Source organism: Pararge aegeria, chromosome 14 (genome assembly GCF_905163445.1).
Source record: "Pararge aegeria chromosome 14, ilParAegt1.1, whole genome shotgun sequence".
Taxonomy (NCBI): Eukaryota; Metazoa; Arthropoda; class Insecta; order Lepidoptera; family Nymphalidae; genus Pararge; species Pararge aegeria.
Genome location: NC_053193.1, coordinates 12,004,856 through 12,076,944, shown reverse-complemented (window position 1 = coordinate 12,076,944; position 72,089 = coordinate 12,004,856). Strand labels below are relative to the sequence as shown.

At 34.7% G+C, this 72,089-nt stretch overlaps 1 protein-coding gene across 1 annotated transcript; it reads right to left on the bottom strand.

Annotated features, from left to right (window-relative positions):
- Positions 1-14,122: 14,122 nt before the first annotated feature.
- Positions 14,123-43,631, bottom strand: LOC120629312 (chaoptin-like). The gene is made up of 6 exons (XM_039898220.1): positions 43,457-43,631; positions 19,491-19,661; positions 18,791-18,935; positions 18,595-18,705; positions 15,360-18,352; positions 14,123-14,614 (listed from the first exon to the last, which is right to left on the bottom strand). The coding sequence occupies exons 2-6, from the start codon at positions 19,657-19,659 to the stop codon at positions 14,325-14,327; spliced, it is 3,708 nt and encodes a 1,235-aa protein (XP_039754154.1). The 5' UTR covers positions 19,660-19,661; positions 43,457-43,631; the 3' UTR covers positions 14,123-14,324.
- Between the last annotated feature and the right edge of the window lie 28,458 nt (positions 43,632-72,089).

The following is a 72,089-nucleotide window of genomic DNA, read 5'->3' as shown; positions in this document are numbered from 1 at the left end:
TTAAAGTAGGGATAGGGATATATATTTTTTTACTTTTATGTGTGTTATTAGATGTACCAAACAGATAACCCACCTGATTGTAAGTGGAAAACCAACGCATATAAACAGGGCAACACCCCAGGTCATGCAAGGAACACTCCTGCAAAGTGGTGCCCTGTGACCATCACCCTGAGGCGTAGGTGCGCAGTTAGCAGTGACCCTGCCTTCTGAGTCCAAGGCTGTGGGTTCGATTCGAAAGACTGGGAAATGTTTGTGTGATGAACATGAAGGTTTTTCAGTGTCTCGGTGTTTATCTGTATATTATAAGTATTTATGTATATTATTCATAAAAATATTCATCAGCCATCTTAGTTTGGGGCTAGATGGCGTTGTGTGTATTATCGATGTATATATTTATTATTTTTAATTTTTTTTTAATTCTTATCAATGCTTAAAAAATAAAAAACACTATTAAAAATGTATTAAAAAAAACATCCACTATCCGCTTGCGGGGCTTTTGAATGCCCAAGCAACCGGCGGTCAGGGCTCCAGAGTGAGGAACCACCTCACAATACGCGCCGTTTCAAGGACTACTGCCTTCTGTATCCGACCCTTGATCCAACAACCAAGCGAAAGCTTCTGTTATGTTGGTCGAAGCTATTCGCGAGAAGACCATTGACTGAAACGACAATCGGAACAATAACGGTCGACTCAACACTCCACAAGGCGGTAATCTCGTGAGCTAGGTCCAAGAATTTATTATTATTATTATTTAGGATGGATTCCCTAAAATGTTCAGCCTTTTTTATTCGTGAACGGTCTCTCAATGTTGAGAGTTGGTATCATGGTTATACTTCTATTTCATGTTTATTGCGACGTAGCAAATTTGTTTTCCGCTATAAGATAGCTTTTAAGACTGCAATCTTATCCAGTGATAAGTAATAATGCAGTCTAAAATGATTGCGGGCTTATAAGTAGGGGTATGATTATAGTTATGTTTAACCCATCACATGTAATCAGTTTCTAGGAGGCATCTTACCGAAACGCTAAATCACTTAGCATGGCTTTGTCGGTAGGATTGTAACTAGTCACAGACCGACGCTTCCCAAATAAATTTCCAATTGTCTTTTCTGGGGAACGAACTGTTTCACGTGAACGAAACCTTCCACGTTTAGGACCACAGTGCTCCACGAAAACGAAAGGAAGTTATATAAAAAATAGGAATCGAAGTTGCTAAGTTTGTTTTTTAAATGGCTTAATGTGGCGTGGTGTGTGACTTGATAGTTTCATGTGAGACCTGTATTTATCATCATCTCATTTACCCATCACCGGCCCACTACAGAGCACGAGCCACAATGAGAAGGGGTTAGGGCCGTAGTACACCACGCTGGCCCAGTGCGGATTGGTGGACTCCACACACCTCTAAGAACATTATTTAGACCTCTAAGGCATGCAGGTTTCCTCAGGACGTTTACCTTCACCGTTGAAGCAAGTGATATTTAAATTACTTAAAATGCACACACTTAGAAAAACTAGACGTGCGAGCTGGGATTCAAACTCGGCCCTCCGAAAGGGAAATTGAGCTCCTACCCAGTGCGCTATCACCGCTTCCTGATACCCGTATTACTGCATTAAAATTAGTTCAGAAATAAGACTACCAAAATTAGAGCAACAATATTTTTTGTGGTTTAAATGATAAAATAAAAAAATTATGGATGCCTAAAACTTTACGAAAACCTTCAATATATAGAAATACTTTGATAAAATACTGAAAAATATGTTAACTTCATAGGTATGATATAGTCCTATTTATGTTTTACGACAAACATGACTAGATATTGCTAAATTAACATACTCACCCGTGTTTCTGTAACATACAAAATGAAATGCCATTTCATTATGTTTGACACAAATGAGGTATGATTGATTGTTTGTCGATTACGTTGATCATTATTCATAACATTCAAGGCTTCGACCTCGGTGTCCAAAATCACTATATATCTTGTATTCGAGTAGGTAATTATTGATGTAATTTATATTGATCGGTAACACACTCGTAATTGGTAAATGGTCTCGTATAAATACAGTCTGGACATTCAACTATCTTGCTAAAGAAATATCATAAGAGATATATAAAGGAAAAAGATAAATTTAGGTATTACCGCTAGAAGACAACCGAATTTCAGCAGCAATAAATAGGCTATACCGTATAACGTATCAACCTTTTTCACAGGACAGGTGTTTTTGCTGTAATTTATTAACGCGATAGAATGTTGCCCCAAATAACACCTCAAATTTAGTATCACTCATTTTTTATAAGTTAATTGGGTAAATCTTACACTGACTTTATCCTAGCGAGAATGGAGCTCAGGTTTAAAAAAGTGGCTGTTAAAGTGTGTCTAAAGTAAAAAAGAGGAAGCATGGCGTGGTAGATCTTTGGCTGGTGCAGGCGCTTAGTGGCCACGAGGTGTTTAACGTCTACCACTTCGCTCCTGAGGTAAGGAAGGTGCAATTTTTTAAGATACCGGTAGCTAGGAAGATCAGTATCGTAGAAGGCTGAAAAATGCTTGAAATAAATGAGGTATGTTGTCTAGTGAAGAAGAGTAGGAAAAATAAACTAAGGGCCATAATGATAAGGAGGGAAGAAGCATAGAAAAAAAACAGAGAATAGAAAAAAATAGAAAAATAATCATAGAAAATGCTTAAAACTGATACCTACCTTTTTTGGATGATGTGTTGAGAAAAAAAAACGTTTCATCAACTGTTAGATGATTAATAAAGACGTTAGGCGCCATCTAAAGCTACGACACCTATTCGGCGGTGCGTAATGAGAAACTAGCACTTGACGGAAGAAAAATGTAAATTTGTTTTTTTAATAACGTTAAATCCATACGTAAAATTACAAATATAATAATCCTAACACAAAATACCGAAGAATATAATAAATAGAATGAAATCATAGTCAAGTTAGGTTATATGAGTTGCCTGGTGAATATTGATTTGTCGAAGGGATGCCTAGGAATCTGCTTTGATTAGGCGTTATCTACTTAGAAATTGTCTTGTTCGTCGTTAGTGAAAAGGGGCATAAGACACGACGTAATCACGTGGAGGTTATTTTATTTCTTGAGAATCGGGCTCAAATTTGGTAAAGTCGATTGGTTTTTTTTTTAAATAGTAAACGTGATAATTGTTTAATTGATATTAGTAGTAACTGTCTCAAATAATTACTACTAATACCATGAAAATTAATTTAACAATTATTCATCGTAAAGTCAACATCTTCTGAGGATGCTCCAGTTCCGGAGCGAAACGTGCGTAGATGTTCAGCAAAGTATCCAAACCAAACAGATGTACGGCAATGTGTTGATAGGATTGAAGAAATTACACCATACAGATTTTCCTGCTTTTCGCGGAGTATAGCAAATTAAGCTGAATTTTCATAATATATCATGGATTTCCGCAAAGTAACGCCTGTTTCTATCCAAAACTACTAATATCAATATAAACAATTTCTTTTCATGCAAATCTGTGATCTAAACCAAAGCGGTATTTTCAACATATTCTTGTCCTATTTATAATAGTTTCCCGTGGAAATAATAGCACTATTTCAGTCGTGTCAGTTCCGCTTGATTGAGAGATTTATTTACACCAGTAAATTTTTTTAAATACCATTATTACACCAGTTAATTTTTTTTTCGAACTTCATCATTAAAATTACATAGTTTAATAAATAAAATAAATAAATATGCCACGACGCTACACACATCGCCACCTAGCCCCAAAGTAAGCTAGCTTGGGTTATGGGTTCTAAGATGACTGATGAATATTTTTATGAATAATATACATAAAAACTTATAATATACAGATAAACACCCAGACACTGAAAAATATTTATGTTCATCACACAAACATTTTTCAGTTGTGGGAATCGAACCCACGGCCTTGGACTCAGAAAGCAGGGTCGCTGCCCACTGCGCCAGTTGGTTTTCAGTTCACTTTGTTCCCATTTGGTGCACCCGCAACGACAGTCTGCTATACCGTGGTCATACATACTCGTACTCGTAGATTACATGCATGACAATTTGGAAAACGTTTATTTCGGCCGGCAATTGTGAAAGCTAGCATACCGTGTTGGACAGTACTGTAACCATTGTTCCAACACGTTCATACATCACGGTAATCACCATGCAAATTGCTAGCCCAGTACGCAACAGCAATACTGCGTGCGGAATGTAGCTGCTAAAGGCTGTATAATATGAGCTTTTGCGTATACATTTGTACATGCATACCAACAAACAGACTCTCAAGTTTATAACTAACTTAAAAGTGTTTTAGTTTGTTTGTTCATACGTTTATCCGTCTGTTCTGTACAGAAATCCTTTGTGGGGATAGGTATATGCTCTTATAACTTGATACCAAAGGTAATCTGAAAAGGATCTACCTTTATCCAAGTTTACTGAAAAACATGTATTAAAACATTTTTAACCAATAGTGGTTACTACACGATTGATGAAATCCTTAACGAAAAGGCTGCTTGGAAGAAGGCCACAGCTCTCATCTCTCGCAAAACAGAAAAATTCTAAAGATTGGTAAATGATGTTGGAAAAGAGTTTCTTGCCGAATCTCCTCAGTGGAATCTGCATTCCAAACCGGTGGTAGAGTCACTACAAACAGACTGACTTGACGTTTCAAAAGTGCTTATAAACAAGGCCCACTTTAAATAAATGAATTTTGAATTTGTTAATAAATATGTTTGCCCAATACTACTTTGATACATACTTTGATACTACTTTGAACAGCCAGCACATAATGTTTATCGGCTAGCTATTCTCTGGATGTACATAAAACAGAACCCAAAAAACGTACCAGATGCAAAAAACGTACCGTATGCATACTTCTAAACCACTTTTGATGAAATATTGCATCAAGAACAGAATTAACATCATACAGAAACCGTGTACGGTACTAATACTGAAACATCAAAAACCACTACTATTTGGTAGTGTTTCTCAAACAGGCAGTTAGTCACTTGTTGTTTGTTTTAGCAATTGACAGTAATTATTTTACCTCTAATGCTCTAGAAGTTTACCATAAAATGGGAAAATGTGGAAGTTTGTGAGCTAACATTATTGTGAAGTGAGATTTGCGCAGGCCATTTTCACTGTTTTTGGACACAATGCACTGCATGCAATAATGACTGAATGAGGGTTTTGTATGCTCTTAATTCTGTGGCGTAAAGCAAGCTTGCATTCTGGTAACAGAGATAGTAAAACCAACGCGGACTTGGCCACAGGCAAAAGCTAGAAGTTTTACAATCAATTTCATTATATAAGAAAGTAGAGTTTCTTTTGAATATCTAAACTATGACGATTAATGCAAAAGTACTCGTATGTTCATTATTCGGTGCATATTTGGAGTGTGGTGCGTCAATGCCTCAATTCCTTCTCTTCTATGAGGGAGAAGGCCTGTACCCAGATTTAGGTACAGACCTTCTCTATACATTAGCGAAGCCGCAGGTAGAACCACATACAAAGAAAATAAACACCTCCGCTCTGAAAAGCGAGTAATATTGTCAGAGATGTGTGACAGTCATTTGTTCAGAATTGATCTACGCGGCGGCATTTATCAATCAGACAGTGACGACAGATGGGCTGAAAGGCGGCTGACAATAACGGGCGGAACCAAATTACAATGATTAGCAGAATTGTGGAAATGGTAGAAAGTGAGCGAAGTGATCGTAAATTTCTATACCGAATATCATATTTCAATATTTTTCATTACAGCGAATAAATGATCAACGGCAAATACCGCTGGACCGTGACTCCCATGTTGCAACAGAGAGTTTCTTAATGTACCAGCATGTTCGTTTTACAATGGCACTTGTAGCTACAAGTACCTGTACAGCATGTACAGCAGTCTATACCCGAACTATTTTAACCATGTATATTATAAGCATTTATCTATATTATTCATACTATATTAAAAATATGTATAATCTTGCAATTTAATATCTTAATGTTCCACATTGACCTGATAATTCAATTGGAAAATTCACTTCAACATGTTTATGTTCAAAATGTTGCTTTCATTTTGGTACACATTAAAATAAAACATACTGCATATTACTTACCAGTTCTCATTAAAATAGCGTAACTAATTTCAGCTTCATATTCAGCTTTCTTTATGATTTAACTCTCTGGTTTTAAGAGCAAAAGCGGTACGCCAGTGACGATTGTACAAAAAACTAGGTTAAAAGCAACCCAGGGCAAAACAACAAAGCAAATAATGGTGAGAGACTGTTAATATGAAATCACAAAGAACGTTCCTTACGAACATATTCATAAAGCTTTGAAAATACCAACTGACGAGTATTAAATTTTAATTTAACGACATTACAATAATACATAATCTCAATAAATAACAATTGCATGTCTAAAATCGTTATATCATCTGAGAACAGCACTCTACAACAACAAAACTGATATTCATCGGAAAATAGCTAAGAAACATCGCAATTAAATACTCCATTGAGCAAAAGAAACCGCATTAATATAATTCATTTAGCGCCAAAGAGGATATATATTCTATACAAAACTACTATACAATAGTTCAATGAGTATGTAAATTCCACCCGAATACCGTAAAATATTTGCTTCATCATCATCGTTGCATTTGCTCCGCTTTCGGGACATCAAGTATCTGATGTAGGTATAACAGCAATAAAAGTGATTAGATTATATTACGACCTCAAGCTTTTCTCATCGAATTTCTTTTAGATATTTTATTAAAATCCCATTTCTAGAGGAGTACTAAATCTATTGAGAATTAATATATTACTAATATTATAAAATTGGCTTTCAGAATAGATTTTTGTTCGTTAGTAATTGAATCGTCACCATTGTGAAATAAGGAAGCATGAAAATTGCAAAAATTTTTTTACTACTAGAAAATTTATTAAAATCGTTAGATTGCCAAATGTCAAATCATAGTGATTTTACCTTAATCGAAAAAATATTCTAGAAAACCATGTGCGTTAATCATTTATTGGTAGACGTTGATGGCGCGGGGCGCATCAAATTCTACCATAATACATAAACATCTTTGGTTGGCCTAATATTTTCAAGCACTTAAAAATCTTAGGTCTTTATGAAAGAACATCAGCAAAAAAAGAAACTATGAGCCGGATGCCTAGCAGATGTAGGTAATGGAATTGACCCATACCCAATCCAGCCTAGGTAGGGCCTACCTCAAACTTAGGCCTCTGCCTCAAGGGCCATAACAGATCCAAAAAGATGATGAGTTAAAAGGTAGTTAAAAGGTATACTGAGGTTTTATTATAGCAATAAAAGAGCCCATCTAGCTTGAAGAGTTAACAGTAAGAGATAAAACGCTATAAGAGCAGTATAATGTCTGTAGCGTTCTTGTATTGTAGTGCATTATAGTTTGTTCTAGTTTTAACTGTTATTGTTACATGTAGATGGAAGCTGTATACAGAACTTCTCTTTGGTTGAATTTTACGTACAACTACTACAATTATTTCAGGAGCAACAAATTAAATATAAGACTTGATTAAAGACTGTTTGGCATACAAACGATGGTAATTTTTATGCAAATATTGACTTTCAGTTAGGACAGGGGCTGCTGTTTGCCAGCGCTTCCGGGGTCGTCCTAAGCCAACACTCCGGGTGAAACTATGTTTCGTTAGTACATTCTTTAGTACGCAAATTACTTGAGATAAAAAAGTTTGCATTAAAATTGAGACAAGTATTATTTAACCAATTAAACATTTCAAAATGATACAAAATTTTTATTTTTGATGTTTTACCTTATTCTGATTGGGATTGTATATTAGGTTACTTTAAATTAAAAAAAAAATGTTTTTGTTATTGGTTTCCAAATGATGTTTATTGGAGCCTTAATCCCTATCAATGTCCAATAAACCACAGGTCATGTAAATTATTGACGCGTACAGTCATATACTACGTCATTATCTGGAGGAGTGACAGTGAGTGTCACTCAACGCACGACTGAGCCATTGTTACGGATTCAGGTAACGTATGCGGAATGTAATTGTTATAGCATCCCAGCACGCTTGGACACCGTTGGGATTTCAACCAGTATAATATACGTAAGTGCAAAAGCCTGTTTGTAGAATATGATATTGCCTGTGGATATTGTTGACTTTTAAGCATAAATATACCATCTGCTTCCAATACAGTAATTATACCTAATAACATTATAAATGCAAAATAATGTTAGTTGTTTTGCCCTTTCAGAGGGCGACAAAAGAGCCAAGAATTTAAATGTTATATTTTGGTTTAAGATAGTCTAAAGGTCGGACTGTTATACATTCTTAGGCTTCTTTTGTATACCATAGTAAAGCTTCCAACTTTGCCTAGTCCTTTAAGCTTAAATGGCTTCACTGATTGTGTTGAAATTTTGTATTGAGATATACCTAAGAAATTACTTTTTCCGCGAAACATAAAGTGTGAGTTGTGGTTTTTCCTACGTTCACAAGTAAAAAGTAGGGTCACTACAAGAGGGTGAAGCCACGGGCCGGTCTAGTAATTAAATCATTTTTCAATATCAATTTTATTACAATCCGCAGAACCTAAACATTTAGTGGAGTATACCACAGTTTTCAAAGGCAATCTAATACCAATGTATTTTTCGTCATATAATATTATATCGTGAGTTTGAAACTTACCTATCTTCACAATTTTAACACGACTATCCTTACTTACGTATTGGCATAATAAAATATTTTACTCTTCACCTAAGCTCTTCACACACAATGTCTTTATAAAATGCGTGGGTCATATGAATGATAATTTAAGTAATTATTAATTATACTAATATCCTCAACACCTCTATCACTACTCATAAAAATGAGTAGTAGTTTAAAAAACTGTTTATTACGCTATTTCTAATGAAATCGACTCTGAGGTCATAAAATATGATAAGTTTGAATTCTATAAACCTTTTTCAACTGCTTAAATAAAATTATCTTTACTACATATCTGTGTTTTACGATATTGGAGTTCATGTAAAGATTTTGTAGCATCCCTCCCTATCAGTTTCCATAAAAGTGCGCGGGTATTGTGAATAAATGACGCGTACTGTCGTATATTTTGCCAATATCGAGTGACATTGAGTGTCAGTCAACTCGCGACAGAGCCTTTGTTACGGATTCAGGTAACGTTTGCGAAATGTAATTGCTATAGCGCCCGACCGTGCCCGGACACCGCTGGGACTCCAGACGTCTATACACGTAAGTGCAAAAGCTTATTTCTGGAAATAGCCTGGCAATAAATGAATCTGTTCTTCATTCAATAAAAGTCTCTTTCGAATTATAATTGATGAAATTTTTGACTATTACTTTTACTTCCAGAAGAAGAACAGATTTACTCGAACGAATATAGACGTATGTGATTTTAATATAATATAATATAATATAGCTAGTCTACATTTTAGTTTATCATCTAAACGATCCCTTCTCTAAGAGGGGGTTTCGAGTTCAGCAGCTTATCTAAGATAGGAGGCCTGTACAGCAATGCTACATAAATGACCTAAAGATAATAATGACGATGACATTTTAAGTTTATGTGTCCGTCTTATTTTAGTTCTTTGTGGTTGGATGCATTTTATGTAGATATTTTTACCAATGAATACTAGACATGCGACAGATTAACATAACTTTTTTATGAAGATGTCACCGCGTTTTTTTATCAAAATAAAACATTCATTTCTGGTTTCTGGTTGCAAGTATCTAACGCAAGATCCTAAAATGTTTACATTTGCGCAACGCCAAAGTTCTTATATATCTTCTGACTCGTATATTTGTAAGTTGTGTAGCAAATTCGACAAATGGAGGCTAGCTAGCAAACGCAAACAACAAGCCCAGCTTAGTGTATTTGCTACAGATAAATCTTTGTCACTTAAACAACGTCTATAAATGTCCTCGTATGCATGAAGAGCTATATATGGTTGCCAATTTAATAATTTATAGCAATATAGATGATTTTAAACTTTATTTGTATCTTTTAAATTTAATTTTTAACGATCAATGACTTTGAATAAATTTTGAGCAACCAGCCATTATCTAGGTATATCATGAGAAATAACAATTTACCTATAAAACTTTTTACTGTTTTATTTTCGTAATAAAAACATTTAAGACATTTTTAAAATGAAAATAATGAAATAAGTTTTATTTAATCGGTTACTCGTTCTTCCAATAGTTCCACTGAACTTCTTAAGTTCTTGACCCTAAAGTTCAATACAAGAATATTATATTGTCAAAGTTCTAAAGTTTGAAACTAATCCGACCATTAAAAGTTATTGAAAATGGATATATCTACTATAGATGTTCAGTTACTATTCTAAAAGGATACAAAGCGTTCTAGGACTTCAAGATTTTATGTCTACTACATTTATAAAACGAACGACGATGAGTAAACTAACTCGGGAAATCACACTGGTCGTAAATTCTGTGCAATCGAACGAACGGACTTGACTTTCATAAGATTCTTAACGAGAGAAACTCTGTAGTTTATGAGTGTTTTCGATTCACCATTATCAACTTATTACGGGGCCACTACAGCGCACGTTTCTTCTCTAATAATGAAAAGAGCTTAGGCCGTAGTCCAAATCGCTGGCCCATTCCATAATAGTAGACCTTGAAATCATTATGGAGAACTATCAGGCCTGTTTTCTCATCATGTTTTCCTGCATCAAACTCTGTTCCGTATCGAAGTCGCTTTCCCCGAAAGGGAGGCTGAAGTGCTAATGTATGCTTTACATAACTGTTAACTAACTAACTAACTAACTGTTACATAACTGCTCCTAGATATTATAATAAAATTCAATTTAAACAGACAGCTACAAAATTCCCTAATATTAATCGACACTTAACCAACAAATTACGGCGTCTTAACGAGACAGACTGAAGAAGGTGATGAAACTTATAATAGGACGCAAGCCGCTAAATAGATATGCTTTCGTTATATTACATAGTATGAGCTACGGATAGCCATCCATCGAACAGTTCAGTAGTATTAGAGAGTTTGACAGAGACGTCAGAGTCCGGGAAAGTACTATTGCCATACTTAATTCTGCCACCAAGCAACATTTCTGAAGAGTGGAAACAGCAATGCTGTGGTTCGCGGTGTAGTTACAGGCACATGAGGTTTGAAACCTACGTATCGAGTTATCTTTGTAGAATGTGTTCTGTGCATGCCTTGCAAGTCATATTGCCCTAGTAGACCAACTCAAAAGACATCTGGGCTTCACAGCCTAACTAACTAAATTTCTGGGAGGCTGGCTACTTTTCTGGAATAAATTAAAAAAAAATCACAATTCAAAATTCATTTATTTCAAGTAGGCATAATATTGGCACTTTTGAAACGTCAAGTCTGTCTTTGTGCAGTTCGTTCGAACTCTACCACCGGTTCGAAAGGCAGATTCTACCGAGAAGAAGCAGGCAAGTAACTCAGCAGTTGCTCTTTTTTTTAATAAGCTTTGATTACTGCAATGATTATAATTTCGAATGCTTAATTCGAGGTACACAGCAGTTCTCAGTGGAGTAAGGGATCTAAACTCGACTTGAACTCTTGGACTCCTTTTTAAAGAAAGTCGTGGGCAGTTTTATTTGATTGTGCCCTAGCAAAGGTTTTTATTTATATGTCCTAACTGAAAGCAGCACTTGTTTATTATGTGCCAATTATATATGTTTAATCAACTAATTGTATTTAAGTATCATTATGGTAAATCTATATTCTCTTTTCCGTAATTGTACTGTTTAATCATGATAAACCACCCGTAGCTGTTGTAGATTGTTATCTATCGTTGTCTCGTAGTTTTAATTGGCACTAACAGAAACGTGGCGAGAATTTCTATAAGGATAATTGGTTAATTTTGTTTCACAGTCGTAACTGCGTGCAATTTCATGTTAATGGCCTGAATATTTATATTAGAACTAGCGGACGCCAGCAACTTTGTCTGCGTTGTATTTCTGATATCCCTTGAACTAAAGAAATTTAAGATATTATACCTTTGCTTTAGAAAGCAAACAAAGCTAGAAGTAAATAAAATATAAAGTATTTTTGTGGAATATCTTGACTTGCAGCTTTATCCGCGTGCGTAGACGCTATGTTAGTAAATACTATGTATTAAAAGAAATATTCTTTAGTTGATTTTAAAAAGTCCGCAAACCTGTATATCTATGTATATGTAAACAAATAAAGCTACGATAACAAATTTTGTTTAAACCTCTCATTATCAGGCAAATAATATAATCCTCATTTATTATTATGTTATTTCCTCTTGCCTCTGCCATCATCATAATTTAGCGGATAATTAATAAGTTCATTTTAAATCTGTTATGCTCGTTCCAATTGTTTCCAGATCTGGTCGATTAGTAACTTCATATCTATAAGTAAGGGTCTCTAAACTTTAAAAAGCATGACTGTGTTGCATTACATAATTCACTAACAGGGGCTTGTGGGATACAAGTTATCCCTATCCCTATCCCTATCCCTACTAATATTATAAATGTGAATGTAAGTTTGTTTGTTACGCTTTCACGCAAAAACTACTAAACCGATCACCATGAAACTTTGTACACATGTTTCTGAAGGTATTAGAATTAATATAGAATGCTTTTTATCCCGAAATTAAGCTCAGTTCTTTTGGGAGAGGGGCAGAAGGTGTTTGACGATTTTACACCATAACGCCGTCAAATGATAGCCGATTTAAATAATTACTTTTGTACTTTAGAGATTATAATGTCTGTTTAATTTGCCCAAATTTTGTGTAGACCTGATGAATGTGATTGGAGATATAGGACACAACTCCTCAGCGGACGTCAGCCAACCCGTCATTTAAAATTCCTAAATACATAAAGTGCGTAGAATTACACCTAGATCGAATGCCACATGTCTTTCGAAAACAAAAACAAACGCAGACGAAGTCTCGGGCAACAGTGAGTATTTTATAATTCAATGCCTAGTAGAAAAAAACATATATGTTACCTAGTTACTCTGTCGAGCTATTGAAGCTAACAATACTGAAAAATTAAATAGTGAATGAAGATAGGTAGATAGTGATTAGCTACGGATACATTATTATCCCAGTTTCTATTGTTTAATCGAGGTTAACTCGTAAATGTAGATACACTGTAGTATTGTACTGTTCTGTAGATAATACTCTTCTATCACTCAATGTTAATTAGGTTGGTTGTAACTGAATTGTGTTAAGTATACTTATGTCTCGGAGCGTACCTAATTGTGACGTCTACAATTATTTTACGTACTTACCATTTTACTGCTGCTTACCTTTATTAGACCTTTACCTCCTACTTAGTTATGAGTATGTACCTACTTCACGGAATATATATACCAAATATTCTTACTTCCGTGGTTTTATTATCGACCTGCGTCTTGGTAATAGAAATGATAGAAACGCATAATGCCTACTAGATAATGTTTGACGAATAATTTTACGTTAATTTTTTAATCTGTTTATACTACTGATTTTTTTTTCTTTTTGCCCTTATTCCACGTTATTCGCAGTCGGCACAACATGTCTTCTTCTAACTTGATGTCCGCTTTTTTAGTTTTGGTATATTTTTACAACCTACCTTCTGTCTGATGACAATCACCAATGGGAATTTTATACTTAAGATAAGTAGTAACATATTAAAATTATTGGTAGGATTCTATTCACATAACATCTGCGAAAGATTCGTACCTAAATAAAAAAAAAATATTTTCTTTATTCTTACTTTCGTTAAGTTATACGTTTTGCATGTTTTTAACCGATTAGTTAAACCTATTGTAGATTTCGGTTTCTACGGTGAAAAAAAAGAATTACTTTTGAGAAAAATATTTAATTTTTTACATATTTACAAGAATTAAAGTATTGACATAGTGTACAAATTGACTAGGTTTTATAAAATTATGCCGTACAAATATTTATCGGTGTATTCATTAATTGCATTGTTAAATTAATATAAGATTTAACATAGAAATATTGAAAAGTTACAAATAAACAAAAGAGTTTTTGATAAAAAAAAGGTGGTCAGTTCGTCGGAAATAAACTTAAGTATGTATTTCCTTATTTACAACTCACATTATACAGTTTTTATTAAAATTTGCAACGTATAAAAATTACCCTACACAATTCCATTACATCTATTTTTACAATTTATTTCGTGACAATTTCCTATTTCAATTATGTGTTGCACCATTCACAAGAGCAACTTTCACTCCAATTGATTTTAACTTAGATACATACAACGCCACTACTTCTAAGAGTCAGTTACACTAGTTTACTATTACGAATTATCACCTAAGAAGAACAGTCCAGATGGTGATAGTGATAATGTATATTATATTTGTATAGTTTGGAGAAGCACAGTCGCTGGACAGGGCACTGGCATGGCATTCTGCCTCATCAGCTCTTAGTTGTAATAATGGTATTCGGCGTCCATTTAAATCTTTACAAGTAGCACTCCGCACAGCTCTTCTTAACTCGCCCCCTGCCTCATTCTCCTGCAACCATCGCCGCAGCCAAGCTCCAAGCCAAGCCAGCTCACACTCACACCGCAGAGGATTCCCAGTCAGTATTAAACCACCTAAACAATGACAATGAAATGCATGATTTATAATTCAAACGCAATTTTCGCAGCAGAAAATTTGGGAGGCTATTAAGAATTAAAACTCATTACAAAGATGGGGCAGAAGTAGGAGGTCGTTAGATGTTTATAAAGTATGTACGGGACATAATCCATGCGCAACGTTAAAACCCGGCGAACATAGCCATTAATTCTTTAACTTGTGATCTGCAACTTCTGTCCTCGAAGTTATTTTACATTTATATATTTTTTTATCCTACTACAAGTTAGCCCTTGACTGCAATCTCACCTGATAGTAAGTGATGGTGCCGTCTAAGATGGTAGCGGGCTAACCATACTCCCTGGTAGTCATACCCCTAATCGGTTAAGACGCGACATCGCACCGGAACACTAAATCGCTTAGCGGCACGTCTATGTTGGTAGAATGGTAACTAGCCATGGTTAAAGCCTCCCACCAGACCAGACCAGAGAAAATTCAGAAATTATAAATTCCCAATTTTCCCTGCCGGGAACCCTGGACCTCGTACTTAAATTTACAGCGTTGCGCCGGGAAGGTCGTCAAAACAGGTTCTTCAAGTAACACAGGTTTTCAATTTGGCATGAAATGGTAAAGTAAATAAAAGAAATCCTATCTATAATTATAGTCCATACTTTGAAAACAACTTATTTTACTACATAATTAACTAAAACATTGAAGAATTTTTGTGGTTAAACATTGTCAAATATAACTAAGTAAATAACATACCTGAAAGCAATTTTGTTGCTACGTGACTCCAACTTGTGAAATTGGGGTAGAAGATCGCCGGATCAAGCCTCGATATTTGATTGTAGCTGACGTCAATGCCTAATTGAGGGACTTGCGAGAGATGTTTCATAAATGCCGTTGGTAGTTTAGATATGGACGTCTCACTAATTCTGATGAATATCTCTTGGCTATTAGCGAACGGCTCAAATGCTTCGTCTGATATCCTTCGCAAATTGGCTCCTCTAATTTCCAGGTATCTAATTTTCCTTGCTTCGATCCCATGCAATTGATTGTCTATTACTTCGTCCGACCAATGTACCAACAGTTTATATAAGGAAGGAAGACAGGATGTGATATTCACGAGACGAAATGTAGAATGGTTTATCGTAGACCACGTCTGCACGTGCAAGGATCTCAAGGATATTAAGGGACGGAAAGAATCTTTATCAACTATGTCTAAATATTTTAGGCCGTTTAAATTTAAATATGATAAATTATGCAACGATTTAAAACTATTTGGCGTAATTCTTACGATAGGATTGTATGACAGGTCTAGAACATTTAAATTCTTTAGGTGAACCCACATCTTTGGCACTAAAGAGGTAAGACGATTATGGCTTAAGTCTAAATGGCGCAGATTCACTAATCTCTTTACATCAGTCTCTTTGTAACTGGTAATGAAATTTGAAGTCAAATTAAGACTTGTCAAATTTGTTAAAGGTAGGTAAGGCACTGACTTTAAGCCTAAATTCGCCAGGTTCAAATGCCTCAAATTAGGAATGTTGTGAAACAGCTCTTTAAAGTTTGCTTTAATTGAGTTAAAACTTAAATCCAATCTTCGTAATCCCCCAAGACTTGAAAACGTATTATCGGACAAAACCGTTAATAAGTTGTTTCCTAAATTAAGGTTCGATAAAAACTGAGTATTGCGAAATATATTACTGTCCAAATACTCTATTCTATTATTCGAAAGGTCGAGATACCGCAGCGTGAACCCAATATGCGAGAGTGCTGTGACGGGGAACAATGAAATTTCATTAAAACTTAAGTCTAGATGTTCTATTACAGTATTTTTAAATACATCCCTGGGAAGAAGTCTTAAATTATTGTGGTCCATTTTTAAATATCTTAACTTGCGTAAATTATAAAACTGTTCTACTGACATTTGATAAATTGAATTAAATGATAGATCTAATATTTGCAAAGATATAAGATCTGTAAAAGACTTTCTCTTAATAACACTTATACTATTTTTATGTAGATCTAATATTTCTAAGTATAGGGACTGCGCAAAAGCTTCACTGGAAACATAAGTTATTTTATTATGAGACAATATTATGTGCCTTATAGCGGATTCAGCAGCAAGAAAAAAACTATTTGGCACTTCATGAAAGTCGTTATAAGAGCCATCAAATATATTAATAGTAACTGTGCTATCCCCTTCGATATTTTTTATGTTATTTCTACTTACATTAAGAGTAAATGTCACATAGGGACTGGAAACATTACATATAGAGTAAAGCGATAAATATGTTAGGTTGTTTCCTTGAAGTTCCAATATCTCCAGCTTTGGCAAATTAACAAATGTTTCTGTTTCTATCGAATCGATTACATTGCCCGCAAGAGATAAATATCTCAAGTTGGGCAAGTTTCTAAAGCTGTTCTTAGTTAAGTTATTGATACGGTTATAAGATAAATCTAAGTTTCTTACCTCTTGCAAATGTGAAAAGGTTCTAGCCGGAATTAAGCTCAGGAAGTTGTATGATATCCGCACGTTACTTAAAGCTAATGAAACATTATTAAAATCATCTTCTACAAAAATTTCAACAATTCTGTTATAATCTAAATTCAAATACTTTAAGCTTGGAAACAATGAAATGTCAGACAATTTTAAAATATGAAAGTCATTGTTGTCGAACGATAACCAGCTCAAATTTTCCAATGTGTCATCAATCTCAAAAGGAAAGTAGCCACTAAAAATAGTAGCAGATAATTCCAATACGTGTAACGACCCAGTTAAATTTGAAAATGATTGGGGGTGTATGTAGTATAAATCATTAAAGCTAAAATTAATCTCTTTTACAGGCATACTTGCTGGAAAGACGTTCTTATAAATATGTGCAATTCTATTGCCTTTTAAGTTGAGAGTTCCGAGAGATGAACACCAATCTCTAAATTCATTTGGAACCAAATTAGATATCCTGTTGTAACTTAAATCAAGATAACGAATTGAACCGGGTTCGAGCGTCTGGAGCGCTGAGGGTATTGAAGTTAAAAAGTTCCCAGCCAGTGAGAGTGTCTGAATGCGATTTGGTAGTAAAGGGGACTCTTCCAATTGATTGTAAGCTAGAGATAAATGTCTGAGTCGCGCAACTTGAGCCAAACTGTCCGGCAAATGAGACAATCTGTTGTGCTCCACTTCTAAATGTTCGAGAGAGTTCTTTAGCGATAGAAAAACATCTCGATAAATCGAACTTAGTTTATTATACGATATAGATAATCTCTCTATTCGATTATTTGTAAATAATAATCTGGGGACTACAGTTAACTCATTGAGATCTAAGATAATTTGCCTAATCTGGATTTCACGAAATATAAATATTTCTGACGTATCGTTAATATTATTGTTACTTAAATCTAATTTTTCTAATTTCTTAGTTTTGTTATTTAAATTAGTGGAGTTCATGTCAAACGTAATCCAATTGTGTCGCATGTGTAACATTTGTAATCTAGGAAGATTGAATAGTAAATCACACGAAAGTTCATGTAGAAAATTATTTGAGATTTTTAGGACTGTTATAGAGTTTGGTAAGGAATCAGAGTCGATACTGCGAAGATAATTTCCATCTAAATCCAGCTGTAGTAGGTGGCTCAAAGAAGTAAGCGCTTGAGCTTTCAATTCTGTTATTTGATTATTACTTAGAGTTAAACTCGTCAGTGTATTTTCTAAGTGATGCCATCTTATATCAGGTCTCAGCTCTGTAATGTAGTTACTGTAAAAAAAAAAAGAAAATGTAAGTCATTTCAAAATTAACGAGATTTCGTTGCTACAATCAAGTATAAATAAATAAATAAGTGGAATAAAACTGTATGGTGCAACCTCTTTAAATATTGTTTGGCACAGTTTCATTTTGAAATTGAGCGTTGCAAAGTCTACATCACTATCGTTAAAAACTTAAACAGTGATGCAACTCTACATATATATATTTTTAGTACAAAATATAAACCAACTTACTTTTGCAAATTTAACCAGTTTAGTACTTTAAGATCTTTCAGTCCTTGCTCAGGAACTTCTGAGAATTCGTTGTAACCGAGATCTAAGGAGGCAAGACTGTTTGACATGGAACTGAAAATAAAGATCTCAAATTATTTACAAAGAAATATTGTTAATAAACCGTGAAATTCAATTGACTGAATCAAATGTAAGTTACCTAAATGCATGAGATTCGATGTAATGCAACCTGTTTGCGACTAAAACTAGAGTTTGTAGTTCGAGTCCGTCCAAAGCACTTTCCGATATTACTTCTAGATTGGACATGCTTATATCCAGATGATGCAGTTCTATTCGTGGCCAGTCTGAAAAATAAACTGTCAGATATTATACTGTGAATTTTGTACTATTTAAGGGCGAGTATCGGACTTTTAATTTTTTTTTTATGTTAATTTTAATTAAAACAAAAACCAAACCAAATCTGGAGTTTAAACAACTCTAAGGTTAAGAAAGTTCTGTTATTCCTGGCTCATTAGTAGATACAGGCAATCACAATTGATCGCTTGCGGTCAACGTGGCACTGGGATATTGAGCCCTGCACGGTCACTTTTACAATAAAACAAAACAAGCTGAAATGTTTCTCTACAAAGAAAACATAGGTTATGCAACTTGGCCTATTAATGCATCCGTTTTAACACAGTCAGAAAACTCATTTATTATAATACAGTTGATGAATTTCTTAATAAGGTTACTTGGAAGAAGCTGGCTCCACTTTCATCGATCGCACAAGATAGAATAGTGAAAAAAACAACATCTGAGTTACTTGGTAACTTCTTTCCGAACCGGTGGTGGGGTCACCACAACTAGAATACTCTACACTCTCTACTCAGTCTACTAAGAAGAATAAAAGTTAAGCTGACCTGGAAATCGATGCAGTGGCACAGCAGTGCAGGACATGTGTGCTATGCGGCAGGAGCAGAGCGGGCTGCCAGTGCACGGTTCCAGTCGCTCCGGGGTAAGTGAACTGACCAGCAGGCACGCCAGCGCCGCCTGCAGCGCTGGCCGCGCGCTACCATCGCCCAACACCATCACTGAAAAACATGCTTTGTAATTCTAGCTACAACACTGGTTCAGTGGCGTGCATAGAGGGTATGCACAGGGTATGCAGATGATGAAAATGCAGAAAATCTTCAGTACGAGTTATAAATACTTAAGGGTAGGCTTTTTATAACTGTTACAATGCTCCTCCTTAAATTTTTTTGTAATTCTTTTTAATATCATCTGCCTATCCTTTTTTAAAATTTATATTTAATTTTATTTAATTATTTGCAGCTCACGAACGCCTAAAGAGGTGACTGACTTATAAGGAGCTAACTTTTTACAAAAACAAATTTTCGACTTTGATTAGCATTGGTGATCTTATAAGTGAGAGGTCCCAGATTCGATCCCCAGCAGGGGCAATTTTGGATTTCCCTGTTCAAATTTTTCTTAGTCTGCTCTGGGGCTAGTCTGCTTTGGGCAAGCGTGGAGGACTACGGCCTTAACCGCTTTTCACTGTTAGAGGAGACCCGTGCCCTGTAGTGGGCCGGTAATGTATTGATATGATGATGAATCCTGACAGCTTAAATTACACTTTGTTCATCGGTCCGTCCTCTTTAAGTTTATTTTAGAAATCACTACAATGAAAGACCAAGGAGAATTGTAGAATATACAATGTCAGGTCGTTCTGACATCAGAACTTAGCTCGTAGCTTTTGTTTAATTTTATTCATTAAGTTTTCGTTTGATTTTCCTTTGATTTGAGAGAATAGTAGCAATCATTTAAGAAATTGAGCTTATATTCTAATTGTTTTGCTTGCTTCTATACAATATTTGAAGAGTTACTTGAAATATACAAATATGATGTAACGAGGTTGTTTCAGGAACGTATGAAGCGTCGGGTAAACATATATGCCTATTTAAAATCTTCAAAATCATGAATTATGATATGTGTGTCAAAATCCAAGTATTTAATGTATCTTAAGAACTTGTGAAGTAAAAATATACTTTTACACAGACAACAAATACTTACTCTAATTACCTTAAAAAAATAGAATGACTAAAGCCTTAAAGCCATATGTAGGTATAATGTTATTTATTCTAAGATTTTAGCTCTCCTCATAATATTGTAAAGGAAAATATTTATTTTACAAACATAATAATTATTCTCTTATTTACATGGTAAATTATTGTAAAGATCCAAACTCCGCTTTTGCGAATTTGAAATTCCGAATTCGCTGCCGCCATGTTTCGGAATTTCAGCATAAAATATTGGTCCACACAGCATATTTTACATCCACGCTGCTATGTCAATTTATTTCTACAACTTTGTCATAGATAAGGCTGGGTTCACATTAAAGTGTAATTTTATATCGTGATACCGCAGAAGGCCAGCTGGAGCCATTTAATATTTTATTTATACGAGTATGCAGATGTGCACGGGTGTCTGGGTTGATGGTGGACGCTGCACGGCTAGCGTAAAAATAGGGGACAAAAAATTTATCCCACACTTATATCTTTTTTATTCCACTAAAAGTTAGCCCTGCAATCTCACCTGGTGGTAAGTGATGATGCAGCCTAAGATGGTAGCGGGCTAACCTATTAGGGAGTATGGTAATCATTCCCCTAATAAGTTTCTACGCGATAATATATACCGGGTCCTACCGCGTTGCATCGCCCACCCGTGACTGTATTTCTTTTAAGCTTAGCTTTTTTCTTGCCGTTTATAGGTTTGTCATCTCTTACGGATCGTAGCGTAACCTTTCCCAAAAGTTAGGCTATCAAATGCAAAATGTATAAATATTTTCTTTTCTAACAAACTTACGACTTTGTCGTAGAAGGGTAGAACACTGCCTGACAAGTCCTCTTCCGGCCTAACTGAAAATGTTCCTTTGAAATTGGTTCAGTCTTTTCCCCGGTTAAAAGGCCCTAGATTAGGATTCCCATCAAAATCGGTTCATCTTCATCAACCCATAAATGGCTCACTACTGGGCACGGGTCTCGGATCTGGGCTCAGAATGAGAAGGGCTTAGGCCGTAGTCGATGCTGGCCAAGTGCGGATTCACACGCCCTTGAGAACAGTATGGCGAATTCTCAGGCAAGGTTTTCTCACGATGTTTTCCTACACCGTTTGAGCAAGTGATAATTAAATTAAGAACGCATATAACTGCAAAAGTTAGAGGTACATCCCGGGAATCAAACTCGGTCCCACCGAAAGGGAAGCCAAAGCCATAAATGCAATGAGCAATGAATGAATATCTGTGCTAAAGATTAGCCACGTCCAACGCCGGTTTAACAGTTTTAAAAACGACGGAATAGAAGACAGTTATTTCAAAATCACATTTATGCTTAAAATGTATATTTTATGATCGCCGTTCATCCGTTATGGAAATTCATTCTAAATTATATGAACATTATAACTGAGCTCAAATGTCTAATTTGTTATATCCGTAGAATCCCCTTTAACTTCTTCATGTTCAAACTTTTATTTTTAATTGCTTAAAAAAGGATAAACTAATTAGTTTGATGCAATTCTTTATTTAATCTTTTTGTGAAGCATCTTCAGGCTAAAACTCATCAAGCGGTTTATTCCCCGCTCGCCGCGGTTGCAATCCCGCGTTGAATGCAAATAATATCTGTAAATTTGAATTTTACGACGCGTTCTACACCCGCGGTGGGCACGAGTCTTTCCAACAGTACTGCACGGTACGCTTTTACCTGCAAGTTTTTTGTGGTTTGTTTGCAGGCGATGCGGTTAGGGGTCGGATCAGCGGAGTAAGTAAATACACCAAGAACCTTTTAGGACCTCGTTACTTAATTCTAATGTGAAGTGAGTATATTGCGATACCTCATTTCTAAAATTTGACCAATTATCTGGATGGATCGTAAAGAACCACCCGACTTGCCATCCTTTTCCACCATGTTTGCCGGACATTATGCGTGTCGTGAGTTTTGAAATGAAACAGCTGTAACGCAACCTCGACGGGTGGAGTTAAAAACCGCTTCATGAGGTCTTAGCCTTATCATTTTCATAATCATTATATCAACTAAAGGACATTCAAAAATGGAAATGCATTTTTATTGGATTCCCGAATGCCAAGGTCGCTTGCTTCCTTTGTGTGTACATTTTGGATTCGTGAAAAGCCTAAATAATAATAATAATTCTGTATCTAGTAGTACTATAACCCATTTATATAACAGAATAATTAAAGTACAGTATTAATAAAATAATAAATCAAATAATTACGTGAGATATTATTAATATTAAATATACAAAATAATTACAAATTAAAATTTCTGCCGCCAGACAGCGTTACATGGAGTTCGAAAAATTGCATGTTTTTTTTTGCAATTGGAGAGTCGTATTTTTTTATTAATGCCTTTAGAATGCAGTTACTTTTTACCCTCTTTTTTATCAAGGATGCTATTCGTTTCCTTGTAATTTTTATTGAAACGCTCAATTTATAAAGCTAATTTAAATATTTATGAAGACGCCGCAAATATATTGAAAAAACCCGAAAGGTATTTCTACCCGAATCACTTTAATAAAGCGCAATCAGCTTTTAATCGAAAATAGCTATTTGTCCTCGTTATATTTATATACAGGTAAGATATCAACAAAGCAATCTATTGCCATTCTTTATTTTGGTAGTTACACACCTTTAAGAATAAAAAAATTCACGGCTAAGAAACTGCGAATAAATCGGTGTGTAAAAAATCAGCATGTGTAAGCCAGACTCACAAAGGAAACGTATAAAAAAGTTATTTGGTCGCTGCAACAACACCGATCTGCAGACAATTTTATGAAATAACCTAGTGAGCTTTGAATTATTCTTTCATTAACAACACTCCCTTATAAAATAAAATAAGATCTTCCGCATCGGCCATTAGGGGTTATATCCCGTAACTAATGTAAATTTAAACATTTTAAAATCCTCGACTTTCAATATAAGTGCTTCAATGTAGTATACACATTTGATACCAATATAGAGGGAGTGGTGAAAAAAAATGTAATAGGCTAATTTTTTTTTGTCAAGTGTTTTATTACTCAAGCCCTTTCATCTTTCATTTGATACCCATATTGAGGGAGTTGTGGAAAAAAATGTTATTCGCTAATTTGTGGCAGTGGCCATCTTGACCGATTATCAGCAAACATAGTGGTGGCTAAGAACATTCCCGACTAATAAACCTTTCAAACAACAAAAAACAAAATCAAATTCGGTTCATCCGGTTCAGACAGATACACACACACACACGCACAGACACGTTAAACTTATAACAGCCCGTCGTTTTGCGTCGGGTGCTAAAAACACTTCTAAGTTAGAGATTGATACATAACCTTTGAATGATAAGGGTTAATTAAAACGAGTGACTATTACGAATAGTTTAATATAATCATAAATATCTCTTTACAACTTGAATAACATTTCCAGTACTCAAACTGTGATTTAATAACAGCAGGAATGCTCATTAAAGTAATTATAAATTATTAAATTACGAAAAATGGAAACACTTATTAGAATTGTGGGAGAAATGTACGCAGTTACGTACTTCGTATTTTTTAAGCTGTCTAAAGCTATTACGCCAACGCCTATTCATAATATATTTCAATGAGGTCCTTAAATTTAATAAATATGAGGGGTAATAATATATAACAAGGTGTTTTAGACTGTCGTTAGATGTATAATAACGTACTTTAAACTTTTTATATGAACGTGTAAGTTACTATTACTATTGTATTTACTAGCATTCCACCAGAAATATTTATACCAATCAATATAGGTTCTGTTAAGGAATTTTTCATCATCATCATCATTAAGTCTATACCAGAGCACTGCTGGACTAAAGGCCTATATTATATTATAAATATATAATAAACTTTATAAATTTAAAATGCATAAAAAAATTTCGGAATCTGTCGGAATCGACCGAATCTGTGACTCTCGTGCAATCGCGGCAACTGATATTTCTTCCACGTGTAGGTAGAAAAATTTAAATAAAAAAAATATATACAATTAAAGGTACTGCAAACATAATGACATTTGACTTCCGGCGAATGTAAAACAAGATATGTCAAATACCTTGCGGTTTGGTACACAATTCAGCCTACCTTTGGAAGGAACCCAATAAAATTATTAAGTGTTTATGGCGTTTAGGTTGTTGTGTTGATTAATGGTTGTGATAACAATCGTACCCAATCAAATAATGTAATGGTGGACCAACCCGCCATCTTGAATATAAGTAACATTTATGAGTCATCGATAATATCCATTTAATGTGCTTACAGTGAAGATGAAATTACTAATAGTTTTATTTAATATTTTGTAAGGCAAAAAACATTTAAAAAAGTCCCTTAAAAGATCCAGACCAACAGTGACATTCAAAGGTTGAGAGAAAGGAATAAATACAGCAGTCAATTTCTACCAGCCAGAAATCGCTACTTTAATATCAAATGGGCTCCAGACGTCTCTGCATCAAAAGCATTCAAGTAATATCTGATATTAACTCCAATATTCAGGAAGCAGTCGAAGATATATATTTGCTTTTAATGTAGAAGATCGCCGTTCGTGTACGATTGGAAAATTACTTATTAATATCTTATCAACGTTGGTAAGTAATTGATATCGATGAATGAAGCACCAGTCTTAGTGTTTCTCTCTATTCGTCCTTTAATTTCCTAACTGTGTCCACCACTCAGTTAGGACAAGTACAATTAATAAACAGTTTAAATAAAATAATAATTTACTATTAATGGTAGATTTTTAACTTCTCATAACGGCAACTTTTTGGAGACGTTTTTTTTATTCTCAAATTTCTCTCTCAAGTTTTTATAGTAATAATTGACGGACAAGTTATCCCACCTGAAGTTAAGTGGAAAACCATTGCTTATAAACAGAGCAACTCTTTGCTACTCTTTGTATCGCTTCAAGCCGGCCGACTGGCGCAGTGGGTAGCGACCCTGCTTTCTGAGTCCTAGACCGTGGGTATGAACATGATTGTTTTTCAGTGGCTGGGTGTTTATCTGTATATTATAAGTATTTATGTGTATTATATTCCTAAAAATATTCAACAGCTATCTTATTACCCATAACTCAAACCACGCTTACTATGGGACTAGATGGCGATGTGTGTATTGTCACAGTATATTTATATTTATTTATTTATAACCTGAGGCGTATATGTTCAGCGTCATGTGCCTTCAATTACACCGGCAACCACGCCCTGCAGATCGGAACACAGCTTTGCAACAATGCTGCTTGATTACAGAAATAACCATGGCGGTAGTACTTCTCCGGACGAGCTCTGTCGCAAAAAACTCTACTCACTCTACTCTCCTTTGACTGCAATCTTACCTAGTGATAGGGCGGCAAACAGCCAAAGCCTCCGACCACTCTAGACTAGACTCAAATAGGAAACTGTTAAACAGATCAATCATCATAAACTATGCCAAGGGAAAGCAAAATTGAAAATTGGCATCTCTACAGCCATAAATACCATCTCCGCCATAAAAATCGTCTGAAGCCTATCTGCCAAATTATTTTGCATTACGCAATAGTTGCATAAATAGCTAAATACATATGTATCGACATTTTATTGTTATCTGTGTTTAAATTGTATATCCTGGGGATTTAGTTATCGTATTCCAATTTATCGCAACTTCCAATAATCTAGGATTGACTGCAATACATGTATTAGAATTGTGATATTATGATAATATATTCATGACTTTACGGAATAGCCACACAGTAATGTTACACCGAGTATTTCGATCGTCTGTTATAAATTTCAATTTGAACGGTATTATTAATATTTCTATAAACTTTTGTATTTTACCGGGAAATTTGTAGTGAACTGTACAATTTTTTTATACACCGCGCTAGCCCTTAATCTAACCAGATGTAATGTCATGACATTGCTTAAGTTAGAGAGCATAAGAAAGTTAATCCTTTGAGAACCTACATAAAATCGGAATTAATGTTCTAATGCTACTACAAAAAAAACCCCACATAAGGTGGATTATACTGGTGGAGTGTATTGGTGTGAGGCCACAAATCCATATGGCACTGCTAGAAGTCGTAATGCAACTTTGCACGTCGCTGGTAAGTTTTAATTTAACACAATACATTCTGATAATTTTAACAAAATCTCTGGTCATTTTCGTTTATTTTACAATTTTGCACTTCCGTTTATCGTTCGCCTGTCGTTGACTAGTTGTCCTAATTTTTCAAAGAATGCGTTTTAGGGCATTCGTGAGAGATCCTCAAATATAAAGTATCTAACTATTTTATGATAATTTACTTTTTGCCTAAAAACGATTATATGATAAGTAATTATTAATTAATAGATAATTTCCTACATTTGATAAGTGGAAGTGTTTGTACCTATTCTATAGTTTCGTTTTTGTGATCCATTACAAGTTATCCCTCGACTGCCAACTCACCTGGTGGTTGGTGATGATCTAAGATGTTAGTGGGCGTGGTACAGCAGCAGTTTGGAACCTTTACTCATAATCAATTTATAATAACCTAACTGGATATCCAACCCGAAACTTCCAGTAATAGGACCTCAGTGCTTACTACTGCGCCGGGGAGGTCATCGATATTTACATTGTCTAATGTGCAGTGGGAAATGGGGAAGCTGTGAATCATAAAGTGTCAGACGTTAGTCTTAAGATAAAGAAGATACAATCAACAAGGTTAGGGAGATACAATTAAAAAGTTATGCGGGAAGAGTCACGAAACATTTGAACTGAGAGCTTCTTTAATTTTAAAATTAAGTTTTATTATTATGTGCATTGTAGTAAACGAAAATTCAGTTTGAAACTCATCTTGAAAATTTATTTCAAGATACAAATTCCAATACATTTAGAGGTCGACCCCCAAGGGGTTAGTATCAAAGGGGATTTGCCGAATCCATCTTTGAACATTAGGTTCTGTGTATACCTAATGTTCAAAGTTACGTGTGAATAAACGAACTTACGACTAGGAATTCACTTAATACACGATAAGCGAAAGAAGTAGAAGAAATATAAAAATGCTCTGCGCTGCCATCCCCATCATTTAAGGGCAATTGTTATTGTATTGATTGTTACATTCAAAATTTCTTTATTCATGTAGGCCTATCACAGGCACTTATGAAGCGTTCATACATACATGTTTACATAATTGTAAGGGGATGGTGATAACTTCGATCGCCAATTTAAACCTAAAGCTACGAGGGTTCCAAACGCGCCCTGGTCTAAGAAGAGCCCACAACAAACTTAGCCGGGTAAAATTTTTTTTTCTTTATCACCATCTCACAGTAAATTTATATTCAGCTATGAAGCTAGAGCAATTAACAACCAAGCTTTTTATCGTTTATATAACAAATTACCGAATGAAATCTTTGCGATGTGTCTCAATAAGTATAAAGTTTATATTAAACTTAAGCTTACAGAAAAATCCTATTATAATGTTAATGATTACTTAAACGACATAAAAGCTTGGGTGTGAATTACTCTAACTTCATAGCTTAATATTAATTTACTGTGAGATGGTGATAACAAAAAAAATACCCGGCTATCTTTGTTGTGGACTCTTCTTAGACCAGGGCGCGTTTACACCCTCGTAGGTTTAAGTTGGCGAACGATGTTATCACTATCTCCTTACAATTATGTAAACATATATGTACGAACGCTTCATAAGCGCCTGTGATAGGCCTACATGAATAAGGATTGATATTTTTGAATTTGAATTTGTAGTGTTTACTACACTACAAATTCATATAATTTAAATATCAAAAAATTTCTTGAAAACTTATTAAAGCTGGAGCTGTGTTGCTATTTTCTACTTCGTGTAAGGCAAATACGAGCACTCTGCCGCTATATTCTAGACTACTTAAGAACTCTAGATCCCACTTAGCAAAGATTAAGGGCAAGACGAAGAAAAATTGAAAATATGCACTGCCCTGCCGTCGCGCGTGTGCACTGGGCCTAAGACAAGTGTTGTTGCAATTCTTTATACATTCTGGAAGTCGGTTAAATATTATTTGTAGTGTAGTAAAATATAATTCAATTTGAAAATCTACTTGAAAACTTATTTTAAAGCGTTAGAGCTGTGTCGCTATTGTCGACTTCGTATTATGCAAATACGAGCTGGAATCACAGTGCAAATGCACTCCGCCGCTATATCCTAGACTATTTTAAAAACTCTAATGCACAAACTTTCCCATTTTATACCAAAATCCTCGTATTCGGTGCTTACTTTTAAACGATTTTATTTTATTTAACACGTTATAAAATCCAGTCCAACATGACCTCTTTATGGAATTAGTTTTCACAGAAGTACTTAAATATGTTTACTCTTATAAGTTGTGAAAGCGAAGAAAGGAGCTTTTAAGAGAGTCTAACTACTTATTTTTAACCGACTTACAAAAAGGAGAGGTTATCGATACGGTTGAAATTCTTTTTACGTTTGTTACCTAAGTACATAAACAGATTAGAAAAATATTTTTTGTTTGAAACGGTATACTTCGCGTGTGGTCCATTTTTCATATTTTTTTTTCTTATAGTAACTTTCGCTTTTATAATTTTTTTTTAATGCGGATTGGCTAAAGCAAAACGTATCAATTATTAGGCATCATAATAATAATGATAATTTTATTTGCTTGAAACGCACCTAATTTAGCAAAGTAAGAGGTGCTGGGATTCGAACTCGCCGCCCCGAAAGTGAAGTCGAAGTCCAAACCACTGGGCTTCCCCGTTTCGCGCAGTTAATATGAACCAAGAATAGTGAATGAGTTTCTTCCAAGATAACCATCTTTACTACGTACCATTATCAAGATTGTGGCTCATATTGTAGCTGTATTTAAAATTAAGCCCGACTATTTAGCTCAATTTATTTGTATAACTTAGTTCCTTACTTTTGTAAGGAAAGAAAGAAAGACATTATTTATTTGTCCACATAAATGCTTCAAAAATATAACTTACCTGGTTACTGATTCACTATGATATCGTTGACACAACTCTAATATCACAGCGAAGTGGGCCCCAGACAGACAGGTAGGTACGGCAAGAATGTGGACAAATAGGGCCACGCCTCAGTATCATAACCAGACCATAACATTCACTAGCCATCCATTTTGTTTATTTACACAGCAGAGTAAATTCGGAATTAAGTAATTGTAAATTCCTAAATTGCTCACACCGAAGATCGATCTGGGACCTCTCACTTATAAGAGCATAGCGCTCAAAACAGTCGTTGATCTCGCGACAAAATCATACAGATTCTGGATATTCGGAAAATGCAGGTTGTTACTTTGCAAAAACTATATACGGAATGAAATACACAGAGTTTAAATGTGCTTTAATCCGCAATGACCAGAAAATCAGTGCGGTCTAACATGCGATATGCACTATTGCATGTCTATGCGCTGTAATTCGCAAAAACTATTTTGCGGATTCCGAATCCGCATGAACGGTTCTGATAATTTTCATGTTTCTCAAAAACAGTCTTCTTGTTTTTCTTACTTATACATACATTTACGTAGGTATGTAATTTATTATTTTTGTTAGCTCAGAGCTCCGTCATTTTCAAAAGGATTTGAAGTTTTTTTAATTGAAAGGATATAATTTTACTTTAAGTGCCGTGAATAAATAAGTAAATAACATCTTTCAACAAAATAACTGGACCAAATACGAGTATGTCATCCAAGGCAATGAAATTGCGAATAGATTGTATTTCTTACAATAAATACTAAATTTCAACAATGAAACTTAGTATTTTTTGAAAATCTAAGTCAACTTAGTATATTTATTTTATTTTTTTCTCTAATTGCAAAACCAACAGTTGTAAATACAAAATAGTCGACTTAAAACTACTAACAGGTTTCCACAGATGTATTATGATGTAATTTAATCCCAATTGGCATTTTGTGATGACTGACATTCAATTTCCTTTACCCATAGCTCTGTTCATCACCGCAATGATAACTTTACTCGGCGGTATTGCAAACAATCACTTTGATTACACGAAACCATGTGAACTTTTGAACAATAGCGATGCTCCGTCGTGTTTCTATTTAAACTTTAACATGCTGCTCCAAAGTTTAATTAAGAGATCACTTGTATACGGGTGGTGTAGTCTGAGCGATAATATTATTTTTAAGTACCTACCTAGTTGTTGATTATAATACATCAACCTGAGTTAGTTAAAATCATCATCAAGTCCATAACAGGGCATAGGTCTCCTGTCAGAACAAAAAAAGGTTTAGGCTGTTGCTGTGCAGAATTCTTGCTTTCCCATGAGCATGAAAAGTTCTCCCATTCTACCAATGCCATTCAAATTCAAATTCATTTATTTCAAGTAGGCCTACTTTATAAGCACTTTTGAAACGTTTCGGAAAGCAAATTCTACCGAGAAGAGCCGGCAAGAAACTCAGTAGTTGCTCTTTTCCAACATCAACATTTACAATCATTTTTCTATCTTGCAGGAGATGAGAGCGAGGCTGGCTGCTTCCAATTCTCATTTTTCAATTCTCATTCTCCAGAGAGGACTGGTATATTTTAATTTCCTGAAGACCAGCTCACTAGATTGTACGTTAGATAACCTACCTAAGGAACATTAGATGGAAGTTACAGGAATCTGTTTCTCCCTTATACTGCTGCTCCTAATTTTAACTTAAGTCATCCTTCTCTTTTCCTTCTTAATACAATTTCTTTACTTCATTTACAACTTCTCGAACGCGAATTTTGGTAGTTCTAACTGTAAAAACATAGCACTTTCATACAAAATACGGAATTGGGACCGGGGGCTATACTGATAAAAATTTGCGAAAACTTTCATCCTCTATTTTACCACCAATAATGGAGGAGTATCCAAAATATAATATTAATGCCGATTTTCACGTATCTAACTTCAGACACATCGAATTTTCATACAAACTTCCAATCCCTATTTTACCCCATTAAGGGGGTAATTTCTCAAAACCGTTTCTAAATTGACGTCTACGTCCTAGAAGCTACCTTTGAGATTTCAAGTTTACATTTCCTGAGATTTCGTGATTAGTCAGTGAATGAGTAAGTGGTTCTTTATCTCTTTTATATATTTATAATCTTTTGTATATTTATACTACTTAAACTTAAGAGGTAGGAGGTTAAGATGTAAGGTTAACGCAGCCCATACATAATGATGCCGGGTGGCAGGGCTATCCTAAAAAAGGCAACCTAACTAATTTATCACTAGAAACCTTTTTTTCAATCAAAAGATCACAGATTCTACGTTCAATTTCTTGATCTACTACCAATAAATTAAACGTAGATTATGATTATTGATATTAAAACAGATTTGCCTTTGCATATTTACTACTCAGAAAAGTTTTCGGAGTTTAATCAAAACAATGCCTATTTTGGGAGCAGCAAAAACAGGTCAGAAGCGAAATTTAAGTTCTCCTTTGGGTACTTTATCAAAGGCAAAATGCCGCACAGCGTTATTAAAAGGTTACCTAATTATAAATTCATTATTTATGAAAAAGTTTTCCACTTTTCCGTATTGCTACTTAACTTCTTTCCTACTTTAAAACTTACTGCCGGTAAATTACAACTTTGCAACCTGTTTGTGCATAAGAAATAGTTAATTATGTAGTTCCGTGAAAAAACTGAAAGAGGGAAATTGATCTTACAGTTTTTCGTGGCACTCTAGCAACTTTTATTGAACTTCGACGTGCACTTTATTTCTTCATAGACTTACCTAAGTAATTAATTAATTTTAAATACGTTAAAGTAGGTCGTTCTTGACCGGTTTGATAAGCTACGCTTTTCATTATCGCCATCTTCCATTATCGTGCCATCACTGGGCACAGGTCTACTCAATCATAGTCACCACGTTCCTCTAATGCGGATTGGTGGGCTTCTTACTATGTTGTTCATACTGGACGAGAAATGTCAAATTTTTGAGAAGAGATGACACATGGGCGTTCCGGGTTGGACACACGATGAGGGCTATGGACACATTTTATGATTTCAAGTTGGTTGGTGAAATTTTAATTTCAATCTAAATCTGTTAAATTTGTTTGTATGAATACCTTAGCAAAAATGCAAACATTCTACTAATAAAATATAAGTAATGATAAGTTAGTATATTTATGCCGTTTTTCACTAAACCAAGGCAACGCTTAAATCGAATGCCTAATGGTTTGGGTTATGCGTAGAAAAAAAAAAAGTTCCACCAACTCTTAAATTTTGACGAACGACGTTGGGCGCCATCTAAAGTTACAACAACGATTCGGCTGTAATATTTAGGGAACTCGTAAACTGCTGAAAAAAATATAAATAAATGCATACGAAAAATTAATATGATGTATGCGACAAATAAATACAAAATATCACACATTGTATAAAGAATTATAGACAAGTTAGCTTATATGAGTTGCCTAGTTAAAACCGTTTGGTGAAAGGTAAATGTATGCCTAGGAATTTGCTTTAATTTGGCGTTACTTACATAGGCATTGTTTTGTTCGATATGGAAAACTGACATTAGTGGATTATAAACCGGAGCCTTAACTTGTCGTTGGCCTAGTAGTTATCATGTTTGACTACAGATCATACGTCCTACCTTCAACAGCCGAGCCAAGCCTTAGACATTATTGTATTGTTCTGGTAATTGTTAGGAGTTTTACTGCACGATATAAAAAATTCAAAATTCATTTATTTCAAGTAGGCCTAATACAAGCACTTTTGAAACGTCAAGTCTGTCCGTGTGTAGTCACTCTACCAAGGGTTCAGAAGGCAGATTCTACCGGGAAGAAGCCGGCAAGAAACTCAGCAGTTGCTCTTTTCCAACATCAAAAATTTACATTTTACATTTTAACATTCATTTTTCTGTCTTGTGAGAGATGAAAGTGGAACCGGATGCTTCCAAGCAACCTTGTCATTAAGAAACTTATCAATTGTATAATAACCTCGCTGTAATAAATGTGTTTTAACACATTCTTTAAACTAATGCATTGGTAGGTCCAAAATTACCTTAGGAATCATATTATAAAAGCGAATACTCAATCCCACAAATGACTTCTGCACCTTTCGCAGACGATATGCAGATGTCACTAATTTATGACCATTTCTTGTAAGTCGACTGTTTATATCCACCTTTTGTTTATAAAGACTAATATGTTGTCTTACAAATACTATATTGTTATAAATATATTGTGAGGCTACCGTGTGTAAGTATACCTATTTCTTTAAATTTTTCACGGTGGGATTCACATGATTTAAGTTTATATATTGACCGTACAGCTCTTTTCTATAATATAGTTTCAATATCAGCAGCTTTGCCCCATAATAAGATCCCGTAAGACATCACACTATGAAAGTACGCGAAGTAAACAAGTCTTGCTGTTTCTACGTCAGTAATCTGTCTAATTTTCCTGACGGCGTAGGCAGTCGAGCTTAGTTTACCTGCTAGTGTATCTATATGGATACCTTCATGGGTAAGCTTCAGTGAGCTTACAATCCAAGGTCATGCCCAGAAAAACTGTGGAATCTTCCATTTTTAGTGATTCTCCATTTATTATTATATTTTTATTAACTTTCTTTACATTTGGTAAAATAAATTCCACACACTTATTTTTTTTGCATTTAAAAGTAAATTATTAACAGTAAACCAGTGCGACACATGCGACATAGCACGGCTTACATCATCAGAGTTGTCTCTACCTCTATCAGTTTTAAAAATTAGAGATGTATCATCTGCAAACAGTACAATGTCACAGGTTTCACTGACATGGTGTGGTAGATCATTTATAAACACCAAAAAATAGAAAGAGACCCAAGATTGAACCCTGTGGGACACCCATTGACGTAGCCTACCCCTGCGACTTAACGGCTTTCATGCCAACCCTTTGGGTTCTGTCACTGAGATAAGAGGCAACCAAATTTAGTGCAACTTTTTTGATACCATAATGGGCTAGTTTATGAAGCAAGGTTTTATGATCAACACAATCGAATGCTTTGGATAGATCACAAAAAACACCAATGGCATTATGCGAACGTGCCCAGGCATCGTACACATGTTTTAAAAGTTTAGCGCCTGCATCCGTAGTGATGATCATGAGGACGGTCAAATAACAGAAAATGGTTTAAAATAGGAACTTTCTATCTCCAGATTCCTGCATGAGATGAATATTTTTAATGTTTCAGCTCAAGTATGTAGATAAGTATTCTTTAATATTTTTGTCTACAGTTATTTTCTGATGGATATCCTCTACTGAACCGACAAACGGCCGTTTAACGGCACGGAACGCCTGTCCAGTACCTTGGGACGCCAACGTTAATCGGTTATCAGAGGGATGTACCCAGCCCTATATTCTGACATCCATCCATGGATGTTATACGCCTATTTTACACATATTCTACGAATTATTTCAAACTTACAATCATATAATTAAATATTGATGTTCGCAATTTGGTTGCTTCTCGAAAAGTTGAATAACTTAAACCTAAGGATAAAGTTCCGACCATTTTCGAGTAACAAATTAAAAGAGATAATGACTCTTTGACATTAAAATTGTCGAAACTTTGTCTGCAAATTATCTTTGGGAGTATTTAACGAAATTTAAACCGAGCAATTACCTATAAAAGAATTAAGATTTTAAATTTTAATTTTATTTCTGTACTAATTACAATTTATATGGCGGAAAATTGCGTGAAATATACTTAACATCTGTTTACTACCGCAATAAAATCAATTATAATTATCAGTTTTTTTAGCCTTTCGCTACATAGCTCACTCCTTATTTCCTTGAAAAATTACCCACTCATAAATGAGATTACCTTACAGTAGAAGTGTGCATAACTTTCTCCTGCGAGAGGAGATATAATTAAGTATAAAGTTTATTTACTTTTGTGGTCTGGCAAGGGAATTCATGAAATAAAAGATTTATTTAAATTAAATTAAAGAATATTTATAAGACATACAATGTATCAATGCAATTACCAGGTCATTTTATTAAATTTCGTCACTGTACTTCTTTTAGATGGTTAATTAAAATTTTCGGCTCAAAGAACCGCGTAACTGCAAAAAAATGTATAAAAAATAATCCAGGCGGGCAAAATTAAAGGATGAATCCGACCGTAAGCGAGGTACTTACGATAAAAAAGTGAGAATTTTTATTACTCACCTGAAGCGTTAACGAGTTTTGTGGGGGTTTTATTCGGTTTTAGATTTCGGTGTACAAAGGTAAAGGTTTTCGAAATTAATTTAGACGCTTATTCATGATGTAGTGGGTGTTTTAATTGTAACTGTTGATGGTCCGCCCAAGCAATTTTATGCGACTTTTGTTAACCATTTGTGTAAAATATGAGATGAAATCAATGGGTTCGATATTAAGGTACCTATTTGTTTTTTATATTTAATATATATTTTACATTTATTAGCTGTGGCTGTTGTATATGAGTATTTTATTATTCTTTGTCAACTTATTGAAGATGAAATGAAATGCACCGTGCATTTGCTGCCAATCTTCAATAAATTGACTTAATAATTCATACACACTTTTGGTCATTTTCAACAACCATATGATTAAATGCCTCAATGTTATTATTTTAAAAATAATTTAAAAAAAACATTAAGGATGTAATAATTTTAAATAATAATTTCTAAAATCGTTGTAAAACTTTATTTTTGATTGCTTTGTGTGTTGTTTTAAGTGTTATTAAAACGTTGAACAGTTCATAGCTAATTTTTATTTTCATATATATTTGCCTTTATTTTTTAAAAATGTATTGATAGAAAGAGAATAATATTCTCATATATATTCTCATATTCATTATATTATATATTGAACATATTATGTTCAAAAATGTGTGGAAAGTTATATGACATAAACATATTGAAATTGACCTAATTTTTGTAAGATTATATAGCTCGTCACTAGTTTGATAGCGGGACCTATTATTTATGTGGCAAGAGTTTCGTTACTTGCCACTTGCCTCTCTTAAAATCCTATAGGTACTAAACGCAGCTGGAATGCGTACTGGTTTAGAATTACAGCGACATACGATGTGTGTTCGTTATGAAATTTAGTTGTGAAGATACTCGTAATTATTTAATAAGTAATTAGAAAAATTGTGCTACAGCAACTGCTCATTGTTCTAACATAATATGATTATTTCTTGTTTTCTCAAAATGGTTCATACGGACATGCCGCAACGAAACTGATTTAATGCTACGTAATTTATGAAATCCAGCTTAGATTAAAAAGCATGTCCCACCCTGCCCGGTAATTTATTAAATCTCCTTTACAAAAGGGAATAGAGAAAGAAAAATTAGACTAACATAAAATTGTTTAACTGCTAAGTGTCTAAAAGAATATCAATTTATACAGAGCCTCACTTATTCTCTATGCATAATTTATAAAGCCTTTGAAATTCTTATAACTGGTTTATCGATAGAAAGGAGCCTTTTTATGGATAATATTTATGGCATAGATATAATAAATTACTAAGTAGAATTACTGGTACCATTCGTACCCTTTGAGTCAAAATTATTCGGTCTTTTTATGTGGTAGGGTAATAGCTACTGAGTATAATAATATTTTAATGAGTATTGAATACTTTACTTTAAACAGCTCCAAGAAATAGACTTGAGAATGGAACCTGTGACTCAATACTTGGTTAAATGCTAGTAGAATGGATTCGGCTGTTGATGTGATATATTTATCACATAAGAAGAGGAAGCCAGTATTCAGAAGTTGACTAAATATTTGTTATAACTATGATAAAGATTTAGTTCTTATAGTTGAACCCTCCAACCTGCATTGGAGCAGAGTGGCAAGTTTTATCTCTAAATACCTCTCACCGTTTAGAGCACAGGCCCAGTAGGTACGGCATAGGCAAAGGATAAAAATTAAATCCCTCGATGATATTATAAAATTTTCCGTGTTAACCTGTCAAAGAACGGTAATAGGGAAAAGGAGACATTTACCCCCGTTTAATATTACACTAATATTATTTGGATGTTATTTCCAAACATGCGGCAATGCTCGGAGACTGTGGGAAACTATGGGAGAGGATAAAATTTTGTACTTTTGCTCGGGGAGAAAAATGTGTCCTGCCCATGCAGAAATGGGATATTATTTCACTGAGAGGATATGCCTCTTTATAATTATTTTCTCTTCTTGGTTCTACTTTGCACGGCTCCTCTTCACTTACTACGTGCTTCATTCTTCATGTGTTTGTTCTTTTTTTTTGTCTCGTTTTTCTGAGTTCAAATAAAGAGTACAAACAAATAAATAAATAAATTCTTAGAGTAGGTCAATGCCAAATCTAACTCACCTTAGTACAGTACAAAAAGTACCTTCACCCTTCTTTTGTTCAAGAACCCTCAGTGCCTGATACTTAGTGTCCCCACACTAAGTTTAAGGCACTGAGGAGACACTCTTCCACAATGAGAAAGGGTTATGACCACCATGCTGGTCCAGTGCGGATTGCTGGACTTCACACACCTTTGAAAACATTATGGAAACTTCTCAGGTATGCAAGTTTACTCACGATGTTTTCCTTCACCGTTAAAGCAATTGATTAACTGCTTAAAACGCATATAAGTTAGAAAAGATAAACGTGCGTGCTGTGATTCGATCTTGCATCCCCCCCCCCCCCCCCCCTCGTTCCCACCGGTTCCTGATATAAATTCCTGGAATAAAACAAGATGATCACAGCCAGGAGCTGAGATCATTTTGTTTTACTCCATTGTATATTCTACATCAGTTCTTAAACTCAAAGTATAACAAGTTAAACGGGTAAAACTCAAATAATTATTCAAATTTACTAAACGAGTTTCCTGTTATTAAGCATTTACAGTAATTAAGACGTAATGCAATGCAAATATCTATACGTCTGTTAATTACAATTGCTAAGACAATTCTCTTTGCTATATTTATTGTAGAGTTGTATAACAGAGACTTTATTGAAATGTATGGAGCGAAGAACTAATCGCAAAGTAACTATCTCACAGTCAAAAATAAATTTGTATTAATTGTTTGAATCCCTGATTTAAGTTTATTTTCAAACTCAGCTTATTACGAGTTCTATGTTTAAATTCCTAGTTATGCGACAAAATGAGATAGGCTTAGCTCGAATGCAGAAAAAAGTTTGGTCTGAAATTTTATATCATACTTTCGCATTGCCATTCAATTTGCTTGTATTTGTAAAGGGTTGTGGAAGTTGGACCCAAAGTGCCTGCGGCAATACGTGAATCAAAATGTAGAACAAACATTAGCTTAGCCTTACTGGAATTGTAATGCTGAAACAAATATATTTTGTACATTTCCACTATAAAACTATTTTTATTAAGAAACTCAGTCATATTTCTTTATTAGTATACGATTTTATCGAACTTTACTTGTCATTTTACTTCTCAATTCACACACCTAATTGTTAGTAAATTATGATGAACTTCCTATTCAATTGTCTTGCAGCTACTTTACTACATCACTCACGATTTTCTACATCTCTCTACATTTTGTACATTTCCACTTTAAAATAATTTTTATTAAGAAATTAATTCTTGTTTATTTATTGTTATAAGATTTTATAGAACTTCACTTGTCATTTCACGAATTCTATTGTCTAATTCATTTGTCTAATTTTCAGTAAATCATGATAAAAAACAAACAATTGTCTTGCAGCTACTTTACTATAGCTATATGCTTCTTTACAAGAAACATGTCTGCTGATAAGTCGCAGTATCTTAACTACAGTATTAACACAGCTCACCTCTGTGATTGGTATTTTTCCCAGTGTCTAATAAAATATTGCTTTAAAGTTATTCAAAGGGGCAAAGTTGCTAGCATCTTAGTTGCTATGCCTCGTTGCGGTGGTATTAAAGAAGTTTTAGATTGAATTAAGTTTTATTTTGGTTCATTAGTATATTTTTATTTACTTAAAAAAAATATGTTTGCTACATCGGAACTTGTCATTTAATAGATTTGGAGAGTTAAGGCCCTATCCAAGCTAAACACTTAATTAAGAAATTTTAACCAAAACCATCGGTTTAACGTGCTTCTGAGGCACGGGGGTTGACACCGCCAATTTCCCAACTCCGTGGCGGTACTGAAAGTCTTTTAATAGAAAATACATAACTCCCTTACATAATTACTGGCACGACTCGGGATTCGAACCCAGGACCTCGTGATCCGTAGTTGAATATGCTAACCACTAGACCATCGCGGCACTTATTGTCATTCTGAAATATACGCAGTTCATTTTATTTCCATCAAGAAACCTTGCAAACAGCGCAAGTTAAATAAAAGTAAATTTTGCAATTAAAACACAAAGGATTTATTATTTGCACGAAATTATGTCGTAATTGCAAATAATGCGTAGGGACGAAATTTTACATTCGCTCCGTTGTTTATCTTTTTATTTGACTTTTATTAAATTCTGTAATTGGGATTTTGCACGAACATCTTAATATGACAAAATAGGTATTTCAAGGTTCAAAAAAATCAAAATCCATTTATTTCCAGGAGGCCTAGTTTATAAACACTTTTATAACCCATTCTCTTAAGTGCCTACAATAACATGACTTAGTTTTAAAACCCCATCGTTCGCATGTGCCTCCTTTATAATAGCCTACTGTCAATTAAAAGTCAAATTATTTACCACAAGTATAATCTATTACACATAATTTTTGGGATTGCAAATTGTATGTAATTTTTTTTGAAATTGTTTATTTTTGGTTTTATTTTAATTTAAATTTCACTTTTTGTTTAATCTTTATCTCATTTTATTTAGTGAAATATATAAATAAATATATACTACCACTTTGCCATTAAAAATTCCAAATTACTACCAAAAAGTTTAACACTTTTTTGGTTGTAATTTTCTATTATTACTACGAAAACTCGTATGCAGCTGGTATGGATATATTTTGGCTGGCCATGGAAATTCGATGCTCGAAATCCCTTTTTCATAATAGCAGCTTTAACCCAGTAGTAAATAAAAAGCGAGGTTGATGATGATTCTATTAAAATACAGAAAATATGTATCTGGTTTTTGGAGTCTTCGACCGTGGCTTTTTACCACCGACCCTACCGACAAAGACGTGCCGCTAAGCGATTCAGCGTTCCGGTACAATATCGTGTAGAAACTGATGAAGGGCATGGATTTAATATAACTGCCATACTCCTAATAGGTTTGCCTTTGCATTAACAGTTACTAGCTAAAATTAAAGTCAAGGGGTAACTAGTAGTGGAATAAAAATAATCTAATTGTTGCTAATTTATTGTATCCTGACAAGTTTGCAAAGTTTCTTTGTTGGCCTTCTAGGCGCGGTGGTGAGTATTCTGATTTTATAAGCAGGAGGTCCTGAGCTCGATCCCCAGTAGAGGTAATATGGGAAGGGAAACAAAGACTTGCCTGATAAATGACGCGTGGAAATTGATTAGGGGCAGTACTATCTTAGACTGCTTTATTACTTGCCCCCATGTGAGATTGCAGTCCACACTCGCTCGTATAGCAGAGTACCAAGAAATTATGCTGACGCCAATAAACCAGCCTTCACAGATCGTCTTACAAACGGACACGTCAGCACATATTATTTTATAAAAAAACCCGGAAAAGGACGGTTCCGGCATGGATCCGGGTGACAAATTTGGCTAGCCAATTTTTATTCATTAATTATTAATTATGAAACTGCATGTCTGGGGTCTAATTTCCACCTTATTATCCGGTCAGGTGCTGTTATTTGTCCAGTTAGATTGACGTTAAACGTTGTACAGCATGATATCACGTGAACTTATTCATGAAGTACCAGACTGTGGTCGTATCGAATAAAAAGCATAATTGCAAGTAAACTAAAAAACCTAGCCGCTGTAATAGTGCATTAAAAAAACTGATAAGACAACTCTGGTGGACTAAAATTTTATTAAACTCAATATGGCTCTTGAATGTCCACATAATTATAATTGATTTCCGTGACCCATAAGGTGTAGCCATTTTAGACTCGTGCATTGAACTCGCGAAATTGGAAAGGCCAGCCATTTCTAGCCATGCTAATTCTAAACTAAACTTTTTCTTAACTAATATATTATTATATTAGTTAAGAAAAAGTTAAGTAAAGCATTATTTTTTGAGTATATAACAACCTGTGGTTATAAGTCACGAGCCCCATTGACCTATGAGCATTTAACTCATTTTGGGGACACTGAAATAACTTGCCTTGTTCGCATAATTACGGCGCCCCAAAGATGTAGTTCGCCTATTCCAAAAACCTGACATTTAATAAGTCATATTAGTGGTGCTTTTGAAAAATCTCCTTCAGTGTTTTCAGTTCTTAATTTAGTTTATATTAAGTTGATTTATATGCGCCAAAAAACTAAAACTCCTTTAGATCATTCGAGGCATGACATTAAAGGGGCCTTCCTATTTTATGACACCTAAAGAGCATTGTTGTTTTGTACCTATCATCGTGTGGTTATAAGTCACTCGCCCCATTGACCTAAAAGCATTTAACTTATTTTGGGGACACTGAAATAGTCCGCTTTGTTTAAATGATTACCATGCCCCAAATATTTAGCCCGTTCAGACTTTTACACCTTGGCATTATTACAGCCGAAATATGCATTTAAAAATTATGCTATACTAGTATACATACACCACTTTCAATACATCAAAACTTTGAGTTTTACCTCGTTTTATCCTTATTTGTAGTTTTTCAATATAAAACCCCTATTAAATTCATTCATAATCACTTTAATTAATATATTACTATTTTAACTTCACTAATCAAATGTACTAAATAGTAATCCTTCTAGGAGCCCGCTCTGCATCTCCGAGAATACCCATTAGATCTCTACTAAAATTACATTAAAAAGTTAAACTAGGAAACTTAGATTATAAGAACATAATCGGAATATGAGTCGAGAGTCTTAATACGTTTTGAACTTAAAATGAAGTTTCGGTTTTTATTCTAGAAGGTCTTTATTAGATCTTTGGTTTTATATGGGACCAATTAAACAATGCACTCTATTTAAAATGACAAAAGTTTTTAGAATTGCTTTAGTATTCCATGTAAAATGAGTCATGGAGTATGAACCCCCTGAAAAATCCTTTCGGATATTTAAGTTAAACTCTTTTTAAATAAATATTTTAATAAACGATACTAAAAATAAACTTTCGTTGGGATGGAAAAAACCTGTGAAATGATTTTTTTATAGCAGCTCTAAAGAAATGGTTTTGACGGAGGGCTTTAGCGAGGGATTTTGCCTATACGGCGAAGCCAAAACGCCAAGCGATTTAACTTTAGGGTACGACGCTGTGTAATCCCAAAGTATCCGTGGTAAGTGACAACACGAGCTGCCATATTTCTTCTCGATGAATGTGTTTTATTTTAGCCTGCTAAAACTAAGTCCTTTCATGGAGATGTCATTTAAACTATGGTAGAAAGTAATAATTAATTCTAACAGATTATTCTGTCCATCCGTAGTAATAAAAAATTTGAAATGTTATAATTTATTTTGTTTCAAATATTTGAAGTGATAAGAAAAATATATAATATATTTTTTCTTCTTAGGTACCTTTAAACATAACTTTTTTTATGTACGACACGTTAAATATAATATTAAGTATTTCACTTGTTCTAGGTATAATATCTTGTATTTAATATAGTGACTTTTTATTTTTATAACATTGCACTTGGTTTAAAAATAACTACTGACTTTACTCCGCGGTTAATTCTGCGCTTGGCAATAAAAGGAACCCAAATTACTTAGGCATCAGTGCCACTAGAGATTTCCCGTACATTTAATTTAAAAGAAGAAATAATTAATTTTTATTAAAAGAAGAATTATATTTACTTATAAAACTATCTACTTACGAATTTTTACTAATTAATCACATCCCATAATCACAATAATGTACAAATCCATAATTTGAACTAATAAAACTTTCGTTCATTTTTCTCCGAACTTCATTAGTCACTTTGAATTATCACTGTGAACAGTAACGTATAGAGGATCATTTTATAAGTCGATTTTATTACAGGCAGTTGTACGGAAGAACGATACTACCACTCTCTACGAGAGCCAGATATGGACTGACGCTACGTCTAGGTGCTACAGAGGCCGGCGGGCCTACGCATTTTTCAGCTTACACCTTTGGAGATGCGGCTACCTGAATGGTTTAAACTGACTTATTTATTTTATTATAGTCTTAGTTCTAAATATAAAAAAAAAAGCTATTTTGTTAAAAAATACTTCGAACGAAAGCTAGGGTAGTGGTGGCCTATGTGCGACAGCGGACATCTATACGATGTGGATCCAAGTATTTAAACAAATGGGTGTGCGACTTATTTCTATGTAATTATATCATTTCAGTAGTGTTCAGTGCTCCAGTTCAGTTATCCTGATGATGGTGATCATGTTTTTTCTACTTACGTGTACATTTATTACTGAGAAGATTTTTATTTTATAAAAAGAATGTAATATTAAATATGTAAGAAGTCTCATGAAATATTACATTACTCAGTGATTTTAAATTTTAATTATTGTAATAGAAAATAATTTAAAGTGAGACAGCCAATGGGAAATGAAGTGTAAGGAAGGTGTAAAGTAATTGTTATTGTGAGAAGGGAGCAGTGCTAACAATTATTTACGGATGGGACAAAGAAATGAAGAGGTTTTGAGGTATCAACAAGAGCTCCGTCGTCTGTCTGCTGTGTCTCTAGTCTCTACTTATGTTCACAAGTACTTATTGTATTCCTTTTGCTTTCTGCCACCCTGGTAGAGTACTAGTACTATAGTAGCCGCCAAATAATTTTAATTCTTTTTAAATAAAATCCTTCTCAAAATGTTTTACGTTATAAAAACGACTTGCTGTTTATCGCCCACGTCTTCATCAAAATTTTTACAGTTTTTTATATATCTTGTGGGAATCGGGTTTTCCTAAGATAAAAGTTATATATTCCTACGTTACTCTGCGCCCTTTCAACTAACTTGATACCAAAATTCAAGATGAGTGGTCATTAGTTTGACGCGATGGAAGGACAAACAAACAAACCGACACACCATTGCGTTTATAATATTAGTAAGGATAAGTGTATATTAAATACAATAACTATATGTGTGGTATTAGAATATATAACATGTAATATATTTTGTAAAAAAAATATTTAGGTCTAAAAATTTGATTGCCGCACCAAACCGTTCCTTATTTTCGAGAGAGATCGCTTTAGCGATAAGACCGTCTTTGCACACCTAAACTAGTTTTTTTAATTTTTTTTTTCTTATTGTATTTTTATTTTTGTGTGTGCAATAAAGAATTAATTAATAACAAATAATTTGCTATATTTTTTAGCTTCTGCAAGATACGTGACTCTTGATATATATATTTTGAATAAGTGAGGAAAATAGTTTAGTAATAAAGCTTGAAATTGTTTATTTGCCACAGAAAGCGATGAGACATTTGAGTCAACGCCACGATTCCTGTGTACCTGTCTGTCTCTTTCACGATAGTTCTACCTCCTTATGCTTTCTATGTACTTGATGATAAAGATTTAATACTTTGGTTAACCTCATTATTATTTTTTGTAAACATAACATAAGAGATATTTTAATTTAAAACTAGACTGTGTATAACTACACCTCAAATGGATAATTCAATGGACCTCAGTGTCAAGTACATTTTACATAAGCAAAATAAGCATTAAAAAATCGTTGTATATTACATATTACAAGGGGAAAAACGTTAACTTTACAATGTAGATGTTAATCTTATTATATTCCTGCATTATCCACTCCGAGCTATGAATCAAGCGTTCTCGGGAAAGAGTCAAGTATTTTTGAAGATAAGAAAATTTTCCTTGTAGGCTTTATGGGGGAACATTGAAAAAAATATATTATTTTGCGGAACGTTTGCTTAAACTTAAACTTACTCGTAGATCCTCTTCCATTTTTAAATCTTGATGATAGGATATCTATTTATAAATGTCAACGTTTATAGAAATTGAATTGAATCTGTGTATTAACTGTCGTAAACTGTCGTAAATGGGTTGGTATGATAATAAAGTATTATATTGAAACAGAAGCTAGTAACTCTACACTTTACGCTGGCAAGATGTAGACGTATCCGGTTTCTAGTATAACTCAGTAGTCTGTCATATAGAGCCCCAATGTTTTTTTATATTAACAATTGACGGACCAAGTATAACCCACCTGAGGGTTAGTGAAGAACCATTTTCTATAAACAGAGCAACACTTCGCAGGGCATGCAAGGATTACGTCCTACACTATAACTGAGGGTCCATAACTGAAGATTTAGGCATAACATTGCAACAAGCTACCTGGCGGCAGAAATAAGCATGGCATATTCCTTCTTCGGACGAATTCACAACTTAAATCTATTAACCATTAGCGGACCAGACGTCGCCTTGCCTGGTAAAGCAGCGCCACCTACCGGGTCCAATTTTTCATCACAAAATTTCACCAAAATCAGAATCAGAAGTCATACGTTGAGAAGAATTATAATGTATTTTGCCGTCGCTTTTAGTATTTTTCTCACCGTTTAAACCTTTTCTCAACTGCCACGATTATTTCAAGACCTATTACAATTAACGAAATAAGTCCAGCCGTGCTCGAGATTTTGAGTGACTTGCTAACATCATTTCATTTTTATTTATATGGATAATGATGGGCTAATTGCTTGCTACACTACTAGACAAAACTTACCAACTAATATTAAAAGAACTTTAAAAGTTCTAAAATTTTCAATTTTCTAAAACAGAGTTTCTTGCGAGATATCAACGTTGTTAATAATTTGAGACAATTTGTCTATCTAGGAAAATTTATTCTAGAAAAATGAGGTAAAGAAAGTATCTTGCGCTATTTCAAACTTAACTTAAGAGTAGCTTTAGTTTAACGTTTGTATAGAGTTTAATGTTTGTTTCTCCATATACAATGACAAATTGACGCTCACGTGGATGTGGCGTTAGTTGCCATGGAAATTACACCAGGGCTACAGAGGTTGGCCCAGCCACCAGGTGACTTGTTGGAACACCGTGGGGTTTTAGTCGGTACGAGTCCGACGTAACCACCGTGCCTCCCCGTAGCGCGGTTGTATCCATGAGGATATCCTTACAACGAGATCAAAGGCGTTAAACTTTTACTGTATCTCTTCTTTAAAGCCTTTAGACTATCTAGTCTATTTTAAGAAGGAGTTTCAACTTAAGCAAGAGAATATTTTTAGCGATCTTTTTTTAATATTCTTGACTATCATCAGCCTGTTTATATAAAATTCAACATACATGCCTGTGTAATAGCATAGAGAGGAGAAAATTAGCGCTTAGGTCCAATTTGGATGATAATAAACTTGCTACCCCCCGTGGAGGATATTATGTCCCTCGATCATCTAAAGCCTATAACCAATGGGAGAGGCCTTTCGTCCACTTTTGAACTAAAGGCCTGGTTTGCCCATGATGATCAGTCTGGGTAGACGGGTAGGTGATCACAGTATATGCATCGCAATGGTAGCACGGAGGACGCTTCTGTCCGTTCTCCGTTATATTTCCTTAGTCGCCTAGCAAGACATGGGTGTTTTGATTCTTAGTTATTATCCTGCTAGTGGTTATTATTTACATTTAAAGACAAACACTAGAAATTAGAGTTAGAGTTACAGTTAGACTTAGACGTACACTAACATTTTTATTTATTAATACAAACTTTTGTCCATAACATACTGCTATACCCCGACACACCGTGTCGCATCTGCCCGTGCTATAAATTTGTTCTCTCGTAGCGTAATAATTCAAAAATTGAGCTAATGAACGCTTGCGAAAAAACTTCAGCTATTTTATTAGTATATATAGATAGATATTTCGAAATGTGATAATATCATATCATAAGCTCTCAATTTCAAACATCTTTGAGTATATATATTAATTTAAGTGAAAGCTTATTGAAAGCGATATCAAACAAGGTCGCCTTCTCTACAAAACAACGTTAATAGCGTCGTAAAATAGAATCGCAATATAACTAAAACTAACTATACTTCAGACATGAACATTTATTATCATGATATAATCAGCAGTTTGCTCCAAATTGAGACCTTGTTGTTTTTTTTACCTTTTAAGCTTGCCAAGGCGTATTTTTTATGTTTCCCAGTTTTAGCCAACTTTAACATCCTACTAATAAATTAAATTTAAAAGTCTGTATGTGCGACCGTTTATTGCTCCTTCACACTTTTGAAATTCACTTTCCCGAAAATTTTGAATGGAAATAACTGAATTAACACATAGATTACATATTCCGGAAAATAGTTCAAGGAAAATAACGTAAAGAGAGTAACGTAAAATTATAATAGCAGTATAAATTTTTTTTAATTTATTATAGGCCAGTAGGTAAAATGTAAACCTAACACAGCGGTAAGCACTGTGGTCTTATTAATGCGAGGTCTCGGGTGCGATTCAATTTGTAATTCATATTTTCTGAACTTTCTTTGCTCTGGTCTGGTAGCAGCAATTGCTAGTAACAAACCTACCGACAATAATGTGACACCTAGCGATAGAGCGTTTCGCTACGATGACCCATAGAAACCGATTAGGGAATGTAGCCATAGGTAGAAACTGCTTTACCAATAACAGACCATACCATATGAGACTGAATCATCTGAGCTTAAGTAATAGATTAATAAAATGCTATTAGATGCAGCTGGTTAAACCTATGCGCTCGTATAATAGCAAAAGCCTAAAGCCAGCTGTGGCATATTAAATAGGCAAGTATGACAATACGGTTCCATCAACTCACTTCTATGTTATCTATGGCGATAACTAAATTCGTCAACTTAAAACTAAAGCTACGAGGGTTCCAAACGTGCTCTGATCTAAGAAGAAGCATAAAGCTTCGGACCGGAACACAGCAATGCTGCTTGGCGACAGACATGCGGCATAAATAAGCGCGGTGGTTGTACTTCACCGGACGAGTTCTGTCACGAATAGCTCTTCTAATATTAGCATGAATGCAGCTCCAATGATAGTATGGACGGTAGAGGTAAGGAGAGTCATCTGTGTATATGAAAAAGTGTCGTCAAAATGTATTAAATTAGGATGGCGCCACATTTGCATCAGGGTAACTCTTAAAAGAAGCACCAAATATAAATATTGTTAGAGTAGGCTTGAAAAATAAACAAGGAAGTATAGAGATACAAGGAAGTAAGGTTATATTTACCACAATATTTTGTACAACGTAAGTTGTTGAAATTCTCAATAATTAACTACTTTAGTCGATAATGACATTAAATTTTTTTAACTCGGCATACTTCAATTCATCTACGATTGCTACATTCATACCATACCCTGTGCATCCACCAGCGCCATTGTGGAGGATTTTTGAACTGTTATTTAGCGCATACACTGGACACTTTTTCAACTTTTCTCCCATATAAGATGACTCTCCTTACCTCTACCCTCCATAAATGATAGTCAGTTACTTTTGAAACAGATAAAATAAAATTACGCGCTGTTTAAAAAAAAAGGGCTTTTGAAAATGGAAGACTAAGTTATACATAATAAAAATAAAATACATTTCTTTTGTTCCCAGACCTTTACATATCTGAATAGATCCTACAATTTTGTTTTGAAATAGTCCGTGTAAAATCCCTGCTGGGAAAGATAAAATAAACACAGAAAAGAATTCTCGTTGGTATAATTATTTTTTATGATATTATTCATGTTTCGATAAACTAGTATTCCTTTTTATATTATGTACACAGTTCATGTTTTATTGCGTCAAAATAGCTTGTATCGACAAAGATATTGGAGAAACAAAGAAAATTGAACCTGTTTTTACTTCCCGTTAGAATGTTCCCCGGATTATGCACGTAATTTACTCTCTAGAACTACTCTAGAGTGAGAGAGATCTTAACGTGGTTGACCTTGTAAATGTCACTTGAAATATTAGTACCTTACTACCTTATTACTTTGGAGAAAAGTCTGTCTTCTTTTTTTTTTTGTTATAAATAATAAATGAACTTGGATAGGTTAACTTTTATAATATTGTTTCTAAAAATACATATACAACGTTTAAATGAAAACCGAAAAAAGTTCGCAGGCTTTAGAGGTACATTATGTACTGTATCTGAGACTTATCTGTGAAACCGAAACGCTAATTGTTTTTGAGTAAACCGCTGTTGCATTGCTTTATTTGATTTAAATTCAAAATTGAATTCAAAAATTCTTATTTATGTAGGCCTATCACAGGCACTCATGAAGCATTCGTATATGTTTACATAATTTTAAGGGGACCGTGATAACTTATTTAATATTTTTATAGGGTGATGGTTTGACCTTATGAAATATACTTATGTACTCTTCAACAGTATTTCGCAATTCGGTTACACGTTGTAGATACATTGATTTATTAGCAATAAAACTTTTGTAACGAAGCTCCATATGTATATTGGTTTTTATAGCCTGTAGGTCAGTGACTAGCATGTTAAACTACGGAACATGAGTTCCGGGCTAAGATACCCATTACAGGCTGAGCATACCTACACTTCTATGAAAAAGCAGTCTTGTGCCCAGCAGCAGGAGAATAAGTAGGAGAATAAGAAGCAGAATATGATGATGATTAATATAAGTGATAAAAAATTACTAAATATGAGTGTACTGTAGAATCTTTTCTTCTTACTTATATTAAAAATGCGAAAGATGCGATTTGAAAGAAGGTTTAACTAAACAAACTTATTTTCGCATTTATAATAATAGTAGGATCTTTAGGATAAAAGTACATACATCCTTAATTTTAACAAATTAGATAAGAGGACATTTACTTATGTAGTCATTTAATTATCTTCTGTTTAATCTAGGTTAACTTACTCTGACTAGGGTAACCCCTTCTGCATTTAAAATTATATTTTTATACAAAAAAAATTGATCCTTAGTCTTCGTTTCCTTTGACTATAATATATAACTTTTGTTTATTTTTTTACTACATTACATGTTAGCCCTTGATTGCAATCTCACCTATTGGTAAGTGATGATGCTGTCTAATATGGTAGCGGGCTAACCTGTTAGGGAGTTTGCCAGTTAAATGTAACCTGTACCCCTAATCGGTTTCTACGCGACATTGTACCGGAACGCTAAATCGCATAGCGGCACGTCTCCGTCGGTAGGGTGGTAACCAACCATGACCGAAGCATCCCACCAGAGCAGACCAGAGAAACTTTGAAGATAAGAACCCGGGACCTCAAACTTCAAACAACAGCGGTTACCGCTGCGCCAGGTTTGCCAAAATAATACCTTCCCTAAGCCACTATAATATTTAAAGTGACAAAATACTACAAGTTACATGAATATTCACTGTGGGGCAAACCACACCAAATAGCAAATTTAAAGATATGATAGCCAAATGTTTTCATTATTATCGACTCTTTGTCGGCCCACTACAGGACACGGGTGGAGGACCGGACAAATGGAGTACCTGAGAGTACTCCATTTTTTTCAGTTTCAAGTTTGCAGGTTTCACGATGGCTTCCTTCACCGCTTGCTAAAGCAAGAGATTTCTATTGCATTGTATGTTACCATTTTAATGGTCCAATACTAAAAAAAAAAAAACTGCATAAAAGCACATAACTCAAAAAGGTGGCGTTTCAAAAGTGCTTATATTATGCCTACTTGAAATAAATAAATTTTGATTTTGATTTTGATGTAGACTAATGTCAAACCAAATTCAATCAGTATTTTGTGTAAATTCTTACAAAATAGATAGGTAGTAAACAAGATGGCAGAGAGTCGTACGTAATGATTTAGCCTGTATATCACAAAAAGTATTACCAATTAGAAAAACTCAAAATAATAAACGGAAAAGATGGGGTGAAAACGAAGTGAAGACAAACGAACCGTGTTGGGGATAAAACTCGGTCCTCACGAAAAGGAGGCTGAAATCCTAACCACTAGACTATGAAAGTTTCCGCAAAAAAATTTGCAACGAGTAGTGAAAGCGTGAAAAATTTTCAGCATAGTGCCTCTATCAGCGTATGTGTAAATATCACGCTTTACGCGTAAGTTGGGAATTCAATAGTTTCGTCGCCACTTGGCATAGTGAGAACTGAGAACACTTGGCAGTGGCAACTGCGCTTATTTAGTAAAACTATGATGAAACTCACACCGAGTAACTTCGGCTTAATGTGCAGAGTTCCTTGTAAATAATAACTACGAACCTCCAATTTTAGGGAAACATTTTCGGGGTGAGAATATTTGTTAAATTTAATAAGCATACTAAAAAGATGTCTACGGTTACCAGCCGTTTTATTCATGCTATAAAAATGTGTTTGTCTGTGTTTCCCTACTTTGTGCCGTAACTAAGCAACAAATCGATTGGAATAGAGTTAGTTGAAAGGACAAACAGTAACATACGCTACTTTATAAGAAAAATGTCATAGAAATGGGATGACTAAATACACCGTAATACACAAACCGGAAGAACGCGGGGAACAGCTACTACTACTAATAGAACTTCGACCCACCGCGTAGCATCACCTGCTACGCCATTACTACGTTTTTGAATAACATTATTTCTGACTTCTTCCCGCTCGTCTCCTAAGGGTCGCAGCGCGATGGTTCTTTATTATAATGGAATTAGGCTATAAGAAGCGAAAAAAAAGATTTTGAATTCCAGATCAGAGCATGTTCAAACAAGTACATCTTTTATGGATAGTAGGTACATTATTTTGGGGATATAATATAACTCGGAGTCACTACAAACAGACAGACATGGCGTTTCAAAGTACGTATAGTAGGCCCATTTAATATGATGATGTATCAAATTATCAATATTTTGTGCAAATTCTTCCGAAATAGGTAGGTGGTAAAAGAGATTGCAGAGAGTCGTACGTAGTAATTTAGCCTGAAATATCACAAAATGTATAACCAATAAGGAAAATTCAAAATAATAAATGGAACATTCATGGAATAAATTAATTATTATTATTTTAAAAGCCTCATTCGTTCATTGTATTTATGCTATGTAGAAACATTGACATTCCAAAATGATATAAATTAACAATTGAAATCACAATCTCGTTTTATTTGTCATAGTCAAAGTTAATTGAAATTGGCGTGAAAAATAATTTAATAGATTGAAAATAAAATCTCTATTATTTAAGCTAGAGAGTTTTATATATTGATGTTTGTTTATTGTACTGATGAATACTTTTAATGTTATAACATTGCGGAGAACTCTCAGCCATGCAGGTTACCTAAGATGTTTCCTTCACTCTAGAAGCAAGTAATATTTAGATCATTTAGTGTCGTAGAAATCGATGACTACGTTATTAGATGATTTAAATTGACTGAAAATATAAATAAATAATTAAGAAAACCCCCCACTTTCGATATAGTGTGCATAAAACTACTAGTCAAGCCCTTTCATTTGATGCCAATGTCGAGTGAATTAAATGAAAATATGTAATCCGCCATTTTGTGAGGGCGGCCATCTTGGACCAATTTAAATCAAACATTTCAGTCAAGAACACTTCTGACTTATTCACCTTTAAAACAAAAAAAAAATCAAAATCAGTTCATACGTTCGGGAAATACGATGCTCCAGATAAACACACAAACACCCAAAGACACGACAAACTTAACACCCCGTCGCCCCCCCGGCCTAAGATGCAGTCACAGTGCTATAACTATTTGTAGTGTCTTTGTCTGAATAATTTATTAGTATAGTCCATTTCTCAGTGAACTACATTTCACAGCTGAAGCTTGGACGATACAGTTTCTCGGCAAGATAACGGGTGAAGTTAACGAACAAACGATGCAAATTTTGATCTAGACCGATTTAAGTCGCTGCCATCAGTACTGAAGTCACATAGAAGTTAAATCTACTGCTATCTCGGTACGTGTTTATTTTATGTGACACTCAAATATGTTTGGACGTTCTTATTTGAAATCTAGATCTTGAAAATAATTATTTCACATTAAAAAAAAAAGTGTCTAACTCCATTAATATATATTAATCACAGAATTGAGAACATACAAAAACCGTTAACACGACTAATATTTAACCACTCCACTTTAGAAGTGTTTCTCAAACAGGCGGTTAGTCACTTTATAACATTTAGCATCTAAACGTTTACCATAAAAACGCGGGCACCTGCTAGTAAGTATTAATAGTAATAAGTAAAAAAAACACTATTACGTTCTTAGTCCATTTAAGTGCTGTTCTTTGAGAAACTCTAGTGCAATTCATTTCAACTCAAACTCATTTGCAACTCATTTTACTAGTAGGAAATTAATGTAAACCCGATGTACATTTCAGTTCTCACTGGATTTTTATAGAAACTTGTTTCCATTTACAAAATCAGAGACGGCCAACCATTGCTACGCTATCCTTGTGATTGTTTGTTAATAGAAAACTTGGTTCATGGTTTAATTCGTATAAATCCAATGACATGGAAATTAGTAGTACTTTACTACTGATAAATTTTTAATAGAAATTTCTTCCGGTATTCTACACATTATGCCTAGACTGCCACCGCTTCGGCTCATCCGACGAGTACCAACTACGTTTTATCAGGTCCTAACGGTCATAGTGCGAAGTTTAATTGAATGGGGCCGCCTGCCACAAGTGCTAGTAGTAATAACTAGTAACTTACTAGGATGACCCCAATTTCAATGTATTATTTTGCTGTACGAAACGAAATAAATATTTTTAATTTTTTTTTTTTTTTTTTAATGGAAAAACGATTTTCAAATCGTAGTTCCAATTATTAGCGCAATCAAACAAAGAAAATCTTCAGCTTTATTATTAATATAAATAGTTAACATTAGCGTTTTTTATATAATTTTACACTTGGAGGAAATATTAAATTAAAATGCATATAAATATTTCGGAACCAAAGGAATTTGAACCTGAAACTGTCTGGCGATCGCGGCCTGAGGCCTATTTTAGTTATATACATCAGCCGTGAAACTTCTGAACTCTGAAATTCTTAACCTCAGGGCAAAATTAAAAATGCAGCAAAAAAATTACGACTAAATCGAAAAATAATAGGTCCATTTAACTTTTCAGTTAAAGTGTTGCTATACTCGAAAAAGACTCTTCCGTTGCGAGAATGCAAATCTTATACTAAGCGCACTGATTACAAGGTGTTACTTTCGATATGGGGGTGAAAAGCAAAGGCTACTCACTCATCCTGCCATACTTGCCTGTGGTTACCGTAAATATATTAAAACAGTTCGGAAACTATGAGCAAAGGTTCGTAATAGCAAACTCACATAGTGGCACGCACCCACGAGGCCCCAAAGCTATTTTCGCAGTATTTAGTGAGGGTATTAGTTTTGGGGTCTCGTTGGTGCCTGCATCTGTCAGCACCCTGCTGTCTAACCGACGGGGCACTAGCACCTTAGGTAACTTCTCTGAATTGGCTTGCTCTACGAGTCGTGAACCTTAAGTAACAATGGGTGAGGTAAGTAGCTCAGAAAACCGATGGACATTGGGCTCCCGAGGTTGTGGAAAGATGACATCAAACGAGTCACAGGCCGCGGAGTCAAAGACTTTAAAGTACAGTGATAATCGTGTGAGCCTTCTAACCACTACATAAACGACGAGTCCTATAAATAAATAATATTACTGCTTTTGTAGAGACATCATGGAATAATAAAAAAATACACATTAATTAGCCCGTTATAAAAGATGACAATAAAGCCTAGTGGTATTCCAACGATAAGCTCATTACAATATTATCGTCATAATTTTCGTGGTATACAAGTTCGCGTGTCGAAACAATTAACAGCTTGCGTGTCTACGGTAATAACCGTGTTAGTTCGGTGCGCGAAACGGAATCGCGAAGCTTTTTGTAATAACCGAAATGTACATAAAATTTGCACATGACTGCAAAGTATGTGCCAGTGTAATTATTTTTTAAAGTAATTATATAAATGTAATAGCGGTACCCCGTGACTCTATCCGCAAAACACTTCTTATAAGTTTGTCATGCAAAATGATTTATTGTTCGATAAAAATTACAACAATTTAAGTTAGTTTGAAGTGCTGATAATGGGAAGGACTTCGACATCACTTTCGGGGGCGAGTTCGAAACCAACACGTACCTCTAACTTTTCTAAGTTAGCGTTTTTAGCACGTCTGAGAATTCTACATAGTGTTCTCAAAAGGTGTGTGGAGTCCACTGGGCCAGCACGGTGGACTATGGCCTTAACCCCTACTGGGTTGATATGATGATGAGGATGATGAAATAAATTTTACGCCTGATGCCTAAACGAATGCTTAGATGTACGATATACTCGTATTATTGTAATTAAATCAATTGTGCTATAAAATGATGCGTTGAAAAAAGAGACTCAATATCTCGTTTGTCGATTATGTTTGTGACAAACTTCGGGATCGGCAGTTTTAAGTGCTTTCCGGGCAAAGGGATGAACAACGCCAATTTCCTAACTCCGGTTCAGTCCCAAGAAATTATAAAGTCACCATCGGAGAAACTCATTTACACCGATCCAAAAGCGTAACTGCTTTAGCTTCCATGTAATAAGACTCTTGAGAGCAAAGTAAACTCTGAGCAGATCTGAAATGTGCATCCGTTTGTTCGTTAATTCCATCCTTTATCTTGTCGACGAACTGTTTCGTCCAAGCTTTGGTACGGAAATGCAGTTCACTGAGAAATGAATTCGCCTCATAAATTATTCAGGCAGAGAGACACTTCAAATATAGAACAGCGACTGAGCGTTATTTTGAGAGCGTGTCGCGTAGAGCTGTGCTCTAGGAATCGTTGCAGGCCGGTATGTTGTTTTTTCATTCTCTCACTCCATATTATTGTGTCGTTGTTGCTTATGTTACTGACCTGATAACTTTTATGGAGTGTTTGACTGACGTCGGTAATTCGCAAGATGGCTTTTTGACATATCTGTGCACTGAAATCAATAAAATCGACCCGTTTGCCATGATGGCGTACGGGTCGATTTTAGTCGCTCTCTGTTACGCCTTCGAATTCCCTCTATGTCACAGGATATTTACTTATTTTGTTACTATACTTATCTGATTTATAATTATTATTATAGAAACTCTGCATTAACATATAAAACATTAACATATAAAAAAATATAATAAAAAAAGAAACATAAAGGAAGACGTCGAATACAAGAGGCTTATTAGCGATCTCTGCCAGGCAACCTTTGAATTACGAGTAGGAAAAAAGAAGATTTAATCTAACCATATAAACCGATTGGCGTCCACTGCTGGACTTTTGTAGGGAGTTCCAAATACGACGGTCTTGTGCCGCTTCTGTCCAGTGGCTTCCTGCGACTAGTTTAGCTCGTCGGGGGTCTACCAAATGAAATTCAAATTCAAAATTCATTTATTTCAAGAAAGCACTATTCACTATTGAAAAGCCAAGTATGTCTCTTTGTAGCGATTCTACAACCGGTTCGAAAGGCAGATTCTACCGAGAAGAAGCCTGCAAGAAACTCAGCAGTTGCTCTTTTCCAACATTATTTTACATTTCAACAATCATTGTTCTATCTTGTATGACTTGAAAGCAAAAGCGACAAAGCGGCTTGTTTCCAGGCAACCTTGTCATTAATGTCAATGCTGCTTTTACCGTCTCGCGCTCGCCGTTCTAGCTCCTTGGGATCCCGAGGTCAATCGGTTCCCCAAGATATGTACCCAGCCAAAAAACTATTCTATGTATTATATCATTTATTTAATATGATAAGAAAAATATATTAATTTTACTAACGAGACTGTCTTATACGAGTGCTCTATTTTTCCTTATCGCTAACTTTTTATTATTATGGCAGATTAAGATGGACATCATCATTTCTACAGCACACTTGCAAATTGTTAAACAATTTCCCATCTGATATGTTTCCTCCAAAATACAATCTTGGGTTATTCAAGGGGCGGATAAACAAACTCCTTAAAAGTCGGCATCGGTGGCTCCTCTGGTGTTGCAGATGTTTATTACTTAACATCAGGTGACCCACTTGCTCGTTTATTAAAAAAAAAACAAAGCATAGTATAGACGTTTTACAAAATATCAACTATTTTAAATAGGTGTATCTAACCTCTAACCAACTATAATAATTATGCTGTGTAGCTTTTATTATACATTACTATGTTAAAAATTGCATCCTTAAATTAAAACCCTCCTCTAAACTATTTTAATGTAGAACTAATTTTATGTCCTAGTTGTTTGGCCGCTAAATTTTAATATTAAAAGCATACTACGATAAACTAATAATATGTATGTTATTTCAAAACTGCCTGGTTGGTATGTTCTACTTCGGATCACGAGGTTTAAGGTTCGATTCACGGGGAAAAAAATCCGTACCAGCTTAGAAAATTGGCGGTGTCAACTTCCGTGCCTCGGAGAGTACGTTAAACCGCCGGTCTCGTCTTAATATCACTAACCTGTGACAATAGTCATTGAAGCCCACCAACCCTCATTTGAGCAGCGTGGTGGATCTATGCTTTAAAACCGTATCTCCTACGAGATAGGTGGCCTTTGCCCAGCAGTGGGACGTTAATAGGCTGCGGATGCTTCTGAGAACATTATGGAGTATTCTATTGCAATTGCAATACATGCAAATTTTTCACCGTTGAAGCAAGTGACGTTTAAATGCTTAAAAGGACAATAGCTGCTAAAAGGAGAAGACCAAAAACTAGAAGTGCAGGCTGGAGGTCTAACGGGATCCTCCCGAAAGTGAAACAGAAACCCGCGGCTTTATTTACAGCGGTGAAAGCCTATTAGCCGCTAAATAAAAAAATGCTCAATTTCTACTTGGAAAAACGATACAACTAAATTCTACTTTATTCCCTAAAGTAACATTAAACCTTTAAAATCAAGACTCGCCAACAATAATTCAGTATGGGAAAAACTTGAATACAAAATATAAAAATAAAACTTTATTTCTGTCCATTTATCTGTTTTTGTGGTTTTAATTAACAACGTCTATAGTGCAGTGCAAGTAAATGCAGTCAGCGATTTAAATTGGTAATTGAAAATATAAATGAATATTAACGATGCGATGCACTAAAAACAATTGGGTACGAAAGAACCTTTTAAAGTTAAAATGGCTATAAATGTTGATGGTTATTTTAAGGTTAAAGATTGTAACTCCATTAAAATTGAAAAAGGAGTTTGAAGTTAATCTATTTGAATTGATTAAAAACTATTAAAAGTTTTATAGCACTGTCGTCTGATTCTGTAATTTTATGATTTGGATGATCGTTTATTACTTTTTATCGACTTGGAGTTTTAACATATATTCATAAATATAAATAACCTATGCACATAAATAAAACTTAATAAATTCTAAAACTTCTTCTAAACCACCGCAGAGAGGCATATTGTCTAAGATGCTGGCAGCACTGATCCTTTGAATGGCCAAACGAATTCTTTGGCCAAGGTAACTGCTAGCTCTAGGATCGCCGGTTTTTTATTACTAATTTTTATTAATCTTTTAATTTTAAACTTTCTTTGTATTCTCCGAAGCTTTTTGTGACATAGCTTATATATATATTTTAGTTATTTTCACAGCATTATTTCCTACGGCATTTTATAATGCTGATTCTATTTTCGTCCTGCAGAAGAGGGCTGTTTGTGCAATTTATAAAATGGGCCCAAGGGAGTCATTAAGGGATAAATTTAAAGATTGTTAAAATATTGACGGTGCATAGTCAATACATATTTTAAAATTTAATATCTGTCCATAAAAATATAACAAACTTTAAAAAAAAAACGGACTGTAACAATATAAATATTAGAAGCAAAAATAAACTCGTTGTGCAGTTTACTAGGCTACATAAAATTGCTAATTCATTCAAGGGCAATTGTATATTATTTTATAACAAATTACCAAATGAAATCTTTGAGATGTCTCTCAATAAGTTCAAAGTTTATATAAAACGCAAGTTTACAGAAAAATCCTATCATAATGTTAAGGATTACTTAAACAATAAAAAAGCTTGGGTGTGAATTGCTCTAACTTCATAGCTTAATATTAATTTACTGTGAGATGCTGAAAACAATAACCGGCTAAGTTTGCTGTGGGCTTCTTAGACCAGGGCGCGTTTGGAACCCTCGTAGCTTTAGGTTTAAGTTGGCGGACGAAGTTATCACCGTCCCCTTACAATTATGTAAACATATATATACGAGTATGTACACTTCAAAGTGCCCGCGATAGGCCTACGTGAATAAAGAAATGGAATTTGAATTTCAATTTAAATGTATATTGCCTTGCTTATTTCTGCCACCAAGAAGCATTGCTGTATTCTGGTCTAGAATGCTTGGTTCCTGTTGTAATAACAAGCTCATGAGGCCTAACTCCGATGGTCCAAAATTAATGTAGGTACTATCTAATTATAGAACCCTCTGCCAATGTTTAATAGCTAATTTATCTTCTACATGTACTTGATACGATGGCTTGGAGGAAATAAATATAGTAAAACTATTTCACTCAACGTTTACGTTTGACCTTACGTTTTATTAAATCAAAACTTGATTAAATAAAACGTGTAGCGGTCTCCACATTACAGAACTAGATGGCGCTACAAAAATCCCGCATCGCGCTAGCGAAGTATTTACCAAGAATGCCTATATATACAACTTCCAAAAATTAATGTTCGGACCTCGGTCCCCGAGCACGATCCCGCACCCGCTCGGAGCACCCGCTCGGAGGAAGATCTTCCTATTGTTACGGTCGAGCATATCACCACAGCTCCCGTACAAACGTAAGGTCACCTTTGCTAAGCTTTTTATTCTTGAGTAGGAGCTGTTACGACCCATTACTACTGGGACGCTATTCTGTGCGACCAAGACTAAGCGGATAAGAGGAAAGTAAGAAAAAAGTTGCATTATTTTCTCAAGTTCGTTACCAAAAGCTAGCTAAGGTTAGGTTAAAACTTTTGTGTGCTCTACAGAATTATACGGGCCAGCTTGAACGCAAGGTAACACCTGAATATTAGTCAGCACTTGTTCAGTTGACCTATTTAGATTGCAGGTAACTAAAAGTGGTTACTAGACACCACTAGACCTAGTATTCAAAGGTAAGTACTCTGTGATATTAAAACTAATACAGCGATATTTTATACGGACTATTTTTCGCAGAGTAATTACTACGTAGATGGTAGACTACTGCGTTGTAGCGGGAAGCAATCCTGTATATTCCACGCATGACTGAGATAATAACAGCATGGCTGGCTTTGAAAGGTTTAAAGTTCTTTGTGCTTGTTCACTCCTTTACCGACGGTAGTCTTCAAAACGTTGATTGGAACATTAACAGGAAAAGAACATACATGAAAAATATGTTGTTTCTTAAATATTTTTTCGCTGTGATTGTTTTTTGCAGTAAGAACATCTTCAGCGCTAACCACGATCTTAAGTAGAAATGCAACGATGCGTAAGGGTGAATCTATGGACTATTTGAGTGTTTATATGAAAATATATACTTTTTGTCACATAAGTAGGTATATAAGAAGAAGTAGTCTTTATTGCATATACAAATATGAAGCTAGGTTAAAAGAACTACAATACCAAATATATGCGCAAAGGCAGCCTTATCGCTTGAACAGATCTCCTCCAGACAACCTTTGGTTGAAGAAACATGTATATAATGAAGCAGACAAGCTCTTACGCCTTTTTTGAGTAAATTGTGGTGCTGTATTACAGATGGCGTTAGAAGAATGATAAATGAAGATAAAGTTGTGTGTTTTAAACATCAATATAAATCTATGAAGTTGTGGGTTTTAAATAATAGCGATGAATTAACATGAACGGATACCTTATCTATTTTAATTCGTTACTACTGGTAAATAGTTTTTTTACAGATCATATTATATTATTTTAATTCCAAAAAAGTGAGCCCTTGACTGCAATCTCACCTGGTGGTAAATGATGATGCAGTCTAAGATAGTAGCGGGCTAACCTGTTAGGGATGGTAGGCACACCCCTAATTGGTTTCTACGCGACATCGCACCGAAACAATAAATCGCTAAGCACGGCTTTGTTGAAAAACGTTATCTAATTTAAAAGCGCAACGCACAAATTATTGTGTAAACTACCCATAACACCTCCATTCCATTACAGATCCTTATCCTTACTAAAATTATAAATGTCAATGTAAGTTTGTTTGTTACGCTTTCACGCAAGAACTACTTAACCGATCCTCATGAAACTTTGTACCCATATTCTTGGAAGTATTAGAAGTAATAGAGGATACTTTTTATCCCGAAATTAAGAGATAGAGGATAGAACTGCTCAGCGGTCAGCAGCTTTTTGTTGCCACATTTGCTGCCACTTTTATGAGGACTTCAGTGCTAGGACTGAATATAATAATTAAAAATGTTCTTCTTTTATGAATTAACTAACAATGCGATTTCGATTCTTCCTTTAACGATTACTATTCTTTGTAAGTGATAGAAGGAGCTAAGACTGATCAGACAGATGTTTTAAGATATTGTTACTATGTGAATTGAAAGATTACTTTTTAAACACCAGTTTTTTTATAAGAATTGGTATCCTTCATTTTTTTTAGAACTACAACTAACTAAAAATATATCAAACGCAGACGAAGTCGCGGGCAACAGCTAGTAAATAATAAAACATACCTTGGCTAGTTGAGACCGGCAAGACGAAGCCATCATCATTTTCATCATATCAACCTACTGGCCCACTTGAAGTCGAAGTCCTACCCACTGGGCTATGCAACAATTATATCAAAAATACGAGTAGCTTTACTCACGAATTCGTTCACGTTTTGTAAAAGACGTACATTTACAAAAGCATCGCTTGAACCAATGGATTTCCCGGGATAAAAAGTATTCTATGTGTCCAGGATACTAGCTATATTTATCTTTTTATCTTCCACCGGATTCAATTTCTGCATGTACCAAATTCCATTACGATCTGTGCAGAGGTTGATACGTCACAAACAGACACACTTTCGCAATGTGGTTGCAGCCTGTAATTGAACCAGCACAGTTCTAGACTGCACTAGTGAGCATAAGAAAATTAATAAAGTGGCTATTTATTTATTTATTTTACATACAATCTTTTTAGTACGGCAGGGCCACTTACACTAACTAGAATAGAATAGAATAGAAAAACTTTATTGCAACACAACAAAAAAAAGGAAAATACAAGGAAAACAGTAATAGTACTTAGTGCTAGGGTGCAAAGGCGGCCTTATCACTAAAAGTGATCTTTTAAAGGCAACCTGAGCGTACGAAGCCGATAAAAGAGTGGAAAATGGATGGTGCATAAAGTAAGTTACAAAAAAAAGAAATGTAATATAAACTTACATGAACATACATACTACATTTACATATTAACAACACAAATACCAACATAAATTTATATATACTATGATAGATATATGTGATATATATATATGCTATTATAAACTTACATACTACTCAATTACATAGATAAGTAATAATTCTTTAAGCGATGTTTAAACAGGTGAATGGTTTCGTAATGACTAACTAGATAAGAACTACATAATTTATGGAACTAGTAGACAAATAAATGTAAGATGACATTAAACAATATAAAAGACATGATATTAATATAGTGTACTATAGTGATACTCTGCTTTAATTAATTCACTACCTATCTCAAAAATACACTACCAATTACCATAAAATAATGACTTCTTTTGTTAAAATACTGGCAAGATATTTTAACTTAACTCCGAGATACGGGTGGCGCTGTGAAAAAAGAGTGGCGGTTCTTAAAATAAAGCTCCTTGTGAAATTGTGTCACAGTGTCTTGATCCGAGCACTTGTACAAGGCCAAACTGGCTTTATTTACTAGTCCACAAAAAGAGGGCACCCCTCTTTTTGTGGGCTAGTAAATAATTTGCTGTTTTGCATGCCTGAATTTCGCTTAAACTAGCACACGGGCGATATGACGCGGGGGTATAATGTGAGGTAGGGTGAAAGAAATTGTGGGAGACGCAGACAAAGTCGCGTTTAGCCGTTGTTTTAATCTAAGGTAACTAGTTTTTGATTGCGTAGAGATACTCCGAGCATAGCTCTCTCGATCGACCTTGGAGCAATCATTTATGTTTAACTTGTAAACCTAACTAGAAAGTTACTATAACCGAGGTGCTATTGAGGTGTCGTTTGATACCTCATGGTGATTACGTGGCTAACAGTCTAAATATCGTCGATTTAACTTTTAAGCCAGTAGTCCTCAAAGTTCGACAGTAAATAAAAGTTCATTTAATCTTCTTTTTAAATTAAACGAAATGTTTTTCTTTGTTTTTCATATTCTTTAGCAATATGAGAAGAATTTTGGAAATGGATTTGGGTTAATACATTTTGGCAGATAGGTTAACCCTCCTCTAAACACTTGTATTAACTACTATAGGTCTCCTAAAGGGCCAGATCTCCTCTTAAAATATTAAGGCTACCTAGGCTAAGGATTAGTAGACTTCCCATGTATATGAACTCTCTCACATCGCATGTATAGAGAGTTATTAGGTATGCAGGTTTCCTTACAGTAGATTCCTTTACAGTTATAGCAAGTGCTATTTAAAAGCATTACAGGCATATAACTCTGAAAAGATAGAGGTTCGTTCCGGGGTTCGAACTCTGTAAAAATTATAAAATATTCATATCAACCCCACTACACTTCAGGACACTAGTCCACTCTCAGCATCAGAACTCTCGGGCATGCAGTTTATTTCCTTGTTTTCTTATATCGCTAAAGCAAGTGATATTTTAATTTCTTTCTTTTATTTAGTCTCTCTTATTGAATTTAATGTATTGTTTCGCTTGTCGCAAGACCGCGAGAAGTTCGCTGAGCTTACGTCCAACCTCCAGTAGTGGAGAGGCACAAAAAGAGAGAGATTGAATTTAATCGACAAAATAGATCTGTCAAAAATCAAATGATAATACTGTCTTCCTTTGCCGATGTTAGATATCTACCATTTGAGAAACACAGTTCTAAACTAAGTAATAAGTATTAATCGTTATTGTCTGTTGAACTATTCTCGTTGTACTAATGCGACGTCATCTAAAGTACCATTTACGTCCAGATGGAGCGTTCGAAACAGCTATTATAAATGTGATGACGGTTAGAAATAATAGTGGTTTGATAAATCGTGTTAGATATTACACGATTACCATCAAACTTTTGTTTAGTGTAAGAGCGGGTCATATTTTGGTCTTCGTTGTTTCATTGTCATTTTGTTTGTTACGTGCTTTCTCATTCATATTATAATAAATAAACTAGTGTTTATGGATAGAGAGTTCCTTAGCCATTTTGAGGCTCTATAATCCACATAAAAATATCATATTGTGTTACAAAGTTAAAATAGAAAGTCTACCCTACAAAACAGTTAGGGGCGAGAGAAACAGAGTAAGGAAGAGCTAAAAAAATACTAATTGACCCTAGTCCCAAATGTATCAGCCGACGGGTTATCCTAAACCATAATAACTAAACCATAATTTATTAATGGTTTAACGTTATCATTGTTATCAGTACGGAATTAAAAGGCCATAGTTCACTACAGTCGCCAAGTTTGTATGTTAAAACTTCACTCACCTATTAGATCCTTTCGTTATATTATACCTTTTTACTTGACTCAAGTGAACCAAATACCAACTCGTTTGCTGTTCATAATACCTTTATATAAAAAAAAATTAAACAATCATTTTCTCGTGAGAAACAATTTTAAAGAAAGCTTTATGGAAAGCTTTCCTTGTAGTAGCCGTGCTCCAAGTTTCAAATAGGGTGCTTTAAAGTTTTTACTTCGACCGTTTACGGAAGATTCAATACTTAAGATACTATTCTCGTCTGATTCAACAAGGTTTACCTGTGTATTGTTGATAGTCGTTTTTTTCTTCTTTCACGCAGCAACGGAGCAACTCATTGTGTGTTTTCTTTGTAAGCAGACAGTTTTTTTTAACTTGAGAATGTTAAACAAAATGAACTGTTTCTTTGGGACAATTATTCTCCTTCTAAAAAGCTCTTTAGGCAAAAATAGCTAAAAAGTTTATGTGAAAAATCCAAGATATCTTAGTAATTGTCTTGGAATAAAAGACAAAACCTTTTGGTCTCGAAAAGCCTATGCTTCTTTTGCCGCTAAGCAGCTGTTGCAGTACATTGATATGGTCTGAGCGGCGTGGTTGCCGGTGTAATTACAGGCACATAAGGGGTAAAAACTACGCCTCAGGTCGTAGGACATAGGGCGGCAGGTGGCACGACGTGTTCCTTACCCCGCAAAGTTTTGCTCGGTGTATATGCGATGGTTTTGCTCTAACAATGAGGTGGGCCATATGGCGATCAATAATTACCACTAAAAATAACGACTAAGTTAGTAAGTTTTGTTTCAAACCTCCCTATGTCACACTTAAAGGGTTGGCAATATATAAAGTCCTCTTCCTTTCACTCACTTTTATTAGCAGTCATCTCACTATCTACTCTTTTATCCTTTATCTTCTTTCACACAATCCATCCATCTCTTATTTGGCCTTCCTCTACTTCTTTATCGTTCCACGTCAAACCTAGTAGTAATATTTTTATGAAACCAAAAGTGAGTTTATTTGTTTGTCTTTTTTTAATACGCATTTACGAAACCTTTACGAACTCTTACAACTTAATATTATTTGGGATAAATGGCATGCATTCTCCACATAAAATATAACACATAAACTATGTCTAAAGGCACATAAACTATGTCTGTGTCAAAAATCGCATCAATTTTACGTTTATGCGAGCATTGCTTATTCCAGTAATTCTAAGAAAATTACAAAATACAAAATATGTTAACGTAAAGTTTTACGATCAAGGAAATAACATTGTAAGTACCTACTATTAAACAGAAATTACATGCGAAATTACTTAGGATTCCTTAGTTTCCCACTTACTGTTCTCATGACTTTGTCATGGTACAATTTATGAAAAGTATTTTTTTTCAAATGACTTTTAACCTCTATTCTACGTACCCCGATATACCGCGTCGCATCAACTGTCCGTTTCTTCGTTTATTCGGCTCCCGAGTGTAGCAGCGTTAAATAGTTTATGATCTCCTTCGATCGGTTATGATCGCTCCTAAGATAGCAGCAGAATTTATCATTCAACTGAGAGATTACCGTGTTCAAACAAAAAAAAACCAACTCTTTAGCTTTATTATAAGTATAGATAGATAAACGTTTTTCGTCTGTGTAAGAAAAACTTCCCCGTAACTACAGGAATACGGACCGCAAAGCAAATGAAGAGAAAACGGGTTCATTATTTAAACGGGTCTTCAGCGGTATGCATATAAATTCAAAGATAACAGTAACTTTGCGCAAATGAGGAACAATTTTCTCGGCGATTTACAGTTAGTCCACTGAAATAATAAAGGATGAACTGAATAGAGTTTGAGAGATTGTTATTATTTAGGGGGAGCTTAAGCTTTTCATTATTATAAGTACCCCGGTATTGTAATGGTGTACAGCTTTTCCCTGGATTGCGAACTTTCCTCTCAAGCACTCGCAACTGAACGACATAAATTATTTGCAAATACTTCAGTTCATTTCCGTTAGCTCCGGTTGATGAGGTAACTTAAAAAAGCCGAGCGTATCTTGTATGGTGTATGGAAGTATATATTCTATGACTTATATATTATCAAAACTAGGAGGTATATTGGCCATCAAACACCAGCTCGACTTAACACCGACTCAGCTCAAATTATAACATTGAAATGTGAGCTCTATGACGTGCTACAAGGCTTGATTGACTGTGTAACGCAAAGACAACGAGCGATTCACTCGTCTTATACTACTGGCACAATAATGTTGAAAAGTTTGTTTTATGACACATGTCATAAAGTTTATATTCGAATGTTTAAATTTTAAGCCGATTCGTGGAGCAGAGCGGCTGAAAAATGACAATGGTTGCAAAATAAATATATATAATATGTTATATAAGTTACATCTAAGTTACATAATAAAGTGATAATAATTCCTACTTTATAATAATAAAAAAAATCTTTACTACACACCAAAACATAAAAAGCATAATACTAAACTAGAGAAACTAGTGAAATAAAAAATAAAAAAACTATAAACTTACAAAAAATTGCGTATTACCGGTTACAACCTTTACTATGAAAGAATCACCATAGCATTGAGTATGGCTGTTATTATAACATGATTATATGAATAAACTAGCTGACCCGCGCAACTTCGTCTGCATCGAATCGGTTATTATCGGTTTAAATATCTTAGAAAAACCAAGAACCCCAAACTCAAACTAAAAGGGTATTGCGCGGATTTAGAATGACGAATGCGGAAAAAAATAGCGATGCTATACTGTTGGAGGTGTTAGCTTTTCCGGGATAAAAAGAAGCCTATGAGCTATTCCAGGATGGTACGCATGCATTCGATCGTTGTCCCATATGCCTTGCGACGTGCTGTTATCTGTGAATAGTTATGTCCTTTATCTCCGAAAATATTTATCAGATCTTCATTAAAATTAGACAATACATGTATGCGCTTTAACTATACCAAATTGTATTGAAATCCGTTCAGTAGTTTTCACGTGATGCCCGGACAGACAGATAGACAGACAAAAATTAAATAAAAATCTGTTTTGGACTCGAGTATCGATTTTAAAACATCCCCCGGTCAAAATTTTCAAAATATATTAAATGTACAGAACTCTACCAGTTACACTTTTATTATAAGTATAGATTATGTCTCAATAAATAATTACTAGAAAATAATAATAAACAGAAACGTCACTATTTTTGCAAAAAACTTAAATACCACAAGCTGGAATTAAATCTGCCCAATCAACAATTTTCTTAAGCAAACTAATACCCCCATAACAAAAACACCTAAGGTCCCCAACGTCTAGCTTATTTAGCTAACTAGTTAAGCTAATTCGAAAACTCTAAAGGTTCTAAAAATCTCCTCATTTCTGATTCGATCACATAGAATTACTCCAACGTTCTCTCAACCACCCACTGAGCGACTCTGAGATGGAAGTAGATGAAAACACTACCCGCAGCTAATGAACGTGTTTTGTTTCATTTGCCGTCGCTTGGACGGAAAATTTGCGATGTAAAATCAACACTTCATTTGGTCTGAAAGAGCCTCGTTTTCGCTTTAATTCGTACCAATTAATGCTTTTTTTTCCAATTCAAATAAAATGAGAAAAATACTTCATTGCGTATCTTTTCCGCTTAAAATATTTGACCTCTACTGACCATGCTATGGAAATTTGATAACATTTTTGACCACACACGGTAGTTGTAATTATTGATTTTTAAATTATTCTCCTTACTTTTATTTAGTACATGACATGACTTACCTTCGTACATAATATTAGATCATCGGGAATCTGCCAATAAACTTTATTGATAAAATACGAAGAAATACAATACGCTTACTTAGGAGCGTTTTTATATAAACGTACGTCTGTACTAAGTTCTACGTAAAACAAGTTATTATTATCTTTTATGTGGCTCAATAATTTGTTAAAAATGTTAAGTTTATATGCTGTAAAGTTTAAAAAAGGTGTTGTAATCTGCTAAACTGTAAGTATATTATTGATTTGTTCAACCTAGGCTAGTCTCCAGGATATGAACTGTAATACAATTATTTAATTAATAAAGATATTTTATAAACAAAACAAAACTTAGGAGCGTGGCAATGCGTGGAAATGGCGATGTGTGTATTGTCGTAGTATAAAAAATTATGATAAGCATATTTAGGGAAATAAACCTCTACTGCAATACTACTACTAGATAAAGCCATAAGTCGCTGTGAGCTTACAAAGGCACATAATAAGCCTATATAGGTTTCATTTAGTTGCGTTTGACTTGACATTATTACTGGATTAGGGAACCAGTCACTTCATTATTGGGTATAATATTCAATCGAGTACCTCATAGCTGTATCTAAGAAAAAGGGTGGTGACACACAATCAAACGGACGGATGGAAGGACAGATCACGGAGTGATTGTTGCCGATAGAAGTCAAAATATATCTAGGACGCCCGTGGTCTATAACTGCTTCTGACGTTAATTATGAATGCACAAATAAATATAAAAGTAAAACGATTTTATACAAAAGTTTAATAATTTAAAGGCACATATTTCTGAAATTTGTAAGGTTGATATTAGTATATGTAATATGTATATAATATAGATAATCTTTAAAATTACGTCGTGTAAATTTATGATACCAATATATTTTTTATCTTTTAACTATGAGCATTGGTTATCAAGGTCATTATAAAAGAATAAAGAAACTTCACGGCCTAAAGTGCTTTCCCGTGTATGCATATTTTCATTGCATAACTATCGTTGTCTTTTATCAATAATAATTATTGTCGTTGAACTTAATACCCTCAAGTTCTAGCACTGATGAACTCTTACTTTATCACTTGGAATTTAGGTTATACTGCAATAACTATTATGGTCAAGAGTTAATTAATAATATTATATTTTACACTCGTGAACCCAGCTATCTTGTGTTTTAAAAACTATTAGAATTATATGCACAAAACATAAACAACAATATTTAACAGCATATTATTCAACAGCTATCTTAGTACCCATAACACAAGCTACGCTTACTTTGGGGCTAGATAGCGATGTGTGTATTGTCGTAGTATATTTATTTATGTATTTATCCATATCGGTGCAGCCATCATCATCATAACACCAACCTATTGTCGGCCCACTACAGGGCACGGGTCCCCTCCCACAATAAGAAGGGGATAAGGCCGTAGTCCATCACTCTGGCCCAGTGCGGATTTGTGGACTTTACGCACCTCCATCATGTAAAATTCTCAGGCATGCAGATTTCCTCAATGTGAAGGGTTTTCCTTCAACGGTGAAGGAAAACTCTACACCGTTGAAGAAAGCGATATTTTAACTGTCCCGTTCGTATAGTGGTTACAATATTCGACAGCATAGAACGCAGTCCTGGGCTCGCCGGGGCGTGTCGATGAATAGTATTGGGGTTTTTTTTTATCTAGGAATTCGAATTTGATTCAATCGCATTTCATGTCGATTTCTTTCCGGTCACGATAGCTGCCGTCCTACCCGACTATGAAATAGAAAAAATAAAGAGTGCATCTGTGCATGCGCACACACTTGTGCACTAAATATAACCTGCATTTTTTTTATTCCACTACATGTTAGCCCTTGACTGCAATCTCAACTGGTGGTAAGATAATGCAGTCTAGGATGGTAGCAGGCTAACCTGTTAGGGAGTACGGTAGTCATACCCCTAATCGGTTTCCACGCGACATCGCATCGGAACACTAAATCACTTAGTGGCACGGTTACTAGCCTTGGTCAAATCCTCCCACCAGACCAGATCAGAGAAAATTAAGAAATTATAAATTCCCACATTGCCCCTGCAGGGCTGGCACGGGCAGGAGATAAAAATTATTTCCCCTGACAAGAGATATAATTAACGTGTCCACCTGCTAAAGTACGGGAATATGGAATAGGAGAAGTTTATCTTCTTATACTTATATCTTTTCCCCGGGGATATAATTGTCCACTACCCATGCTAGCCATACTGCCGGAAATCGAACCCGGAACCTCCTACCTAACTCCCAGCGCTTTCCGTTGCGTCAGGCAGGCGTTATTGGAAAATCTCTCTGGAAATTAACGATTGTTTCCGAAATCTGTCGCAGAAACTCTTTTTTTTGTTTTAACATAAAGATTGCTTAAGTGAGTCTATGTAGAATATTTCAATACCATTTTAATCTTTTTCACATGGAGGATCAGTCAGCAACAGACAGAGAACTGCTGAAGCGTACTCAAAACTGCTCCAGCGTGCTCCAAAAAGCTCTCCGTCGTAGAGCGCACTAAGAGCACATAAATTCGGCTATGAAACGTTTTAAAATTTCATTCATCACGGTTCAGTGTGAGTTGGATCCCACCGATTGCGTTCAAATATATTTTCAGAGGCTTCACTTTGAAAATATTACTTTTTTGCACTTTTTCCTGTAGGCATAGCAATCAACTCAGCAGGAAGGTCACCTGTTTCGAAGTATAACACTGTCCAATGGGTAATGCATTGTAGTTTTCTAGTGAGTCTTATATAATACAATATTTGATATTACTTGCACGTTCCATAACGTAACAACAAAAAATAGTTTCTCTACTGCATAAACACTTTTGTATACATATATTTTATATTTTGGCAAGAATCCCTGGAATTTTGATTCTGAGAAAAACTAAAGCATTTAAAATACAAAATGTAAACGTTCAACCAAATAACCATAATAAAATATCTTCTATAAACATTACGTAATAACACTACCCCTGGAAAATCTACCTAATGTACCTAAACTACAGAAGCACATAAAACTATTAGAATTAATATTATGACTTTACGGTACCATTTACAGTTTCAGTTTACAGATAAACAAATTTTAAATTATAGAGCTGGTTTCACAATTTTCAGAGTAATACTATGTATTTTTTTATCTTTATACCAGTGGTAATGTTGATGAAGTCTAAGAAGGTAGCCGGTGGC

Excerpts from the sequence above, each read along its gene's own strand:
- LOC120629312 (XM_039898220.1), bottom strand. The coding sequence starts at position 19,659 with ATGGTGTTGGGCGATGGTAGCGCGCGGCCAGCGCTGCAGGCGGCGCTG. Across the intron at positions 18,936-19,490 it reads GCCACTGCATCGATTTCCAG|ACTGGCCACGAATAGAACTG; the intron begins GTCAGCTTAACT and ends TTTATTTTTCAG. Across the intron at positions 14,615-15,359 it reads AGCAACAAAATTGCTTTCAG|GTGGTTTAATACTGACTGGG; the intron begins GTATGTTATTTA and ends GTCATTGTTTAG.